The sequence below is a fragment of the Carcharhinus amblyrhynchos genome, chromosome 34, assembly GCF_965287045.1.
Source record: "Carcharhinus amblyrhynchos chromosome 34, sCarAmb.v2.hapA, whole genome shotgun sequence".
NCBI lineage: Eukaryota > Metazoa > Chordata > Chondrichthyes > Carcharhiniformes > Carcharhinidae > Carcharhinus > Carcharhinus amblyrhynchos.
Window position 1 is genome coordinate 4,546,735 of NC_137357.1, and position 60,948 is coordinate 4,607,682.

General features: G+C 49.7%; 1 protein-coding gene across 2 annotated transcripts; it reads right to left on the bottom strand.

Annotated features, from left to right (window-relative positions):
* Positions 1-18,668: 18,668 nt before the first annotated feature.
* LOC145361412 (rab11 family-interacting protein 1-like) lies at positions 18,669-60,466 on the bottom strand. 2 transcript variants are annotated; one of them, XM_080217143.1, is made up of 7 exons: positions 60,388-60,466; positions 45,386-45,770; positions 28,039-28,487; positions 26,453-27,278; positions 22,443-24,275; positions 19,623-19,782; positions 18,669-18,887 (listed from the first exon to the last, which is right to left on the bottom strand). In XM_080217143.1, exons 2-7 carry the CDS (start codon positions 45,733-45,735, stop codon positions 18,669-18,671), a joined length of 3,837 nt encoding a protein of 1,278 aa, XP_080073269.1. In that variant the 5' UTR covers positions 45,736-45,770; positions 60,388-60,466. The 2 variants fall into 2 exon arrangements, with proteins under 2 accessions (XP_080073269.1, XP_080073268.1); XM_080217142.1 differs by lacking the exon at positions 60,388-60,466 and adding an exon at positions 49,149-49,228.
* Between the last annotated feature and the right edge of the window lie 482 nt (positions 60,467-60,948).

Here is a 60,948-nt window from a genome sequence, read left to right on the forward strand (position 1 = left end):
TTATTATTGTCACATGTATTGGGATACAGTGAAAAGTATTGTTTGATTTATTATTGTCACGTGTACTGGGATACAGTGAAAAGTATTGTTTGATTTATTATTGTCACATGTATTGGGATACAGTGAAAAGTATTGTTTGATTTCTTATTGTCACATGTATTGGGATACAGTGAAAAGTATTGTTTGATTTATTATTGTCACGTGTACTGGGATACAGTGAAAAGTATTGTTTGATTTATTATTGTCACGTGTACTGGGATACAGTGAAAAGTATTGTTTGATTTATTATTGTCACGTGTACTGGGATACAGTGAAAAGTATTGTTTGATTTATTATTGTCACATGTATTGGGATACAGTGAAAAGTATTGTTTGATTTATTATTGTCACGTGTATTGGGATACAGTGAAAAGTATTGTTTGATTTATTATTGTCACATGGATTGGGATACAGTGAAAAGTATTGTTTGATTTATTATTGTCACGTGTATTGGGATACAGTGAAAAGTATTGTTTGATTTATTATTGTCACTTGTATTGGGATACAGTGAAAAGTATTGTTTGATTTATTATTGTCACGTGTACTGGGATACAGTGAAAAGTATTGTTTGATTTATTATTGTCACGTGTACTGGGATACAGTGAAAAGTATTGTTTGATTTATTATTGTCACATGTATTGGGATACAGTGAAAAGTATTGTTTGATTTATTATTGTCACGTGTACTGGGATACAGTGAAAATGATTGTTTGATTTATTATTGTCACGTTTATTGGGATACAGTGAAAAGTATTGTTTGATTTATTATTGTCACGTTTATTGGGATACAGTGAAAAGTTTTGTATATTGTGCACTAGACTGACAAAGCATACCATTCATAGAGTACATTGTGGAGAAGGAAAGGAGAGGGTGAAAAATGTAGTCTTACAATAATAGGGTGTAGAGAAAGTAAGCTAAATATTTGATTTATTGTTCTCTCATATATTGGTCTACAGTGAAAAGTATTGTTTCTTGCGCACTATGCAGACAAAGCATACTGTTCATAGAGAAGAAAAGGAGACATGCAAAATATAACATTACAGTCATAGCTCGGGTGAAGTGAAAGATCAATGTAATGCGAGGTAGGTCCATTCAAAAGTCTGACAGCAGCGGGGAAGAAGCTGTTCTTGAGTCGATCGGGACATGACCTGAGTCTTTTGTATCTTTTTCCTGATGGAAGAAGGTGGAAGAGAGAATGTCTGGGGTGTGTGGGATCCTTGATTATGCCGGCTGTTTTTCCTGAGGCAGCGGGAAGTGTAGACGGGGTCAGTGGATGGGAGGTTGGTTTGCGTGATGGACTGGGCTACATTGGCGACCCTTTGTAGTTTCTTGCGGTCTTGGCACAAGTGATGGGCTGAATGGTCTCCTTTTTTTGAAGACTGATACAAGGCGGGGTGGTGGACTATGATAAATCAGAGAGCATGGCGGATGTGTCCCAATCAGAATCCATTTTGCTTGAAGGCTTCCTGGAGGCATAGCAACACAAGTAGCCCATTCGGCCCATCGGGTCTGTCCCACTCTTCAATGAGATCGGAACTGAGCTGATGTGATAACCCTCAACTCCAATTTCCTGCCTTAAATGTAAAGTTTGTTTATTAGTGTCACAAGTAGGCTTACATTAACACTGCAATGAAGTTACTGTGAAAATCCCCTAGTCACCACACTCCGGTACCTGTTCGGGTTACACTGAGGGAGAATTTAGCGTCCAACCAACACGTCTTTCAGACTGTGGGAGGAAACCGTAGCACCCGGAGGAAACCCACACAGACACAGGGAGAATGTGCAGATTCCACACAGACGGTGACCCAAACCGGGAATCGAGCTCAGGTCCCTGGCGCTGTGAGGTGGTACTGCACCAATTCATCCTTACACAGCTCCTTCCAAACCCACGACCTCTATCATCTGGAAGGACAAGGGCAGCAGATACATGGGGAACACCACCACCTGCAAGTTCCCCTCCGCGCCACTCACTGTCCTGACTTGGAAATATATCGGCCGTTCCTTCACTGTCGCTGGGTCAAAATCCTGGAACTCCCTCCCTAACAGCACTGTGGATGTACCTACACCACACGGACTGACTGATGTCCAATTACAATCCTGGAACTCCCTCCCTAACAGCACTGTGGGTGTACCTACACCACACGGACTGACTGATGTCCAATTACAATCCTGGAACTCCCTCCCTAACAGCACTGTGGGTGTACCTACACCACACGGACTGACTGATGTCCAATAACAATCCTGGAACTCCCTCCCTAACAGCAGTGTGGGTGTACCTACACCACACGGACTGACTGATGTCCAATAACAATCCTGGAACTCCCTCCCTAACAGCACTGTGGGTGTACCTACACCACAGGAACTGCAGCGGCTTCAAGATGGCAGCTCACCCACCACCTTCTCAAGGGGCAGTCAGGGATGGGCAGTCAATGTTGGCCCAGCCAATGGTGCCCACATCCCGAGAATTAATGTAAGATCCTTGATGACTAATTCACGGTTTTGCCAATCGAGTTGGTTCACTCAGTGTGTGGCTGAGATAACATCAGCAGTGCGGGTTCGATTCCTGCTTCAGCTGAGGTCAATGGGGGAACCTTCATCGCTGCCCTACCTTGTGAAGGGAAGTGTGCTCCCTGTGACGGAGAAGGTTCAGGTCCAGAACTCCTCACCCACACCCCTGTCCCGAAGGTGGACTTCGAATATTTCAAAACAAGAGCAGGAGATCTTTCCCGGGGTGTCCTTGGACATTGTTCACCTCTCAATCACAAAAAAACGGATCAACTGGGTCATTGGAACACTGCTGCTTGTGGGATCTTGCTGTGCACCCATTGGCTGCTCTCTCATTACAACCATACCGTCACTCTTCGAAAAGGACCTCATGTGTCTCCAGACAGTTTGGGGGTGGCCAGTGGTTCTGAAGTTATACGAATATGTACATATATCCCTCCGGCTTCACAGAACCGGTCCTTGAATGTGCAGTGAGGGTGGCACGGGGGCACAGTGGTTGGCACTGCTGCCTCTCAACGCCAGGGACCCAGCTTTGGATTCCGGCCTCGGGTCACCGTCTGTTGTCCCAGTGACTGCGTGGGTTTCCTCCGGGTGCTCCAGTTTCCTCCCACACACCACAGATGTGCAGGCTCATAAGAACATAAGAACATAAGAAATAGGAGCAGGAGTAGGCCATCTGGCCCTTCGAGCCTGCCCCGCCATTCAATAAGATCATGGCTGATCTGTCGTGGCTCAGTTCCACTTTCCCGCCCTCTCCCCATAACCCTTAATCCCCTCTCTTATCAAAAACCCATCAACCCGCTTCTTAAAAATATTTAGCGAGGCAGCCTCCACCACTTCAACGGGCAGAGAATTCCAGAGATTCACCACCCTTTGAGTGAAGAAGTTCCTCCTCAACTCCGTTCTGAACTGCCCCCCCTTTATCTTGAGGCTGTGCCCCCTAGTCCTACTGTCTTTTTTGAGCGGGAAGAGTCTTTCCACCTCTATCCTATCCATCCCATTCATCATCTTATACGTCTCAATGAGATCTCCCCTCATTCTTCTAAACTCTAACGAGTACAAGCCTAGTTTATTCAGCCTCTCCTCATAGCTCAACCCCCTCAACTCCGGTATCAGCCTAGTAAACCTCCTCTGCACTCCCTCCAAGGCCAAAATATCCTTGCGCAGGTGCGGCGCCCAAAACTGCACACAGTACTCCAGCTGCGGCCTCACCAATGCCCTATACAGCTGCAGCAAGACCTCCCTACTTTTATATTCAATCCCCCTCGCTATGAAGGCCAGCATCCCATTCGCCTTCCTGACCACCTGCTGCACCTGCAGGCTGGGTTTTTGCGACTCATGCACAAGGACCCCGAGGTCCCTCTGCACCGTCGCCTGCTGCAGTTTTTCGCCACGTAAGTAATAGTCCTTCCTACCATTCTTCCTACCAAAGTGGACCACCTCACACTTGCCAACATTAAATTCCATTTGCCATTTCCTGGCCCATTCGCCCAGCCTATCTAGATCCTTCTGCAGACTCTCCACACCCTCCGCACAATTTGCCTTTCCCCCAATCTTGGCTCGGTGGATTGGTCATGCTAAATTGCTCCTTAATGGCCAAAGTTTAAAGTTTATTTATTTATTATCACAAGTAGGCTTAGATTAGAACTGCAATGAAGATACTGTGAAAATTCCTTAGTGTCCAAAGGTGTACAGGTTAGGTGGATTGGCCATGCTAAATGGCCTTTTCGTGTCCAAAGATGTGTAGGTTCGATGGATTGGCCATTCTAAATGTGTGGAGAATCAGGGCCCTCAGAGTGTGAGGCTGTCTCGGAGTTAGGGTTCTCTTCGTCCTGGATCTGAATACAGAGCACTGAGAACAAAGGTACTTTCTGTTCCCCGATTACAGCCTCTCCTGTTTTCACTACTCTTCTCCATGACATCACGGTGGCCCAGCCTTCTCCGTCACAGAGCAGTAATTGAGGAATGGCATCAGGGTTAAAGGTCGAAGAGTGGGCTGACAACCAGCTGGACCCAGGTCCACATCTCTATCAGGGCCACGCCCCACGGCAGATTCCCCAATCCAACTCCTTCCCAATCCACCTCCTCTCTCTCTCCAGGGATTGACACCCCCCTGCAGGAATACTGGGGTAACAACAGGCTTCGACTTGTTGTGGGGGGATGTGGGGGAGGTGGGTGGAGGGGATCACACAGAGAGAGAGAGAGAGATCTAGAGATGGTCACCAACAGAGAACTCAGGAGAAGCAGAGTCTGGTGAGAATCTGTCACCTTCACCCAAACAGAGGGGGTTCAGAAAACTGACATCATGCTCCAGAGACCATTCGGCCCATGGAGTGTGTACTGGCTCACTGACAGAGTATCTTACCCAGGTCATATCCCTATTACCCCATGCATTTAACCCCGCTAATCCACCTAACCTGCACATCTTTGCGAGTGTGGGAGGAAACTGGAGCACCCGGAGGAAACCCACGCAGACATGGGGAGGATGTGCAGACTGCAAGCTGGGAATCGAATCCGGGTCCCTGGCGCTGTGAGGCTGCAGTACTAACCACTGTGCCGGTACATTTCAGGTTACAAGTGTGGTGGCACAGTGGATAGCACTGCTGCTTCACAGGTTCGATTCCCAGCTTGGGTCACTGTCTGTGTGGAGTCTGCACATTCTCCCTGTGTCTGGGTGCTCTGATTTCCTCCCACAGTCAAAAGATGTGCGGGTTAGGCGGATTGGCCATTCTAAATTACCCCCTACTGTCCAAAGACGTGCAGGTTAGGTGCAGTGGCCATGCTAAATTGCTATTTGGAGTCCAAAGTTTAAATTTTATTTATTTATTATCACAAGAAGGCGTTGATTAGCATTGCAATGAAGTTACTGTGAAAATTCCTCAGAGTCCAAAGATGTGCAGGTTAGGGGGATTGGCCGTGCTAAATTGTCCCTTAGTGTCCAAAGATGTGCAGGTTAGATGGATTGGCCATGCTAAATTGCCCCTTAGTGTCCAAAGATGTGCAGGTTAGGTGGACTGGCCATGCTAAATTGTCCCTTAGTGTCCAAAGATGTGTAGGTTCGATGGATTGGCCATTCTAAATGTGTGGAGAATCAGGGCCCTCAGAGTGTGAGGCTGTCTCGGAGTTAGGGTTCTCTTCACCCTGGATCTGAATACAGAGCACTGAGAACAAAGGTACTTTCTGTTCCCCGATTACAGCCTCTCCTGTTTTCACTACTCTTCTCCATGACATCACGGTGGCCCAGCCTTCTCCGCCACAGAGCAGTAATTGAGGAATGGCATCAGGGTTAAAGGTCGAAGAGTGGGCTGACAACCAGCTGGACCCAGCTCCACATCTCTATCAGGGCCACGCCCCACGGCAGATTCCCCAATCCAACTCCTTCCCAATCCACCTCCTCTCTCTCTCCAGGGATTGACACCCCCCTGCAGGAATACTGGGGTAACAACAGGCTTCGGCTTGTTGGGGTGGGGGTGGGGGGCAGCGGCAGGGAGGCAGGTGGTCATGCAGAGAGAGAGAGATCACTGATCTAGAGATGGTTACCAACAGACTATCTTACCCCATAACACCGCACATTTAACCCAGCTAATCCACCTAATCTGCACATCATTGGACATTAAGGAGCAATTTAGCATGGTCAATCCCCCTCACCCGCACTTCTTTGGGAGTGTGGGAGGAAACTGGAGCACCCAGACGAAACCCACGCAGTCACAGGGAGAATGTGCAACGCCAAGCCGGGAATCGAACCCAGGTCCCTGGTGCTATGAGGCAGCAGTACTAACCACTGTGCCAATACATTTTAGGTTACAAACGTGGTGGCACAGTGGATAGCACCGCTGCCTCACAGCTCCAGGGACCCAGGTTCGATTCCCAGCATGCGTCACTGTGCAGACTCCACACAGACGTTCTCCCCATGTATGCGTGGGTTTCCTCCGGGTGCTCCAATTTCCTCCCACAGCCCAACAATGTGCAGGTTAGGTGCATTCGCTATGCTAAATTGCCCCTTAGTATCCCAGTATATAAATCAACCAATACTTTCCACTGTATCCCAGTACGTGTGACAATAATAAATCAAACAATACTTTTCACTGTATCCCAGTACACGTGACAATAATAAATCAAACAATACTTTTCACTGTATCCCAATACACGTGACAATAAGAAATCAAACAATACTTTTCACTGTATCCCAATATACGTGACAATAATAAATCAAACAATACTTTTCACTGTATCCCAGTACACGTGACAATAATAAATCAAACAATACTTTTCACTGTATCCCAGTACACGTGACAATAATAAATCAAACAATACTTTTCACTGTATCCCAGTACATGTGACAATAATAAATCAAACAATACTTTTCACTGTATCCCAGTACACATGACAATAATAAATCAAACAATACTTTTCACTGTATCCCAGTACACGTGACAATAATAAATCAAACAATACTTTTCACTGTCTCCCAGTACATGTGACAATAATAAATCAAACAATACTTTTCACTGTATCCCAGTACACATGACAATAATAAATCAAACAATACTTTTCACTGTATCCCAGTACACGTGACAATAATAAATCAAACAATACTTTTCACTGTATCCCAGTACATGTGACAATAATAAATCAAACAATACTTTTCACTGTATCCCAGTACACGTGACAATAATAAATCAAACAATACTTTTCACTGTATCCCAATACATGTGACAATAATAAATCAAACAATACTTTTCACTGTATCCCAGTACACGTGACAATAATAAATCAAACAATACTTTTCACTGTATCCCAATACACGTGACAATAATAAATCAAACAATACTTTTCACTGTATCCCAATACACGTGACAATAATAAATCAAACAATACTTTTCACTGTATCCCAGTACGTGTGACAATAATAAATCAAATTTGATTCTTGAAGGGTAAAGCCACGATATTGCAAGTTCCCCTCCGAGCCACTCACCATCCTGACTTGGAAATATATCGGCCGTTCCTTCACTGTCACTGGGTCAAAATCCTGGAACTCCCTCCCTAACAGCACTGTGGGTGTACCTGCACCACGCGGACTGACTGTCTGTCCAATAACAATCCTGGAACTCCCTCCCTAACAGCACTGTGGGTGTACCTACATCACACGGACTGACTGATGTCCAATAACAATCCTGGAACTCCCTCCCTAACAGCACTCTGGGTGTACTTACACCACAGGGACTGCAGCGAGTTCAAGATGGCGGCTCACCCACCACCTTCTCAACGGGCAGTTAGGGATGGGCAATAAATGCTGGTCCTTCCAGCAATACCCACGTCCCACAAGCGAATATTATGGTGGAATGGACAGAAGCCTCAGTGTAAATAACTGATTTTTAGTGTCTTGTTTTACACATTTGTCACAGTTGTTTGTGGGTGTTCTGAGAATGAAACAGCAACATCTGAAATACCCTCTGTCCTCACAAGGGGGAGACAAACACCATTGTGCCAAGCTGAGCTTGGCCAGACAGGAACTGTGGGCAAGAAGAGGCAGAGAGCACTCACACAGCAGGCATGGGAGAACAGATAAGTGGGGATAGAGCGGGAGAGATTTCACTACCTCCACAAGGCTTGGAGGAAAGAAGCTCTGAACACTAATTTTAAGGTTATTCTCCCTTGTTTTTGGGTCACTTGCTGTGCAGAGTCTGCACGTTCTCCCTGTGTCTGCGTGGGTTTTCTCCAGGTGCTCTGGTTTCCTCCCATGCTCCAAAGATGTGTAGGTTAGGTGGATTGGCCATGCTAAATTGACCCTTAGTGTCCAAAGATGTGTAGGTTAGGGGGATTGGCCATGCTAAATTGCCCCTTAGTGTCCAAAGATGTGTAGGTTAGGGGGATTGGCCATGCTAAATTGCCCCTTAGTGTCCAAAGATGTGTAGGTTAGGTGGATTGGCCATGCTAAATTGTCCCTTAGTGTCCAAAGATGTGCAGGTTAGGTGGATCGGCCATGCTAAATTGCCCCTTAGTGTCCAAAGATGTGTAGGTTAGGTGGATTGGCCATGCTAAATTGTCCCTTAGTGTCCAAAGATGTGCAGGTTAGGTGGATCGGCCATGCTAAATTGTCCCTTAGTGTCCAAAGATGTGTAGGTTAGGTGGATTGGCCATGCTAAGTTGTCCCTTAGTGTCTAAAGATGTTGGGTTAGGTGGATTGGCCATGCTAAATTGCCCCTTAGTGTCCAAAGATGTGCAGGTTAGGTGGATCGGCCATGCTAAATTGTCCCTTAGTGTCCAAAGATGTGTAGGTTAGGTGGATTGGCCATGCTAAATTGCCCCTTAGTGTCCAAAGATGTGTAGGTTAGGTGGATTGGCCATGCTAAATTGCCCCTTAGTGTCCAAAGATGTGTAGGTTAGGTGGATTGGCCATGCTAAATTGTCCCTTAGTGTCCAAAGATGTGCAGGTTAGGTGGATCGGCCATGCTAAATTGTCCCTTAGTGTCCAAAGATGTGTAGGTTAGGTGGATTGGCCATGCTAAGTTGTCCCTTAGTGTCTAAAGATGTTGGGTTAGGTGGATTGGCTATGCTAAATTGCCCCTTAGTGTCCAAAGATGTGTCGGTTAGGTGGATTGGCTATGCTAAATCGTCCCTTAGTGTCCAAAGACGTGCAGGTTAGGTGGATTGGCCATGCTAAATTGCCCCTTAGTGTCCAAAGATGTGCGGGTTAGGTGGATTGGCCATGCTAAATTGACCCTTAGTGTCCAAAGATGTCATCAGTGTACCCTAAGAGGCGCCAGAGTGTGGCGACTTGGGGATTTTCACAGTAACTTCATTGCAGTGTTACTGTAAGCCTACCTGTGACACTAATAAATACCCTGACCTAAACAAGCAGCATTGGGGAATGACTTTCACATTGGGATGCCAGTTTGGTTGGAACACTGTGTCCTCAGCTACTGGCAAAACTTGGTACATTTGTCTTAAGTTTTATTATTTATCAAGTTTCCGTTCTTGCTGCCAGGTTAGATTCCTGGGATTGTTGGCAAACTGGAGGCAAGCTTTCTGCACACTTATTTACTTTTTACACATTATCACAGTTGCAGGTTAACAGCAGTACCTCACAACCTCAAGTTGATATGGGCAAACTGAGAGAATCATAGAATCCCTGCAGTGCAGAAAGAGGCCATTCAGCCCATCGAGCCTGCACCGACCACAATCCCACCCAGATCCCGTCCTCATAACCCCATGCATTTACCCTGACACTGAGGGACAATTTAACATGGCCAATCCAACTAAACAGCACGTCTTTCAGATTGTGGGGGGAAACCCACGCAGACACAGGGAGAATGTGCAGACTCCACACAGGCAGTGACCCGAGCCAGGAATCGAACCCGCCTCCCTGGTGCTGTGAGGCAGCAGTGCTAACCACTGTGTCACTCGCTCTCTGCTCAGAGTGAGCAAACACTCTTACACACACACCCACACACACCCCACCAACATCTGCCCCTCTTTAGGTAGATGTGTCAGTTTCTGGGTATCCCTGGAAAGGGAGAACGATGTATTGTCAAGGCTGTGGGTACTGAGCCTTTAATCACATCTGATCCAGAAGTTTCCTTTGACACTTTTAGGATCCACACTTTTTAAATTTATCCCAGTTTGCTGGTTTGGACAGCGAGAGAGAGGGAGAGGGACAGCGAGAGAGAGGGAGAGGGACAGCGAGAGAGAGAGAGACAGAGAGACAGTCAGACAGAAAGAGAAACAGACAGAAAGAAAAAGAAAGAGAAAGAAAAAGTAAGAGAGAGAGAGACAGAGAGAGCAAGAGACAGAGACAGACACAGAGGGACAGAGGGCCTGATTTTATCAAGTAGCATCTGTAAACTTGGTAAAGTCAGACATGAGGTGAGTAGCGCCATCCATGCCGCCCTCTGCGCCGGTTCCTCCTTTATCAAGGCCCAAAAATGGCCACCATCGGGACCGCGCCCAAAACGGGCACGACAGCCATTTAAATGAACCTCATGGGCCGCACGTCCAACCTTACTGGCACTTCCCCCCCCCTTCACCACCACGTCCACCCATCCAGAACCAGTGCAAAACAGAATCGGTGTTCATCAAAACACCGGCGCTCCAATTAGTGAGGTGCTGAGCATTTGACGGCTCTCTGCTCGAGATCGGCGGGACAGGGAGTTGGGGGGGGGGGGGGGGGGGGTCTGCTGGTACTCTGCCCAGTGTGGGTCGTGGGGTGGGGGGGCAGGTGAGGGGTCCGTGATCGGTTTGGGTGGATTGGGGGAGGGAAAACAAGGGGGTCAGTAATGTTATGGGGTATGGGGCAATGTCTGTGGGAGCCGGGAGAGGCATTATCCGGCCTGGGAGGAATGTGGCAGGGCCGCAGTATCCTATCATCATTTTCTCTGCGTGTGTGCAGTTGGAGGCTCCGATCGGAGCTGCTGGATTTCGGGCACGTTAAGCCCCACCCACAGGACTCATGCAGCACGATTCGGAGTCGCTGATGTATCTGTGGGCAGGGTGAGTATGGGGACACCCCAAGAATGGGTCTAAAAGTCACATCTGAAACACTCCCTGTTTGAAGTCCGCCCAGCACTGAGAATCAAAGTGGACCCACAGAGAGGAGGGGTGGGGGGGGGGACACCACAGAAAATTACTGCTCAGAAACAGGCCTTTTGGCCCTTCTTGTCTGTGCCAAACCATTTTTCTGCCTCGTCCCACTGACCTGCAGTTGGACCATATCCCTCCACACCCCTCTCATCCACGTACCTGTCCAAGTTTTTCTTAAAGTGTTAAAAGTGACCCCGCATTTACCACTTTATCCGGCAGCTCATTCCACACTCCCACCACTCTCTGTGTGAAGAAGCACCCCCCCCCCCCAACTAATATTCCCTTTCAGCTTTTCACCTTTCATCCATGCCCTCTGTTTTTTTCTCCCCTAGCCTCAGAGTGAATGAAAGCAGGCTTTTTCCACTATCTATACCCATCAAAATCTTATACACCTCAATCAAATCTCCCCTCATTCTTCTACGCTCCAGGGAATAAAGTCCTAACCTATTCAATCTCTCTCTGAAACTCAGCGTCTCAAGTCCCGGAACCATCCTTGTGAACCTTCTCTGCGCTCTTTCTTATTTACATCCTTCCTGTAACTCGGTGACCAAAACTGTACACAATACTCTAAATTCAGCCTCACCAATGCCTTATATAACCTTACCATAACACTCCAACCTTTATACTCGATACTCCGATTTATGAAGGCCAAGAGGAAGAGAGAGACACAGAAAATAAGACAAGGATAGATCTGGGTAAGAGGGAGGATAGGGATGTGAAAAATAACCGCGGATAAAAACACCATCAGCATCTCGAGAAGAAGAAATTCTCCAGCCTTTAACGGAAATATAGTTTATTTCAGGATTTAAATTATTACATCTTTCCAAGCAGCAGAAAATTACCTGTTTTTTTTACAATCATTGCATAGGTCATTGAGGAAGAGAGAGATTACAGGAATATAAACCTTAAATAAAGGATGTGTCACATCTGTGCAGTTCTATGTACAGGGTACCTGCTTAACTCAAACAGGCCACACACACCGAATCTCCCAAAAATTACAAAAGGTGCCCATTCCGTCCAAGTTTCACAAGTGAAAACTAATGGAGAATCTCTCCGGCAGGTTCCTTTCCAATCGCTACCCATCTCCCGTTCAACAGGTGCCGATTGGAGCCCTCTCTATCCCGGGGGGGTCCCTGCCGCAGCAGTCAGGTCAAACCGTCACAGCTTACTCAGCAACGAAGGTCCAAGGTGGAAGAGAGCTGATGTGGTTTGAAGGGTCTTGGCTGCACCCACCACGTAAAGGGGATGTACCAAACTCAGGCCTGACCCCTCTCTGCTGCCCCCCCCACAATGTAGACTCAATGTATCCAACTTACTGGGTCAACCGTGTTCGGTGAGGTACCGTAGTGTTCTTTCACTCAAGTCACACAAAAGATTTCAGTCACGCCTAGTTCCCCAGCGACAGAAGACTTCTAGACTCTCCCACCCACCCTCCCAAGAAACAATGAGCAAGAGATAGAGATATAAAAGATCCTCGTGTGCAGTCTGGAAGGCCAGGGTGCCTCGCTGAAGCAACATTCATTGGTGGGATACGGGCATTGCTGGCTGGGCCAGCATTTATTGCCCATCCCTAGCTGCCCCTTGAAGGGCAGTTGAGAGTCAACCACATTGCTGTGGCTTAATTCCAGATTTTTTAATTATTGAATTCAAATTCTATCATCTGCCGTGGCACGATTTGAACCCGGGTCCCCCAGGACATTATCCTGGACCACTCACCCAGTGATAATACCACTGCCCCTCCCTGGAATAAGAGGTGATGTTATCTAAAGACCTTCAGGGAGGAAGCTTGCCCCTAACCCCCTGCCAATCAATCTCGTCACCATACTGCGTGCAACACCAACTGGACATGAGTTCATTGTGCATTTAAGATGTTCCCCGGTGAGTTAATAACGAAAAAACCCGTCAGTCTGCACTGTGGGAGAAGGACCTCGGAACTGGCCTGACTTGGTACTCTGCCCCTTTAGACTCGCTGAGGGATGATTGTCAGACCCACCCACAGCCTGGAGTCGAGGGATCTCTGGCAAACGCCAAGTGACCTCCAAACCCACTCCAATCTTCCCAGAATGCACACGTGGCCAGATCCCACAATGCTTTGCCCTGTGAATGAGTCACCAATTTTCAAATTAAAATCCCATCATGGGACACTTCACACGACATTCTGCACTCTCTCCTTTTCTTTTCCCCTCTGTACTCTATGAATGGTGTGCTTTGTCTGTACAGCACGCAAGGAACAATATCTTGCACTTTATCCCAATACATGTGACAATAATAAATCAAATAAAAACTTAAGGGGCAATTTAGCATGGCCAATCCATATACTGTCTAAAAATGTGTAGGCTAAGGGGCAATTTAGCACAGCCAATCCACCTAACCTGTACATCTTTCAACTGAGTGAGGAAACCAGAGCACCCGTAGGAAGCCCATGCAGACTTGAAGAAGAAGTTGTTAAAGGTCGTTGGTGAGGTGAGGTACGCCCCAGTGAGCGAGTTACTGAATAGGCAACAACTTCCCAAATTGCAAATACTTGGTTTTCTTGATCCGAGCAAAGGGTTTTCTTGTATTTGGGCCCCAACAACTTAACCCTCAGATCACTGGGAAGGATGAAATTAAACAGATGTTGAAAAAGTGATGGAGAGAAGTCAGGAGCAAGTGGAAGTCCAACAGTTAACCATTCCAAACCGGATCTCTGATCTGAGTCAGAGAACGGAACAGATACTGATCAGTCTCCAATTGCAAGGACAAACGGGACATGGCATGGTGGCACAGTGGTTAGCACTGCTGCCTCATAGTGCCAGGGACCCGGGTTCAATTCCCAGCTCAGGTCACTGTCTGTGTGGAGTTTGCACATTCTCCCTGTGTCTGCATGGGTTTCCTCCCACAGTCTGAAAGATGTGCAGGTCGGGTGGATTGACCGTGCTAAATTGCCCCTTAGTGTCAGGAGAACTAGCTGGGGTAAATGCATGGGGTTATGGGGACAGGGCCTGGGTGGGATTGTTGTCGGTGCAGACATGATGGGCCGAATGGCCTCCTTCTGCACTGTAGGGATTCTCTGATGACTTGTAAAGTTCACACACTTTCTGCCCCCCACAGGTTCTGGACCAACTCTTGTCCATTTTGAAAGAACTGGACCCAGTTACGGCCCAAGATACAGTGAACAAGCACAAAGATGCATCCATCCAGAGTGAAGTAGATACAAGTAATCCAGAGAGGCATAACGATTAGCACTACTGCTTCACAGCACCAGGGACCTGGGTTCGATTCCCAGCTTGGCTCACTGTCTGTGTGGAGGCTGCACATTCTCACTGTGTCTGCGTGGGTTTCCTCCGGTTGCTCCAGTTTCCTCCCACCGTCCGAAAGACATGCTGGTTAGGTGCTAAATTCTCCCTCAGTGTAACCCCGAACAGGAGTGCGACGGCTGGGGGATTTTCACAGTAACTTCATTGCACTGTTAATGCAAGCTTTACTTCTGACTAACAAATGAAGTGTAGGGTAATGCTGTGGGGGAGCCAGGTTCGAATCCCGCCATGGCAGATGGTGAAATTTGAATTCCAGTAGAAAAAAAAAAGTTTCAGCCATGTCCCTGAGGGAAGGAAATCTGTCGTCCTTACCCAAGATTCTGTGAAAACAAGTCACAGCGCACCAGCTTCCTCTCTTTAGGAAAAGAATAAAACGAAAGATAAAATCATTTAACAAGCTCCCAACCCACACTTGCACAGGGCCTGTGCATACATTTCAGTCTCAATATATTAAATTACATTAAATAATCTATGTCCATATTAATATACAACACCACCCTACATGCAAACCGATAACTGATCTGTTATTGACAGGAAGAGTAACAGACAGAAGGGGGTTAGAAAGATCAGGCACTTAGTTAAAGGTCACACCTTGGCTTTTGCGTTGAAGCTATTTTTACTCTTTCTGAATAAAACCCAACACATTTCACAGCACCACACTCCCCTCACCCCCCAATGGGGATCCCAAATGCAACCGAGCACCATGCCCCAAAGTGGTACCTGGATTTCGTTCAAAGCACAGAGTGCTTGAACATCACCCCAGTTGAACTTGTTCTGAAGTTATCACTATTTATCGAATCATAGGATCCCCACAGTGCAGAAGGAGGCCATTTGGCCCATCGAGCGTGCACTGACAACAACCCCACCCAGGTCCTATCGCCATAACCCGTTGGTTCCCCCTGACACTAAAGGGCAATTTAGCGTGGCCAATCCACCTAACCCACACATTCTTTGGACTGTGGGAGGAGACCGGAGCACTCGGAGGAAACCCGTGCAGACACAGGGACAACGTGCAGACTGCATACAGACAGTGACCCAAGCCGGGAATCGAACCCAAGCCCCTGACACTGTGAGACAGCAGTGCTAACCACTGTGCCACCCGAAGTTTGAAACTTGCTTCGGGGAAGCTGTCCATCCCAAGATCATTTTTGGCTTGCGGATTGGAGAACTCGATAAAGGGACGAGCAAGACTTAAATCAGGCAACCCAATGCAGCAACAGAAAATGCTGGAAAATCTCAGCAGGTCTGACAGCATCTGCAGGGGAAGAGAGAAGGGAGCCAACGTTTCGAGTCTGGGTAACCCTTCGTCAGAGTACCTGACGCAGAGGTGTGTGAAATATCTGCTTCGATCTGCAGTCTCCTCATTGGGAAGGAAAGGGTAGGATGGAATTAAACAGACATTCACAAAATTACAGGGAGAAATCAGGAGCAAGTAGAAGCCCAAAATTAACCGTTCCAAACCAGATCCCTGATCAAATCACTTTTTCTTTAAAAAACTGTATGATGTAAAAGCCCGATACGGTGGCACAGTGGGTTAGCACTCCTGCCTCACAGTATCAGGAACCCGGGTTCGATTCCCGGCTTGGCTCACCGTCTGTGCGGAGTTTGAATGTTCTCTCCTCCGTGTCTGCATGGGTTTCCTCTGGATGCTCCAGTTTCCTCCCACAGTCTGAAGACGTGTGGGTTAGGTGGGTTGGCCATGCTAAATTGCCCCTTAGTGTGAGGGGGAATTAGCAGGGTAAATGCATGGGGGTTATGGGGATACGTCTGGGTGGGACCGTGGTTGGTACAGAGTCAATGGGCCGAAAGGCCTCCTTTCTGTACTGTAGGGATTCTAGAACAGGGCAGATATTCCCTGTCAGGTAGGAAGGGGTGGGATGGGGACTGGTCTGGGGGAGGAGAGAGGAAGGAGGCAGAAAAAGTACAAGCAATTTATATTAAAAAAGAGTTCAGAACTAACAAGCATTCACCCATTTAGGAAATTAGATTCGTTCTAGGTACAAGTGTCCAAAAATATATACATAAAATCATTCTCTTTTTGTTTTTACAAATTGTAACCTGCGCCCCCATCATTTATAAAACCAGAAAGTTACAGGAGTCCAATGGTTCCACAAGGAAATCGTGACGCTCTGTTAAGCTTAGGTGAGTTACCTGTCAAATGTCAAAAATCTCAATCCAAGAACTGGAGATGGAGCTGTGTTGAGCCAGGAGTGCTTGGCGGACACTGGGTGGTGGAAGAGTGGAGAACCCCCCCCGCCCACCCTCCAAATTCTGACCAGAGCTAAACTCTCTTCAACCGATTGCAGAGTTAGACGTGGACGACAATAGATGCACACTGGTCCCACAGCCAGTTCCGAAGGTGGAGGAGCTATCTCTCTCTCTCTTTCTCTCTGCCCACCCACCACACTTCAGTCTACGGGGCCGGACAAGATTTGGGAATGTCAGTTCCAGAGCTTGTTCATCCCAAGCAGAGCAGACTGGGGTGGGGGGGTTTGGTTTATTTCTTCTGTGGCCACTTGTGACAACTCGAGATTTAAACGGGGTAGGGTTAGTGAGTTTGCTGATAACACAAAGATTGGTCGGATGGTTAACAGTGAGGTTGAGTGTCTTGGGTTACAGGAAGATATAGACGAGATGGTCAAACGGGCAGATAAGTGGCAGATGGAATTTAATCCTGAAGAATGTGAGGCGATGCACTTTGGAAGGAGTAATTTGATAAGGAAGTAGAATGTGAAAGGTCTGACACTGGGAAGTTCCAAAGAATAAAGAGATCTTGGTGTCTTTGTTCACAGATCTCTGAAGGCCGAAAGGCAGGTCAATATGATGGTTAAAAAGGCATATTTCACACTCACCTTTATCAATTGGGGTATAGATTACAAAAACAGAGAGGGCATATTGGAGTTGTATAGAACTGTAGTGAAGCCATAGCTGGAGTACTGTGCGCAGTTCGGGTCACCACATTATAGGATGTGATTGCACTGGAGGGGGTGCAGAGGAGATTCACCAGGATGCTGTCTGGGATGGAACATTTCAGTTAAGAGAGGTTGGATAGGCTTGGGTTGTTTTCTCTGGAGCAGAGAAGACTGAGGGGTGACCTGATCGAGGTGTACAAGATTATGAAGGACACGAAGAGAGGGCAGGGAGCAGCTGTTACCCTTAGTTGAAGGGTCAGTTACGAGGGATACAAGTTAAAAGTGAGGGATGGGAGGTTTGGGGGGGGGGGGGGATTTGAGGAAAAACCTTTTTAGTCAGAGGGTGGTGAGGGTCTGGAATGCACTGCCTGGGAGGATGGTGGAGGTGGGATGCCTCACATTCTTTAAAAAAGTACCTGGATGAGTATGTGGCACACCATAACATTCAGGGCTACTGGCCAAGTGCTGGTAGGTGGGATTCGGTGGGCAGGTCAGGGCCTCTCATGCGTCAGTGCAGACTCGATGGGCCGAAGGGCCTCTTCTGCGTTGTAGTATTCTGTGAAAATTGTCAGTTAAAGAATAGGTGATCGGGGGGGGGGGGGGGGGGGGGGGTGCGGGATTGGTGGGTGGGGATCACTAACATGGCAAAACTCAGCTGGCCAAACCCCCACCCCAAGTGGTCCCATCACACAAACGTTCAGAGTGTTAACCACAAAATGGTGGAGGATGGAGCCTCAAACACACACCAGCGTCTGGTTAAGTGTACCCAATCTGCACACACCGTGAACCACACTGACTTTCCTCCCTCTCTATTGGTTAAAGATTGGCCACATATCGGAATTATTGATGCAAAAAAAAAACACAAACCCAACTTTTGAGGCTAAATTTCTTCCTGATGCATCGAGCAGGAGGGGGCTGAAAGACTGGGTACGCAGTGGGATTAGGGTCACTCGTTGAAACAACCCACCCCAAACCCAGAGTGTGGAAAGCAGAATTGGGGAAACATCTGCGATAAATGGGACAACCAATTGCCCGGCAAGGATTTCAGAATGGATTAATCAAAAAAGTTCACAGCACCCCCGCTCCAAGGTTCGGGTGCAGACTCTAGATCAGAAATCTGGTCCCCCCGCCATGTCCCCACCCACCCTCTTCCTCCTGCAAAACGCAATAAGCAACACTCTCCAATCCTTGGGCCAGTTACAAAGCTCGGTCTGTTCATATTCCAATAGCAGCATTGGTCAGTGTCAGCTTGTGCGCAGCCTCGAACCCCATCCCCACCCCCCCCCGCCACCGGCCTCCCTCTCCACCCCCACCCCGCTGGACCCCACCTCCCCCCCGTCACACTCGCTCAGCCTGCCGGTTGGACTGGTACGAGATCCGCAGGATCCCGGGGGTCTCCTCCATCACCCGGACCAGCAGGTTGTCGATGTAGCTCTCCAGCTCGCGGACGTGGCTGTCCTTCTTGGAAATGACCTCCTTCTGCTTGAGGACCAGCTGGATCAGCTCGTCGTGGGTCAGCTGGGAGTAGGCGGCGGCAGGGTCCGACGGGTCATAGTCCTTGGAAGGATGGGGTGGGAAGGAATAAAGAGACAGGAAGGGAGAGGAATGTTAAAATGATCGGAGAGGAAAAAGAGCTTCCAATTGTAACAGATTACAATGTCAGACCGAAATCTGCTGAGCCATCTCAGAATAGAATTACAGTTCTGAAAGAGACCATTTGACCTATCGAATCTGTATCGACTCTCCAACAGAGCCTCGGTGAGATGCTCTATCTCCCTAACCCCAAGTATTTACCCAGCTAATTCCCCCTAAATGACTCCTCTTTGGACACTAAGGGGCAATTTAGCATGGCCAATCCCCCAACCCGCACATCTTTGGACTGTGGGAGGAAACCGGAGCACCCAGAGGATACCCACGCAGACACGGGGAGAGCATGCAGAGTCCACGCAGACAGTGACCCGAGCCAGGAATCGAACCCGGGTCTCTGACGCTGTGAGGCAGCAGTGCTAACCCACAGTGCCACCGTGCCCATCTTTGATGGGAGATGGCTTAGTCTGGAACTGTGTCCCTCCTCATTCGAGATTCCCTCATGAGGGGAACATTCTCTCAACCTCCACCCTGCCACATCACCCTCTCCAGCCCAACCCCCAACTCCACCCTGATTCTCACCCCACCTCCATCCAAAGTTTCACTAAGTTAAAGCAGCAGCCTCGAGGCTTCACAAGCTGTGGGTTTTCTGGATCTCGTGCCGAGGTCACACGTGAACCGTCTCCACAACACCGTCAGACTCACCTTGAGGATGGTCTGGCTCTCACTGAGGGCCAGCACGCGCCCGGTTAGGGATTTGGTCACGATGCTATCCACGGCCTTGTACCTGGGCTTCAGGGGTTCCTCTGAGGTTACCTCAGGAGCCTTGGTCTCGACAGCACTCATGGGCTTCACTGGGTGAGGCCTGCGAGAAACAATCAGAAACACTGGTCACTTACCCACATTACTAAGAAATAAAGACACCTCCGTGCACCAGGGCACAGACTGCACTCCACTCACTCAACTCACACCCAGCCCCAAACTTCTGGACACATGATAGGAGCGGCCAGAGACAGACAGAGAGAGAGCCACAGACACAGAGAGAGAGAGAGCCACAGACACAGAGAGAGAGAGAGAGCCACAGACACAGAGAGAGAGAGAGAGAGACAGAGAGAGAGAGAGAGCCACAGACACAGAGAGAGAGAGAGAGAGACACACACAGACACAGAGAGAGAGAGCCACAGACACAGAGAGAGAGAGTGACACAGAGAGAGAGAGAGAGCCACAGACACAGAGAGAGAGAGAGAGTGACACAGACACAGAGAGAGACACACACACACACACACACACACACAGAGAGTAGCTAACACATTTGCTCAAATTCATGCTCCACCTTGCAGAGGAGGCAGCTCAGCTCATTGTCAGCCGTGACCCGGGGGGTAGCACACTCGCCCCCGAGGCAGGGTGGGACGGGCGTGCTGCCATCCCACAGGGGAAATGAGGGTCTGCAGCACCACCCTCGAAGGGGGAAAGGGGAACAGCACTGCCCCTGTCTGCCTGCCCTTTCCATCTTAGTCCAAACATTGCACTCAACAAGTTAGACCCTATAGAATTCCGTCTGTTCAGGGGCTTGTAATCCCAGTACAGCAGTGTGGGAGATCCTGGAAAACTGCACTCGGGTTGAGTTTGGGTGCTGGGGAGGGGGGGGGGGGGTGGTGATGGAGGAGATTCACACTTCCTCTCCATCGCTCTCTAACGAGCAACAACGTGGCAACACCCTCCGAGATTGCATTGGTATATTTATTATGCGTCAGTCCTGAACTCGATGTGGCCCAGATCAGTCTGTGTAGGTGCACATCTCGACACGTTAACCACAGACAGAAGATTCCCAAGTTACAATTAACTTACCTTTTAAGGATCAAGCTTAAACACTGTTTTGGTGTAGAGAAATAGAAGCAGATTCCATCATAACATTCATTCATAGGACATGGAATCACGGGCTGAACCCAGCATTTATCCCCCACCCCTAACTGCCCCATGAGAAGGTGGTGGGTGAGCCGCTTTCTTGAACCCGCTGCTGTCCCTGAGGTGTAGGTACAACCACAGTGCTGTTAGGGAGGGAGTTACCATAGAATAGAATCCCTACAGCGCAGAAAGAGGCCATTCGGCCCTGTTGAGTCTGCACCGACCACAATCCCACCCTATCTGCCCATCCTTCAGATTGTGGGAGGAAACCAGAGCCCCCCGCCCCCCCACCCCCGAGGAAACCCACGCAGGACACTTGAAAACGCAACACAGACAGTGACCCGAGCCGGGAATCAAACCCGGGTCCCTGGCACCGTGAGGCAGCAGTGCTAACCCACTGTGCCGCCCGTAGGTTAGGTGGATTGGGTATGGTAAAATCGCCCCTTACTAGGGTGAACATGTGGGGTTATGGGGATAGGGCCTGGGTGGGATTGTCGATGAAGGCTCGATGGGCCAAATGGCCTGTGTCTGCACTGTATGGGTTGTATTCTATTCCCTGTTTTTTTTAATTGTCCACCACTGCTCATGGACTGGATGTGGCAGGAATGCAGAACTTAGAGAGATGTGATTGCACCACCAGTGGGATCGGGTTCATAACTTGCTGCTTATGTTGTTTGGCAGACAAGTAGCATCACCTACTTTGTCAACATTGTGGATTCACATTATAATAACAGGGGGGAAAAATAACACCAAATTAAGTCTGGAAATAAGACCAAGATTTTTTTTTGAAGTAAACACACAAAATTATTAACTGAATTGCTGCAAGGTGATTCGCTATGAGATGATAGAACCCTAACCTGTTACCAGACTAGGTCCTTCCAAAAAAAAACCCCCCACAAACTAACTGCCATCCCCAGTGGAGACAATAGGACAGAATAGCCCTCTCATCCTGTGCTCCGCCTAGATGGGATTCTTGCGGATTCACCTTCCCACTCGGAATATACAAAGAATGGGTCCAAAGCCAGCTGAAAGTTGCTCGGATTACGTGTGTCTGAGAGAGAATAAGTGCAAAAGCCATCAAGCACGCTCGCAGCACCCCCGCACATAGCCACAGGTTTCAAATGCTCTCTCTCTCTCTCTGACTGTGGAAGCCAGCAAGGTGGTTAGGAAGGCAAATGCAATGTTAGCTTTCATTTCGCGAGGACGAGAATATAAGAGCGGGGATGTACTGCCGAGGCTTTATACGGGTCCGGTCAGACCCCATTTGGAATACTGGGAGCAGTTTTGGTGTGTATGAAGAACTTGCCAGCTGTGGAGAGGGTCTCGGGGTGCTGGATGGTGACAAATTGAGGGGTTTCACCCAGATCAACGACGATGGGAGGGGTGGGGAGGGTTTAAGAGTCTCAGAGCAGAAACTCACCCTTAACCTCTTCTCAAGCCCCAACTAACTCTCAAACTGGTCAAGCATGAAAAAGGAACAGCCAACTTGATTGGCTCAGAGCCAACTGCCAAAATGGAGGTGGCGATTTGAGGAGACCCAGTGCTAACAGAGGGGCCTTTCAAAGCCCCCACTCCCCCCGCCTCGCCCTCCACCCCATCCTCGAGCTAACTCGACCTCACCTGCGTCTGGAAGACATTGCTGACCCTCCGCCCTGTGACTGGATTGGCTGTGTCTCCGTGGGTGAAACTCGAGCCTGTGCCGGCCTCCTCGTGCCCGAGGTCTCTGCTCTGGGGGAACTCCCGGCCGATGGCTGCACCGAGCAAGGGGCGTCGGTCACGGGTGGCGGCCTGGGCTGGAGGAGAGGGGGCTGGGGAGGCAAGGGCTGAGGCGGGGGAGGAAGGCTGGGCCCGGCGGCGGGGTCTGGATCCGGAGGAGGAGGAGCCTGGGCGGGAGCGGGGGGAGGCGTGACCCGACTTTGGGTAGGTTCTCCGCTCGGACTGGGAGCGGAGGGGGACGCTCGGCAGCTGGGATCGGAGGAATCCGGTCTGGTCGTTGGTTGTCCATCCTCTGGAGCTACCGTATTTTCACTTTGACCACCGAGTGTTGGGGTCCCGTCAGAAGCTTCACTCCTCTCCCCAGCGACAATCTTGTCTTCTGTCTCCCACAACCCGTGGCCGTTACCTGCACTTTCCTCCGTGGCCTCCAAGTGCTCCAGGTCCGTGCCACGGTTAGTGGTTGGTTCGGGCTCTGGGTCAGGAGGAGGAGGAGGAGAAATATGGCCTTGCGTTTCCCCTGCCTGCTCACCGCTGACAGCTCCGACCAAAGGCAGCGGAGATCCCGGCCCCCGTGTATTCCCGACAGCCATGGAATCTTCCACCTTTTCCGGGATACCGGGACGCGCGGTTTCCCCTTCCGGTCCCACAACGGGATAACGGGCTTCATCGTCACCCCGGTACCTTCCGGGCGGAGAAACTCCGTCCGCCGATCCAGCTGAGGGGTCGCTCCGGTCATTGTCCCCCCGGCTGCCGCCCAGGTCGGGGGAATTCCTCGCCACGCTGGGAGTCAAGTCGGCACCTCCAGTTCCGGTGGGCTCCGCTGTCGGTTCCACCGCGCCACTGGCGGCCCTAACGCCATTGGCCAGATCCTGACCGGGTATTTCCTCGGGGGGACACAGCGGTTCGTTATTCATGGTGACCGTGGCAAAACTCCTCGGCGCTGGGATAGGCGGAACCCGGCGTACCTCAGCGGCCAAGGGTTCCGGATTCCGCACGCCCCTCCCCGAATCAGGCGGGCAACTCCTGGGTGGCACCCGGGGTGGACTGGCGGAGACGCGAGTCTCCAACAGAGGGGAAGAGGAGGGGAGGTGGAGTGAAGACTTTGGCTCAAGACACACCTCGGCTCGGGAATCCGCTGGCTCACCGGTCACGTTTTTGGCCTCGTCGCCACCGTTCGACTGACATTCCAGGCTGGATCTCGGGTCCCAATCTCTGGGTGAACCACCACGTTCCTCGACCTCCGCGGCGGAGGCCCCCTCCCCGTGAGGTGGCTGCTGTGGACTGCCGTCGCTGGAGGAGGAGTTCTTTCCGGTCAGTTCCCGAAGCAGATCCCGGGTGGACGTCCTGCCGCTCCCCCGTGGCGGGGCCGGACTCTCCAGCCCCGCTCGTCCCCCGGCTGGATCCGCCGTGCAGGAGTCGCCCCCGCTGGTGTCCGAAGACGAGGAGGAGAACGAGGAGGAGCTGGAGCTCGGGAGAGGGGGCAGACGGGCCGCGACAGACTCTCCCACGGAAGGCGAGGGCGAGGCCGGGATCAGCGCAGGGAATGCAGCCACGGCAGGTGGGCTATAGGCTACATGCAAGCTGGCAAAGTTAGAGTTCGTCGCCCCTTCAGATCCCACCACCACCGCAGGAGCAGGGCCGGAGGGCTGGGTTAGAGCAGACAGGAGGGGAGGAGAGGGAGGAACTAAAGGCGAGAGGGTTTCAGCTTTAGTTTCAGCCTTCGGAGACACCTCCAATCTGTAAAAAGGACAGAAAAACAGTGAGTGGCCCCCGCTGCTGCAGAAAATCGCCTGGAGGGGCTCTACAGACAGGATTAGAACTCAACCACTCAGCAAAAATACATCCCTATTCCACTATCACCGCTCCGTGGCCCCGTCAGTGACACAATAGTAAACAGAAAGGACCTTCGAATTGCAACGCAGGGAGATTACTCCACGGTAGAGAGGGACCCTTGTATATGCGTCAAAGGTTAGCACGCCGATACAGCAAGGAAGTCGGAATATTGCCAGGGGATTGGGGAAACAAAAGGCGGGAAGTGGGCAGCACAGTGGTGCACTGGTTAGCACTGCTGCCTCAGGGACCCGCGTTCGATTCCCGGCTTGGGTCACTGTTTGTGTGAAATCTGCGCATTCTCCCCGTGTCTGCGTGGGTTTCCTCCAATGCACCGGTTTCCTCTCAGTCTGAAAGGCATGCGGGTTAGGTGCTAAATTCTCCCTCAGTGTACCCGAACAGGCGCCGGAGTGTGGCGACTCGGGGATTTTTGCAATAACTTCATTGCAGTGTTAATGTAAGCCGACTTGTGACACTAACATATAAACTTCAATAGCAACAGAAAGCGGTGGTTCCAGATCTGCAACTAGCTGGGCTTGTGACCTGTAACTTTCGTCATTCGGAGCGCGTGACTGCCCACCGCCCCTCCGCCTCCCCCCCACTGGCTGCAGAGACGGACAGAGCCCACCCGGTGAGAGCGAGATCGCACAGCAACATGTGGGAAAGCTAGCAGAGTATTTACAGACAACACGCAGAGCGGAAGGAGGAGGACAGGTGGAGCAGTGAATCACCCCACCCATAACCAACTTCCCCACTGGGCAGACATGGCACTCAGGACCATCTGAACGGGGGTGAAGACTTGACGATACGACCCCTCCAATCTGCTCTGCCATTCAATCGTATCCGCCCCACATCCCACAATCCCCCCCCCCCGCCCCGGTTCCCTCCCGTGCTCCCCCACATCCCACAATCCCCCCCCCCCGCCCCGGTTCCCTCCCGTGCTCCCCCACATCCCACAATTCTCCCTGTGCCTTAAATCTTCTCAATGATGGTACACCCACAACCCTCTGGATGGTTGAGAATGCCAAAGACCATTAGGTATCGGAGCAGGATTAGGCCATTTGGCCCATTGAGTCCGCTCCACCATTCCATCATGGCTGATATTTTTCTCATCCCCATTCTCCTGCCTTCTCTCTGTAATCCCTGATCCCCTTATTGATCAAGGATTCACAACCTTGGTTAGGTTGATTGGCCATGCTAAGAAATTGCCTCTTAGTGTCCAGGGATGTGTAGGTTTGAGGGAATGCGGGGGGGACAGGGGGGGGGCCCAGTCATTTTGGACTGAGACTGAGGAGCAGTCTCCTCACTCAGAGGGTTCATAGATCATAGAACCCTACAGTGCAGGAAGAGGCCCTTCGGCCCATCGAGTCTGCACCAAACACAATCCCACCCAGGCCCTAACCCCATATCCCTACATATTAGACCCATGGTGCAGTGGAAGCTCTCTGGATTGGTGCTCAGGGTGAGGGGGTGTCCCACGATCAAAGCCGAGTGAATTGGGTCAATATTCTGAGTTTTAGAAGAAATCTCATGCAACAGACACGATCCTGAAGGGGTAGAGTGGCTGTGGAAAATTTACCCCGAGTGTCGGGGGGACTAGCTAGAGTAAATGCATGGATTTATGTGGATAGGGCCTGGGTGGTCGGTGCAGACCCGATGGGCCGAATGGCCTCCTTCTGCACTGTAGATGCTAACCAGTCAGTGACGTCCACGATTAATAGAAAAGCTCTCGCACGTTTCCTGGAATATATTCTGCAGTTCTGTTAGCCCCACCAGGGTGAATAAACCTCACAGCCGCTGCCATTGTAGCCCATCTGCCATCTTGTTACCCACAATGCAATGCAAATGGGAGGCTTGCGTGCACCATTTTGTTCTATGACAGGCCAGTGCAGCGTCCCAGTCACAGGGTCACAATTCACCCCCCGCCGCCCCCACCCCCCTGCACACCTCCCACCCCCTCCTGCTCGATCAATCCCTCACAGAAGGGGAGACAGACAATGGGCGGTTCAGGAAGACAGGACACTGGCCATGACATGGCCGCCACATTCAACATGGCTACCCCGCCGAAACGAGACGAGGCTTACTTGGGCTTGACCGCTGCCGTCCGGTTAGACCATACCGAATTACTCGGTGGCCTCCTCGCCTCCTCCGTCCTCTCTTCAAAGGGGCTGCGGGCTTCCTTCGCCTCGGGAGCTTTGGCTGCCTCCGTCTTCCGGGGGAAAAAGGACATCAGGCCGACTTTCCTGCTCTCCTCCTTTTTGGTCACCTGCTCCGTCTTAGTAGGTGCCTCGGGCTTTGACACAGGGGGAGCCGTTTTCTTCTCCTCCTCTGTTGCCTCATCGTTGAAGGGATTGAGAGACCTGCCGCCCGTTCCAGAAGCTTCCGTCTTTTGCTCCATCCCCTTCTCCCCAGTGCTGGCGGCCGACGGTTGGCTCTCCTTCTCCTCCTGGACTCTGTCCAGGCGCTGGGGATCAGACGGGTCGCCTGCGCTCCCCTCTGCCCGGGTGTCTGGCGGAGAGGCTGAGGCGGGGGGCTGGTCGCCGGGACTGGAGCCCCGCGAAGGCCGGGAAGGGGAGAGCGGGCTGGGGGCCTCGGGCGGGTCGGCCGAGGATCTGCCCGTCAGGTCTTCGGCAGAGGTGTAGAACTGGCTGCTGTACAGGGGCTTGGGGTCAGTCCGGGGCCTCGCCGGCGTGGGGGGACCTGGCTCCTCGGTGTACACGTGGCTGCCGTTAATACACAGGTTGGACTGGGACATCGGGTCACTCTTGGGCTTCAGGCCGCCAAATAGGAACAGGGGGTCCTTCCTCGCGTTGCCAGGCGTTGCAAAACTCAACTGCTTGGTGTCAGCGCTGGCTGCCCTCTTGTGGCTCTTGATCTTTGGGACAAATAGGGTCTTGCTGGAACGCTCCTCTACAAAATTAGACAAGAGAAAACAAATAAGGTCAGAGTTAATCTCCCATCATTTACAACATTCCCTACAGTGCAGAAGGAGCCCATTCCACCTATCAGTTCTGCACTGATCACAATCCCACCCAGGCTCTATCCCCATAACTACATGCATTTACCCTGCTAATCCTCCTGACACTAAGGGGCAATTTAGCAAGGCCAGTCCCCCTATCTTACACATCTTTGGAGTGCGGGAGGAAACTGGAGCACCCGGAGGAAACACATGCAGACACGGGGAGAACGGGAAGAACATGCAAACTCCGCAGAGTCACCCAAGGGCGGAATGGAACCTGGGCCACTGGTGCTGTGATGCAGTAGTGATTAGAATCATAGAACCCTACATGTGCAGGAGGCCATTCTGCCCATCGAGGCTGCACCGACCACAATCCAACGTAGGCCCCATTCCCATAACCCCATGCATTTATCCTGCTAATCCCCCTGACACTAAGGGGCAATTTAGCATGGCCAATCAACCTAACCTACACAACTTTAGATGTGATTTATGACTGTCACGTGTATTAGTATACAGTGAAAAGTATTGTTTGATTTGCAGTGCTAACTGCTGTGCCACCCACTCCCCACCCTCTTTCTAAAGGTGCTCTATGGTAAATACCAAGACTTAGCATTGAAGTTTCTGACCACGGTCCCATCAAGAGCTCTGCGGTACCTCACTTGGCGAAAAGACACCTCACAAACACAACCGGGTCATTGGAAAACTAAGTACCTTCAGCAGAGTCGTGCAGCTGTATCTCAGTGAAGTCTTCCTTCTCAAAGTTCTTCGCTTTCTTCAAGTTTCCAGGGGACAAGGGGGGATCGGTGGGGATCACGGACATGGACTGGGAGAGGGACGTGCGCTGTAGGTTGGATTTCGGGAACAACTTCTTCAGTTTGGACTTCTTCTTCTTGTCCGCCGTCTCGGCGACTGCTGTGTCATCGTCGCTGTCCCCCGGGACGTTGAGGCTGGGGACGATGGCTGACGCTGAGTCAGAGAAGCCATCTTTCTTCTTCCCCTTGAATTTGTCCTTCAGCCGCCCCAGAGTCGAGCGGGATTTGTCCTTCATCGACAGGTCAAACATGCTGGCTGTCATGTTGTTCCGCACAAACTGGATGTCTGCCTCAATTTCCCCTCTTTCCTTCTCCTTCTTCCCATTCTTGGACTGTAGCTTGTACCACCTTAAAAGGGGGGGGGAGGGCAGAATCCCATTAGCATCAACTTGCCCTAGCAAATGCAAAACTCATATACCACATTAAAAACATGAAATAAAAAGGTGCAAATGAATTTTTTTTTTATTCAGGGGATGTGGCCATCACCAGGACTTATTGCCCATCCCTAATTGCCATTGAACTGAGTAGCTTATTCAGCCCTTTCATTCATAAGTCAACCACATTGGGGGTGATACAGTATTTAGCACTGCTGCCTCACAGCTCCAGGGACCCAGGTTTGATTCCCGATTTGGGTCACTGTCTGTGTGGAGCACGCACGTTCTCCCCATGCCTGCATGGGTTTCCTCCAATATTCCAAAGGTTAGGTGGATTAGTCATGCTAAATTGTCCTTTAGTGTCCCAAGATGTGTAGGTTAGGTGAATTGGCCATGCTAAATTGCCCTTTGGTGTCCTCCGAGCGCTCCAGTTCCTCCCCCACCCCGCCACCCTCAAGTCCGAAAGACATGTTGGTTAGGTGCTAAATTCTCCCTCAGTGTACTTGAACGGGTGCCAGAGTGTGGCGACTGGGGGATGTTCACAGTGACTTCATTGCAGAGTGTTAATGCAAGCCAACTTATGACACTCCTCCAGTCTAAAAACAGACATCAGCATGGAACCTGTACCAAGCAAAGGCCATTCTTAGCAGAGGAAGAGAGTCTATCAGCTCAGACAGCTTACCATGCAATGCAACTCTGCAAGAAAAGTGGGAGCTCATTCAGTCACCTGGCCAACATTACTTGCACCGTGGTCCCTTCAAGGAGTGGCCCTTTGTGGACCACATGAACAGAGTGGAACCAATGGAGCGCGAGCGCTTAAACCTTGTGAGACTAATAAAAACAGGTATTGGAATCACGTGTAGGCCAGACCAGCTAAGGACAGCAGGTTTCTTTTCCTTAAAAAAAGGACATCAGTGAACCAGATGGGATTTTCCAAGTGGTCATCAGCAGATTCTTAATTCCAGATTTTTATTGAATTCAAATTCCACCGTCTGCAGTGGTGGGATTTGAACCAGGGATGCCCGGGACATGACACTGGGTCGCTGGATTACAAGCCCAGTGATAATATCACTTGGCCACCAAATGGATGAGCTGGTAGATGTGGATTCGGTGTGACTGATGAGCAATGTCAGTCAGGCCACCAGGAATAAATTCCAAATTCTTTCGTCGAGGACAATGATTCTCTTTAATATCCAGCCCAAAGCCATGGGGCTACGCACACTGAGGTCTCAGGTTTTTTTTCATGGGTCACGGGAACATGGTCGACATTAGTTGAGTTCCTGGATTAACTGTCTAGCAATAATATGACGGTGGTATTATCGCTAGACAATTAATCCAGGAACTCAGCTAATGTTCTGGGAACCCGGGTTCGAATCCCACCACGGCAGATGATGGAATTTGAATTCAATAAAAAATAGCTGGAATTAAGAATCTACTGATGACCATGAAATTATTGTTGATTGTTGGAAAAACCCATCTGGTTCACTGATGTTCTTTTTTTAGGGAAGGAAATTTTTTATTCATTTGTGGGACGTGTGTCGCTGGCTGGCCAGCATTTATTGCCCATCCCTAGTTGTCCGAGGGCAGTTGAGAGTCATTGCTGTGGCTCTGGGGTCACATGTAGGCCAGACCGGATAAGGACAGCAGATTTCCTTCCCTAAAGAGAACCAGATGGGTTCTTCCGACAATGACAATGGTTTCACGGTCATCAGTAGATTCTTAATTCCAAATTTTTTTTTATTGAATTCAAATTCCACCAGCTGCTGTGGCAGGATTCGAACCCGGGTCCCCAGAACATTTGCTGAGTTTCTTGATCAGTAGTCTCACGGTGATACCACGAGGCCATCAACTCCCCCGAAATCTGCTGTCCTTACCCGGACTGGCCTACATGCGACCCAAGAGCCACAGCAATGTGGTTGACTCTCAAGTGACCCTCTAAGGGGAACTAGGGATGGGCAATAAATACTGACCCAGCCAGTGTCACCCATGTCCCACCAATGAACTTCTTAAAAATTCAGACGAGTGTTTGCGAGGGAGAGAAAATATGTGGAACTTAAATAAAGGGTCAAAGAGTCAGCAAGATAACATCACTCCAGCTATCAATGGTGACCAGAGATAACAAAAGCTCCTTTCATTAGAACAATATAATAAAGAGAAAAAGATAATCTCTCAGGGTTTGAGAAAGATAAACGGAGTAAATTATTTACACTGGATTAATGGGTCAGTGTCCCAGGATGACCACAGTAGTAGACACAGAAACTCTTCTGTGGGATCTGCTGCCCCTTCCTCGAACCAACCAGAGGAGACCTGAGCATTGGGAAAAGAATTAAATGGGAGGTTTGTGTGTGTGTGTTTTGGAATGTCAACAGAGGTGCAGTGGGGGCCTCCTCCTGTTTCTCATTGTACCATCTATTAACCAGACTTTTACCAGGACCAAGGAACAAGCAAGGCTGGCCAAGGTGGCTGCACTTTGTAAAAAAGGAGGGAGGCCTGGTCTCAGTGATAGGATTTTCCAACCTTTACATCTCTCGTCTGCGAGGCTCAGTTTCCATGTTTTTCTGAATAAAAAAGTGTGTTTGGGGGAGGTGGGGGTGAAGCAGAAAGGCGAGCAGATTAACCGTACTGACCACACCCTCCTCTGGAATCCAGCCTGGCTTGCTGCAGAGAGGAACATTCCGGAGATGTTTTCACGGGAATGTGGGCGCTACCTGTCATTAAAATATCTCTTGTCTTGACAGGGCCCAGGCTCCAGCTGAGGGGTTACTTGGATGACAATCTAACCCATACTCCACCCCCTTCACACTTTGAATTTATGGTCTAGGCCATCTCTACCCCCAACCCCTATCCCTCCCCGCCCCTCACAGGTGACACTCAAACATGGAATCCCTACAGTGAAGGGGGAGACCATTCGGCCCATCGAGCCTGCAGTGACAGCAATCCCAGCCAGGCCCCAACCCTGTTACCCCACATTTAGTCTACCTAGTCCCCCTGAAATTAAGGGGCAATTTAGCATGGCCAATCCCCCTAACCCGCACATCTTTGGATACTAAGGGGCAATTTAGCATGGCCAATCCACCTAACCTACACATCTTTGGACACTAAGGGACAATTTAGCATGGCCAATCCACCTAACCTACACATCTTTGGTCACTAAGGGACAACTTAGCATGGCCAATCCCCCTAACCCGCACATCTTTTGACACTAAGGGACAATTTAGCATGGCCAATCACGATAATCTATACATCTTTTGGACTGTGGGAGGAAACCCACACAGACACGGGGATAATGTGCAAACTCCGTACAGACAGTGACCCAAGCTGGGAATCGAACCCAGGTCCCTGGTGCTGTGAGGCAGCATCGCGAACCACTGTGCCACTGTGAATGGTGACTGGCACTACCCACAATACACACCGGCAGCAATTTTTCACGATGCTATGTTCGAGCAGTTTTAAGAGGAAGTGTGCCAATAATCCAATAACCTGAAAGACAAGTTAAACTATTGCAGATCCTGCTCAGTGTTTTTAAAGTTTATTTATTCCTGTCACAAGTAGGATTACATAAAATCACATGGGGAACACCATCACCTGCAAATTTCCACTCCGAGCCACTCACCATGCTGACTTGGAAATATATCCTTCACTGTCACTGGGTCAAAATCCTGGACCTCCCTCCCTATCAGCACTGTGGGTGTACCCACACCACACGGACTGACTGATGTCCAATAACAATCCTGGAACTCCCTCCCTAACAGCACTGTGGGTGTACCTACACCACACGGACTGACTGATGTCCAATAAAAATCCTGGAACTCCCTCCCTAACAGCACTCTGGGTGTACCTGCACCACACAGACTGACTGATGTCCAATAACAATCCTGGAACTCCCTCCCTAACAGCACTCTGGGTGTACCTACACCACACGGACTGACTGATGTCCAGTAACAATCCTGGTCTGCCTCCCTAACAGCACTGTGGGTGTACCTGCACCACACAGACTGCAGCAGGTTCAAGATGGCAGCTCACCCACCACCTTCAAGGGGCAATTAGAGATGGGCAATAAATGCTGACACTGCCAGCAACGCCCACATCCTGTGAAAGTTTTTTAAAATCAGGATATGTAGGTGCAATTCAGAAAGCATACCATCGTAGAAAGTGATGGATCTGCATGTATCTCTTCCCAGCAAGGTGGCAGTGGTTAGCACTGCTGCCTCACAGCGCCAGAGACCTGGGTTCGATTCCTAGTTTGGGTGACCGTCTGTGCAGAGTCTGCACATTCTCCCTGTGTCTGCGTGGGTTTCCTCCGGGTGCTCCAGTTTCCTCCCACATGCCAAAGATGTGCAGATTAGTTAGATTGGCCATGCTAAATTGACCCTTTGTGTCAGGGGGATCAACAGAGCAAATGTGTGGGGTTATGGGTATAGGGCTTGGATGGGATTGTGGTCAGTGCAGACTCGATGAGCCGAATGGCCTCTTTCCGTGCTGTACAGATGTTAAAAAAAATCAGTGTTACATAGAGAGATCATCTCTGGTCACGATGACATCGCTGTTTCTGGGGATTTCCTGCTCACTGTCACACCGCCCACATGGGCAGCACGGTAGCACAGTGGTTAGCACTGCTGCTTCACAGCTCTAGGGTCCTGGGTTCAGTTCCCAGCTCGGGTCACTGTCTGTATGGAGTTTGCACATTCTCCTTGTGTCTGCGTGGGTTTCCTCCGGGTGCTCCGGTTTCCTCCCACAGTCCAAAGATGTGTGGGTTCGGTTGATTGGCTGTGCTAAGAAATTGCCCCTTAGTGTCCAGGTTTGCGTCGGTTAGAGGGATTAGTGGGTATAATATGGGGGTAGGGCCTGGGTGGGATCGTGTTCGGTGCCAACTTGATGGGCTGAAGGGCCTCTTTCTGCACTGCCATTGTGCTTTGCAACGTCTGTGGTCATGAAAGGCAGGGCACAAACTTACTTTGTGGAGTTGAGTTAGACCTCTTCTGTATTGGGTACCATGTTGGTCTGCTAAGTGCCACAAAGAGGGAGGGAGCGAGAGGGAGCAGTGCTAAGGGATTGCCTCAGCGCCCCTACCCGACTGGCCATATGCAAAGTCTTTCTCGGGAGGAAGTTGTGTTTATTTTGGGGCCAGCTGCTATTGGTGTGTACTGTAAGCACTGCACACTCAGCAAAAGATTGTTTGCTGATAAACATGTGCAGCCTTGCAGGCAGAAGGAGGAGGGTGCGGGCACATGACTCACATCTCGAGTCCAACTCTTTGCTTCTGATACCCCAGGCATGGCAACTCCTCGACCTCCACTGCCCAATGCATCTCGGCTGCCTCTCCAGAACGGGGCCAGTGCTTCCCTTCCCACACCCGCTTACTCTCCAGCTGTGTTGCGGACTCATCTGGGAGTCGGAGAATCTCTATAGTGCAGAGGGAGGCCATTCGGCCCATCGAACCTGCACTCTCAACAATCCCACCCAGGCCCTATCTCCATAAACCCCACGTATTTACCCTGCTACCCACTAAGGGGCAATCTAGCATGGCCGATCCACCTAACCTACACATCTTGGACAGTAAGGGGCAATCTAGCATGGCCAATCCACCTAATCCCCACTCTTAGTGTCCAAAGATTCCAAGGGAATTAGCAAGTTAAATATATAGGGTTATGGGGATAGGGTGGGATTGTGATCGGTGCAGTCTTGATGGGCTGAATAGCCTCCTACAGTGCAGGGATTCTGGAAATGACATGGGTTCAATTCCGCACAGGGCTTCCACTCATACCGAGAGCAGGATGTGGTTTAAAGCCAGCTGACAGCGGAAACGGGCTGTGGCCACATCTACAGTACTGGCCTCAGAACTTCCTACTTTTCCCGGAATTTACCAGGCGTGGGAGTGGGCCATCGCCAAGGCTATGTGATCCCATGTCAAGATCCCAAACTGAGCCACACGAGGAGTACAAACAAACAGTCACCTGTGTCTTCAGCATCAGGACTTGCACTGGGATAGCGCCTAGCCCCAGCTCAAAACACTTCGCAGCCAATGAAGGCCAGACATCGAGACCCAACCCCGTCTGATCTGAGCACAGCAAGATCCCCCAGGTGCGAGGTGACCGGATGATCCGCTGGCAGGTTTGAGAGATAAGTGTGGAACCGGGACACGGAGAGGTGGGAGAACTCCCCCTGGCTCTTCCTTGCCCGGGGGAAATCTCTCTAATTCCATCTAAGATGGGGCCTTCCACTAAATACCTCAGCTGAACGAGGGGGCATCTGACAGTACAGTCCCAACCACTGCCCCCCTTCGCCACCCCCAGGCGACAGCACACGTCACCCCACCCACCCCGATATCACCACCACCGTTCCCTCCCCACCAGTAGAAAAAGAAAGCAAAAACCTCAAGTGGTACCTCCCCCTCCCTCTCAGTTTGACAGCAAGGCAGAGGTAAAGTACCGAGGAATCCACAGAATTTGCAGCACAGGCCATTCAGTCCCTCTAATTCCCGCAGCTGTTTGTGCCTCTCACTGGTCCCCTCCCACCCCCAGGCATCGCCCACGCACGTGCCCTCGATGCCACCCTCCTCCACAACAGCAGGCTTGCCCTCGACGCAATTCCTTCGCACGCTAGGCTGGCGGTGTGCCAAAGACTCTGATCTTTGTGACATGACGGGTAGCGAGAACAGCTTCACGGGTGAGGTGGGCAAATCTCTCTCCCCTTAACTATAGGCAGCACAGTGGTTAGCACTGATGCCTCCCAGCATCAGGGAACTGAGTTCAATTCCCAGCTTGGGTCACTGTCTGTGTGGAGTCTGCACATTCTCCCCATGTCTGCATGGGTTTCCTCAGGGTGCTCCAGTTTCCTCCCACAGTCTGAAAGGCGTTCTGGTTGAGTGTACCCGAACAGGTGCCGGAGTGTGGTGACTCGAGAATTTTCACAGTAACTTGATTGCAGTGTTAATGTAAGCCTACTTGTGACACTAGTTATGGGGAGGCGATGGCTTAGGTGGGTATTATTGCTGGACTATTAACCCAGAAACTCAGCTAATGTTCTGGGGACCCGGGTTCAAATCCCATCACAGCAGATGGTGGAATTTGAATTCAATAAAAAGAAATCTGGAATTAAGAATCTCCTGATGAAACCATTGTTGGAAAAACCCATCTGGTTCCCTTTAGGGGAGGAAATCTGCCGTCCTTCCCCCGGTCTGGCCTACATGTGACTCCAGAGCCACAGCAATGTGGTTGACTCTCAACTGCCCTCCAAAGGGCAACGAGGGATGGGCAATAAATGCTGACCCAGTCAGCGATGCCCTAGTTAATAAACGAGTAAACAAGCTTGGGGATTCGAGTCCCAGAATTGGAATGCATCAGCAGTTTAGTAGTGTTTGCTCAAAAGGTGAATATCATCTCTGGACAAGCTCAGCTATTTTCTCTGCATTCCCCCAACATGCTTTCTGTTTAAAAAAAAACGAAAGCTCCTTGACATTTTGTACAGGGCAGGTTTTGTTTTCCCCTCCCCACCCCAGTAACTGATCTGATGATAACCAGGCCGTTTTTAATTACGTCTGCCGTTTGGTATGCCAGCCTCCTGTTCACCAGTCCCCTGAATCTTGCCTTTTGTTTACACAGTCCTCGCACTGTTTTCCACTGCACTAAAAAGCTGCAGGGAGCGGGCAGCACAGAGTGGGAACGCTGCCAACAAAAACACAAACACGGTCCATTGGGGCTTCCAACAATCAGGGAAGGGGAACACCTTGTCAAAACGGACCCTGTAGCTGGTGGGCCTTGCTGCCCACACTACCACCACCCCAACCCCCACACCACCCTTCCTCACCCTCTGCCTCCCCCACCCACTTCCAGCACAACACACAAATCATTTGACAACACCCTCGGGTACAATGTCCACTCAGCCGGAACGTTATACATACTTATACATATCTATATATCTATATCTATATAGGCACACACTATATAAAAATATATATACATAAAAATCCAGCTCACAAAAACCTTTGAAACCAAATTACTCATTACCTGACTGATGACCTTTCACATTAAATTTGAAACAAAAAACCCCAGGAGTACGCCCCCGCCCTCTCACTATGAGGACAAAAGTTCTGGGGAATCCACAGAATTGACAGCACAGGCCATTCAGCCCATCTAATCCCTGCATCTGTTGAGGCTTCACACGGATCTCCTCCCTCCCAGCCTATCCCTCTCTTCCTTTCTCCCCAGTTCCATTCATGGCAGGATGTTGGTTGGTTGGTTTAGCTCAGCTGGCTACACAACTGCTTTGTGACGCCAACAACATGGGTTGGTATTCCCGTACCGGCTGAGGTTATTCACAAAGGCCCTGCCTTGAAGGCATTGGAAAGGGTGCAGAGGAGGTTTACCAGGATGTTGCCTGGTATGGTGGGAAGGTCTTATGAGGAAAGACTGAGGGACTTGAGGTTACTTTCGTTAGAGAGAAGAAGGTTAAGAGGTTACCTAATTGAGGCATATAAGATGATCAGAGGGTTAGATAGGGTAGATAGTGAGAGCTTTTTGCCTTGGATGGTGATGGCTAACACAAGGGGACATAGCTTAAGGGGTGGTAATTATAGGACGGATGTCAGAGGTTGGTTCTTTACTCAGAGGGTAGTAAGGGCATGGAATGCCCTGCCTGCAGCAGTTGTGGACTCGCCAACTTTAAGGACGTTCAAACGGTCAGTGGATAGGCATATGGATAACATTGGAATAGTTTAGGTTAGAGGGTCATTAGATTCATTCCACTGGTCGGCGCAACATCGAGGGCCGAAGGGCCTGTACTGCACTGTAATGTTCTATGTTTCGAACTTGGGTTCGGCACGGTGGCGCGGTGGTTAGCACTGCTGCCTCGTGGCGCCAGGGACCCAGGTTCGATTCCCAGCCTCGGGTCACTGTCTGTGTGGACTTTGCATGTCCTCCTTGTGTCTGCGTGGGTTTCCTCCGGGTGCTCCAGTTTCCTCCCACATTCCAAAGATGTGCGGGTTGAGTGGGTTGGTCATTATTAAATTGCTGCTTAGAGTCAGGGGGATTAGCTAGGATAAATACATGGGGTTATGGGGATAGGGCCTGGGTGGTTGATACAAGTTTGATGGGCTGAATGGCCTCTTTCTGCACTGTTGGGATTCTATTTGCCCCGTTTTCTTTGAACTGGATCCGTACAATTTGTCTCAACTATTCCCCATGGTATTGAGTTTCATCTTGTCAACACACACTAGGTTTCTCCCAAATCCCTTGTTAGATTTGATCATGAATATTTTATACTTCCGGGCCTCAACAAATGGTCTCTCGACAACTTTGCCCTTGGGTCAGGGGCTGATCAAAAATACTTTCTTTATTCATTCGTGGGACATGGGCGTTGCTGGCTGGCCACCATTTATTGCCCATCTGTATTTGTCCTTGTTCAGAAGGCAGTCAACCACAATTGTGGGGGCAGCCCAGTGGCACAGCGGTTAGCACTGCTGCCTCACAGCGCCAAAGGCCCCGGTTCGATTCCTGGCTTGGGTCACTGCGGAATCTGCACATTCTCCCCATGTCTGTGTGGGTTTACTCCAGGTGCTCCTGTTTCCTCCCACAGTCTGAAAAATGTGCTGGTTAGGTGCCCATTGACCTGAACAGACGCCGGAGTGTGGCAACTAGGGGATTTTCACAGCAACTTCATTGCAGTGTTAATGTAAGCCTACTTGTGACTAATAAACAAACTATTTTTTTTTACATTGTTGTGGCTCTGGAGTCACATGTAGGCCAGACCAGGTAAGGACAGCAGATTTTTATTTCAGCTACGACTCACCAACTTTTACAGATGCACCATAGAAAGCATTCTTCCTGGTTGTATCACAGCTTGGTATGGGCTCCTGCTCTGCCCAAGAGCGCAAGGAACTACAAAGGGTTGTGAACAAAGCCCAGTCCATCACACAAACCAGCCTCCCATCCATTGACTCTGTCTACACTTCCTGCTGCCTCAGGAAAGCAGCCAGCGTAATCAAGGACCCCACATATTCTCTCTTCGGGCCTATTTCTGCACTGTAGGGTTCGATGTTCTAAAAGTCTGAAGTCACGTACCAACCGACTCAAGAGCAACTTCTTCCCTGCTGCCAGACTTTTGATTGGACCTACCTTGCATTAAGTTGATCTTTCTCATCACCCTAGCTATAACCGTAACACTACGTTCTGCACCCTCTCCCTTCCTTCTCTATGAACGGTATGCTTTGTCTGTAAAGCACACAATATTCATTGGATACTAATACACGTGACAATAACACGTGACAATAACAAATCAAATAAAATGCATCAGTGATCCAGATGGGTTTTTCCAACAATGGTTTCACGGTCATCAGTACATTCTTAATCCCAGATTTTGTTTATTGAATTCAAATTCCACCATCTGCCGTGGTGGGATTCGAACCCGGGGTCCCCCAGAACATTAGCTGAGTTTCTGGATTAATAGTCTAGTGATGACACCACGAGGCCATTGTTTTTGCATCAGCCTGAGAAACAAGTTATTGCCCTCAAAACGGTCGAGACTCCTCATGATAGCAGAGCATGTGTGGCATTTGGATCCAGATCATAAACAGCCTCACAAAGACAGGTTTCATCTCTCTTGCTGGAAAACCAAACATGGGTGTTGCTGGCTGGCTAGCATTTATTGCCTGTCCCCAGTTTATTGCTGTGGCTCTGGAGTCACACGTAGCCATGATGTGGAGATGCCAGCGTTGGACTGGGGTAAACACAGTAATAAGTCTCACAACACCAGGTTAAAGTCCAACCAGTTTATTTGGCAGCACAAGCCACTAGCTTTTGGAGCGCTGCCCCTTCGTCAGGTGAGTGGGAGTTCTGTTCACAGTTTAAGACCTGTTTATCAAGTGAAAGACTTCATTACCTGTAAAGACTCGCATTCCAACCATTACTTTGTAAATTGAGTTTGTGTCTTTATATGCCCTGTTTGTGAACAGAACTCCCACTCACCTGATGAAGGAGCAGCGCTCCGAAAGCTACTGGCTCGTGCTACCAAATAAACCTGTTGGATTTTAAGCTGGTGTGTGAGACTTCTTACTGCATCACATGTGGGCCAGACCACGTAAGGACGACAGATTTCCTTCCCTACAGGGCATTACTGAACCAGATGGGTTTTTCCAACAATGGTTTCATCAATAGATTCTTAATCCCAGATTTTGTCTGTCTATTGAATTCAAATCCACCATCTGCCGTGGCAGGATTCGAACCCGGGTCCCCCAGAACATTAGCTGAGTTTGTGGATTAATAGTCTAGCGATAATACCACTCCGCCATCGCCTCCCCTGCTGTTTGAGCACAATAAAGGCACCACAGAGGTACAAGCTGTTTCTGTCACCCCGTACTTTGCTAGGCTTTGTTGGGTGCCATGTCAAAGACTCCTTCGAAAGGAAAGCAATTGTCTCAGAGTATTTTGAACTCTCTCTCTCTCGAGACACAGTGGGAAAGGCACAATACAAGTACACTACTTTTCAAGCCACGGTGAAACTTGGCAAAGGCTCACATAGCGCTGCACATAGTGCGTGCTGGTGTCGATTACTAATTCCAGCTTGTGTGTGTGTGTGTGTGTGTGTGTCTTTCGGGGAGGTTCCTATTTGCAGCTTTCCAGCAAGCACACAATTAAAGCACGGCACAGAAACTCAAACACAACAAAAGCAGGCCGCCCACACCAATCCCCTTTCACAGGGAGCACAACCAGGCCACGTGAATCGCGTTGCAAAACACCCACAGTTCAGCTCTGCAGAGCTGACCGACCCGCACCAAAGGGACTCCCCTCCTTCTTGCTGACTGGCTCCCGGTCTAGTGACACTGGATCGTAAAAATTCTCATCCTTGCTCTCGAGTCCCTCCCTGGTCTCAGCTCTGCGCATCTCCTCCAACCCTCCAATTCCTAGCTCCTGGTCAAGCAGCACCGCGGCACACACTGATTAGCACCGCTGCCTCACAACTCCAGCAACCCGGCTTGGGTCACTATCTGTCTGCGCATTCTCCCCATCCTCCGGGTGCTCCGCTTCCTCCCACAGTCCAAAGATGTGTAGGTTGCGTGGATTGGCCATGCTAAAATTGCTCCTTAGTGTCCAAAGATGTGTGGGTTAGGAATTGGCCACGCTAAATGTCCCTTAATGTCCTGGGATGTCTGTGTTGGAGGGATTATTAGCAGGGGAAAGATATGGAGTTTTGGGGATAGCACCTGGGTGAGATGGCTGGCGGTGTGGTCTCGATGGGCTGAATGGCCTCCTTCTGCACTGTAGGGTTCCTACAGACACTGGATTTTATAATTCTCATTCTTCTTTCGAGTCCCTGCATGGTCCCATCTCTTCGTATGTCTTCCAACCTTCCAAGATCCCTGTGCTCCTCCTATTCCTCACTCCCAATCAAGCGACATTAGATTTTTAAATTCTCATCCTTGTTTGAGTCCCCTCCGTGGTCCCGTCTCTCAGTATCTCTTCCAACCTCCCACCCACAACCCTCCGAGATCTCTGTGCTCCCCCAGTTCCGGCTTCTTGAACCAACCCTACCCCTTCCCCCAATTTTAAATCGCTCCACCTTTGGCATGGCCACCAATCTTGTTGGCTAATCAAATAAACTGAGGCACAAAGGGGGCAGCCCCTTAAAAAAGGAGTGGGGGGATCTCCCAAAACAAAAAACAAAAAGGAAAGGAAACATAAAATATCAAACCAAAACCGGGATTAAAGATGGTCAATAATGCACCCCAGTCCCTGTGGTGCCCAACGAGCATGGAAGGCATCAACAGCACCAATGGACACCGACTCCTCCCTCTCCAGAGATATCCTGCCATGCACGTAGCGTGCTAGAGAGGTGGACAGTCAGGTCAGACTGGCCCCCTCAGTCGCCTGCAACCTGGGCTTGTTTATTGGCTGCCTTGACCCTCAGGCTGTGGAATTCTCTCCCTCTATCCATAACTCTTAAAACCCTTTGACCAAGCTTTGGGTCGTCTGTTTACGAGGCTCCTTATGCAGCGTTGGGTAATTGTGGGTTTTATAATGCTCCCACAGACCACACTGCACCACGTATTTCTTTTATTCATTTGTGGGACATGGGCGTCGCTGGCTGGACCAGCATTTATTACCCATCCCTAGATGCCCTTGGAGGGCAGTTGAGAGTCAACTACATTGCTGTGGCTCTGGAGTCACATGTAGACCAGACCGGGTAAGGACGGCAGATTTCCTTCCCTAAGGGAACCAGATGGGTTTATCCGACAATCAAAGTACAAAGAAAATTACAGCACGGGAACAGGTCCTTTGACCCTCCAAGCCCATGCCTGCCTAAACTAAAACCATATGCACTTCAGAGTTCGTATCCTTCTATTCCCATCCTATTCATGTATTTGTCTAGATGCCCCTTAATTGCCACTATTGTACCTGCTCCCACCACTTCCCCGGGCAGCAAGTTCAAGACATTCACCACCCTCTATGGAAAAAAAAACTTGCCTTGTACATCTCCTCTAAACTTTTCTCCGCGCATCTTAAACCCATGTCCCCTGCATCGACAATGGTTTCGTCAGTAGATCCTTAATTCCAGATTTATTTTTGAATTATTGAATTTAAATTCCACCAGCTGCCATGGCAGGATTCGAACCTGGGTCCCCTGAACATTAGCCAATTACTAGAATCACAGAAACCCTACAGTGCAGAAAGAGGCCATTTGGCCCATCGAATCTGCACCGACTCCAATCCCACCCAGGCCCTACCCCCATATCCCTACATATTTTACCCACGAATCCCCTCTAACCTACACATCTCAGGACACGTAGGGGCAATCTTAGCATGGCCAATCAACCTAACCCGCACATCTTTGGAGTGTGGGAGGAAACCGGAGCACCCGGAGGAAACCCACGCAGACACAGGAAGAATGTGCAGACTCCACACAGACAGTGACCCCAGCCGGGAATCGAACCCAGGTCCCTGGAGCTGTGAAACAGCAGTACTAACCCACTGTGCTACCCATTACCTGGATTGATAGTCTGTCGATGAGGTGCTGTGTAAATGGAAGATGTGGCTCTATTAAATTTATTTCTGACAGTGCGTTGAGAATGAGGACTCATTAAAAGACTACCCCCCCATGTCCCCTCTAAGAAGACCTTTAATTAGGTCAATCCTGTTCTTAAGTCTCGCAATGTGTAAGAAAAGCCCTCATTTACATAAAATCACACAGAGAACACAGTGCACGCTCGCCCCTTGCAGCAAGCTCCCCCAGTCAGTGCAAACTGTTTCCTTTGACTGCTTGGAGGCTTCTGGTGAGCGTCTCAAACCACAAGATCTTGCGCATAAAAGTTCTCCATTTGTTAAAAATAAAGACCAATAAATAAATAAATCAGGTCAAGCAACACCATTTCACAGCCTCTCCGGCCTGTCTTTCAAGAGAGGCAGCGGAGAACCAGCCCAGCGTATTCCTAAAGGTTACCTCAAGTTAGCGAGTGCAGTTCACAACTTCCTGAGTTTAGCGCCCATTCACTTCCTTTCAGACGGTGGGTCACTGCGTTTTTGGAGACCCAATGGACAGATATGTGTTTTTGCCTTGCCCCCCCACCCCCGACCTTGGGATTCAACTTTCATCTCAAGTCAGGATTTCTTCCAACCTACAACCTTCAAACTATACTGAAATAGTCCTCCACGCGCTCGGAAAGTTCTTGCTATCTGAGTAATAAAGCTTCCAAACCCAAAAGACAAAGGGAACTCTGTCTTAGAATCCCTAAAGTGCAGAAGGAGGCCATTCGGCCCATGAAATGTCTTAGAATCATTGAATCCCTACAGTGCAGAAGGAGGCCATTCAGCCCACCACGTCTGCACTGACCACAATCCAACCCAGGCCCCATTCCTGCAACACCATATATTTACCGTACTAATCCCTGACACATTCAATTTATCATGGCAAATCCCCCAACCCGCACATCTTTGGACTGCGGAAGGAAACTGGAGCACTCAGAGGAAACCCACGCAGACACAGGGAGAATGTGCAGACTCCACACAGACAGTGACCCGAGGCCGGAATTGAACCCAGGACCCTGGTGCTGTGAGGCAGCAGTGCTCACCACAGTGCTGCCGGGTCTTGGAAAATGATAACTCCGTTTCAGTTATACAGGGGCAGCACAGTGTTTAGCACTGCTGCCAGGGACCCGGGTTCCCCGTCACTGTAAGTGTGGAGACTGCGCATCCTCCCCAATACTGCGTGGGTTTCCTCCGGGTGCTGTGGTTTCCTCCCACACTCCAAAGACGTGCAGGTTAGGTAAATTGGCCGTCAGTGTCCAAAGATGTGTAGGTTAGGTGGATTGGCCATGCTAAACGTATGGGGTCACAGGGATAAGGCGGAGAGAGTGCCTGGGTAAGATACTGTGTCAGAGAGTCAGTGCAGATTCGATGGGCCGAATGGCATTCTTCTGCACTGTATTGATTTTATATTCTCCCCACCCCCAACACCACTCAGCAACATACAACAAAAAAAAAATCAGATTGCACAGCATAGCTGGGATTATTGAACTCTTGTCTGTACAAGGTCGACATTGGCCTCCCATGTCGAAACAAGAAACTAGTGCTGGCCAATTGAAAAACCTTTGACTTAACTTGGATCAGGACGGCACAGCGTGCACATCCTCCCCAGTTCTGCATGGGTTTCCTCTGCGTCTATCCTACAACTCAGGACAGCAGGGCACTCCCCAACATCAGACCACCTCGCCGAGAGATCAGTGCACAGAACTCACACAGTCCAACCTTCATTTCTTCTCGCCTGGCCCTGAGGGGCGTGGACTAATTTATGTTTTGGGATCTCTCATGCCCAGCAAGAACCCACAAGCAAATTCAAATGCCCACACGAGTCGGCAGCCATTTAAATGCAGGAACGAAGCTTCATGGGCACTCTCTCTGAATTGGGCCTCCACCTTCTCCCCCAGGCATTACTGAACCTTTCCCAAGGTTTGAAACATCCTCCTCCCCTCGCTGGATGAATCGCCCTCAGCAAGTAAGTAGGCCAGACTGAAAACAATGGTCGGGCAACTTAAAGCTTAATGCTTTCTTGTTTTGAAAAAAAGTTTTGTTTGTGTCACACGTAGGCTTACACAACACTGCAATGAAGCTACTGTGAAAATCCCCTCGTCGCCACACAGCAACACCTCAGTGTTCGGGTACACTGAGGAAGAATTTAGCATCTCACCAGCACGTCTGTGGAAGGAAACCAGAGCACCCGGAGGAAACCCACGCAGACACAGGGAGAATGTGCAGACTCCACACAGACAGTGACCCATCCCTCACGCTGTGAGGCAGCAGTGCTAACTATTGTGATGCTACCACATCTGGCCTGAATCGCTTGTGGGACAGGTCAGAGGAGTACGTCATATCCTCTCCCCTGACCCGAACCACTTGTGGGACAGATCAGAGGAGCACAACACCTCACTGGCACAGCTACCTCGCTAAATATATTTAAGACACGGGTAGATAGGTTTTTGACAGACAAGGGAATTAAGGGTGATGGGGAGAAAGCAGCAAAGTGGAACTGAGCCACTTCAGATCAGCCATGATCTTATTGAATGGCGGGGCAGGCTCGAATGGCTGGATGGCCTACTCCTGCTCCAACTTCTTATGTTCCTGCCCTCCTTGGGCACAGAAAAGCCTCAAAGAAATCCCACTCTCAAACTAGGCCCTCGGTTGGCACGGGACACATGCTTTACTTCCTGCTGGCTCCAAGGCCATTCGCTTCAGGGATAGTATCAATCCAGCAAGACATACGGAAAAGTATCTTTTTCCTCTTTGCGAAACAATGAAAATTACAGCAGGGACGGGGGAATTAAAACAAAGGCAGTTGGATGTACGTCTTTTGCCACGTAGGAGGTAGCGGAGGAATTAAGTGACTTACCCCACCTTGTTCCTGGTCTTACTCTCGTACAGCTCATTCAAGTTGACTGCCACCTGCCCCAGGAACTTGTCCAGCCCCACCAGGGCACGGTGCATGACCATGAGGTAGAGGGTGCACTTCTCCTGATTGGCCGACTGCAGCGCTGGTAACTCGAACTCGGCCTCCTCCCGCCACAGCGGCGTGACGCTCTTCTCCGCCACCGAGCTCGAGAACTTCTCCTTGCCCAGCTGCATGATGGCGTAGGCATCGTTGGTGCCATCCTTGCCCTTGCTTCGCAGGCCCCTGGCTCGGATCACCACCACTTTGACGTGGGTCGGGTACCACTTCTGGCTCTGTGCCAACAAGGACATGTTGGCTCCCTCAGAGCTAAAAAATAAATAAATCGCTGAAAGGCAACAAATAAAAAATTCAGAATCACGCGAAGGTCCAAAGGAAGGTTCTTTTTCAGCTCCCCAAGAAGCCATTTTAAAATTGCGAGCTACGAAACAAAATTATTCCCAAAAGAGTCACATTTTAGAACCACATTGGACCCAAAAACATTCAGAATTTTATTTAAGGCAAACAATGGGTGGCAGTGCAGCCCCACAGTGCCAGGGACCCAGGTTCAATCCCCGGCTTGGGTCACTGTCTGTGTGGAGTTTGCACATTCTCCCCGTGTCTGCGTGGGGTTCCTCCGGGTGCTCCGGTTTCCTCCCACAGTCCGAAAGACGTGCTGGTTAGGTGCTAAATTCTCCCTCAGTGTAACCCGAACAGGCGCCAGAGTGTGGCGACTAGGGGATTTTCACAGTAACGTCATTGCAGTGTTAATGTAAGCTGACTTGGGACACTAATAAATAAACTTTAGAAAAAAGTTTCAGAATTATTTGAGACAAAGGAAATTTAGAATTGAATCACAATAAAGAAAATTAGAATTAAAATGTTCAAAATTGAATTGAGACGCAAGACATTTAGAACAAAGAGAATTATAGCACCAAATAGGCCCTTCGGCCCTCCAAGCCTGCACCAACCATGCTGCCCAACTTGGAATATAGTGTTCAATTCTGGTCGCCACACTACCAGGAGAATTTGAAGGCTTTGGAGAGGGTACAGAAAAGATTTACCAGGATGCTGCCTGGTTTGGAGGGCAGTAGCTATGAGAGATTGGAGAAACTTGGTTTGTTCTCACTGGAGTGACACAGGTTGAGGGGCGACCTGATAGAAGTTTACAAGATTATGAGGAGCATGGACAGGGTGGATAATCAGAAGCTTTTTCCCCAGAGTGGAAGAGTCATTTACTAGGGGGCACAGGTTTACGGTGCGTGGGCCAAGATTTAAAGAGACGTACGAGGCAAGTTTTGTTTACGTTTTTAGAATTAGAAATTTTAAAATCACACAATTAAAAAGACTGACCAAAGGAATTAGGATTAAGGTTGAAGACAAGAAATATTTTTGAAATTAAGATTTAAAAAAAAATAAAAAGGCCAAAGAAATCAGAACTAAAGCTCGAGACGAGATATGTCTTTACAATCTAAGGTTTTAAAAATTACAATAAAAATTAGAAGATTTGAGACAAGAAGTTCTTTTGGAATTAAGATTTTTTTTAAAAATTAAAATTTAAAAATTAGAATCAAGTTTGAATTAAGGTTTTTAAAAACTCCAATTGAAAGACTGAAGAAACCAGAATGAGTTTGAGACCAAAAAAATTTAGAATCCAAATTAACAGTCATCGAGCCAAAAAAAGCATTTAAAGAGTTAAACAGAAAAGAGATTACGAATTGAGAAGTAACAACCAAAGAGAGAAAAATTAGCTGGGACACCTTTCGGATGAGTTGGGGGGGGGGGGGTGCGGTGGCAAGGCAAACAGGCACCATTCGGATGAGTTGGCAGGGGGCAAACACACACCTTTCGGATGAGTCGGGGGACAAATACACACCTTTCGCATCAGCTGGGGGAAGGGTAAACAGACACCTTTCAGAACAGTTGGGGGGTAAACAGACACCTTTCAGAACAGTTGGGGGGTAAACAGGCACCTTTCAGATCAGTTGGGGGGGGCAAACAGGCACCTTTCAGATCAGTTGGGGGGGGCAAACAGACACCTTTCAGATCAGTTGGGGGGTAAACAGACACCTTTCAGAACAGTTGGGGGGTAAACAGACACCTTTCAGAACAGTTGGGGGGTAAACAGACACCTTTCGGATCAGTTGGGGGGGGCAAACAGGCACCTTTCAGATCAGTTGGGGGGGGGCAAACAGACACCTTTCAGATCAGTTGGGGGGGGGCAAACAGACACCTTTAAGATCAGTTGGGGGGGGCAAACAGACACCTTTCAGATCAGTTGGGGGGGGGCAAACAGACACCTTTCAGATCAGTTGGGGGGGGGCAAACAGACACCTTTCAGATCAGTTGGGGGGGGGGCAAACAGACACCTTTCAGATCAGTTGGGGGGGGCAAACAGACACCTTTCAGATCAGTTGGGGGGGGGGCAAACAGACACCTTTCAGATCAGTTGGGGGGGGGCAAACAGACACCTTTCAGATCAGTTGGGGGGGGGCAAACAGACACCTTTCAGATCAGTTGGGGGGGGGCAAACAGACACCTTTCAGATCAGTTGGGGGGGGGGCAAACAGACACCTTTCAGATCAGTTGGGGGGGCAAACAGACACCTTTCAGATCAGTTGGGGGGGGGCAAACAGACACCTTTCAGATCAGTTGGGGGGGGGCAAACAGACACCTTTCAGATCAGTTGGGGGGGGGCAAACAGACACCTTTCAGATCAGTTGGGGGGGGGCAAACAGACACCTTTCAGATCAGTTGGGGGGGGGCAAACAGACACCTTTCAGATCAGTTGGGGGGGGGCAAACAGACACCTTTCAGATCAGTTGGGGGGGGGGCAAACAGACACCTTTCAGATCAGTTGGGGGGGGGCAAACAGACACCTTTCAGATCAGTTGGGGGGGGGCAAACAGACACCTTTCAGATCAGTTGGGGGGGGGGCAAACAGACACCTTTCAGATCAGTTGGGGGGGGGGCAAACAGACACCTTTCAGATCAGTTGGGGGGGGCAAACAGACACCTTTCAGATCAGTTGGGGGGGGCAAACAGACACCTTTCAGATCAGTTGGGGGGGGGCAAACAGACACCTTTCAGATCAGTTGGGGGGGGGCAAACAGACACCTTTCAGATCAGTTGGGGGAGGCAAACAGACACCTTTCAGATCAGTTGGGGGGGGCAAACAGACACCTTTCAGATCAGTTGGGGGGGGGCAAACAGACACCTTTCAGATCAGTTGGGGGGGGGCAAACAGACACCTTTCAGATCAGTTGGGGGGGGGGCAAACAGACACCTTTCAGATCAGTTGGGGGAGGCAAACAGACACCTTTCAGATCAGTTGGGGGGGGGCAAACAGACACCTTTCAGATCAGTTGGGGGGGGGCAAACAGACACCTTTCAGATCAGTTGGGGGGGGGCAAACAGTCACTTTTCGGATGAGTTGGAAGTCAAAAAGACAAGTTTAGAATGAGGATAACAGAAGAAAGACCCCCCCAACTTCTCCCTACCCAGAAATGTGGAATTATTTGAGAGGAGCAGAGAAAAAGGCACATTTGAAGAAGCTTGCGCAAGCAAGGTGCGATTTGTTTTCAGGGAAGAGCAGAGCCCAGAATGAGAAGTCAAAGTCAGCGCAGTCGGAGCCCAGTTTTAAGTTGGGAGGTGGTGGGTCTCGAACCTCCCTCTCCCGCTAGTGCCTGAGAGCGGGGCGCCCACACCTCACCTGTGCTGCGCTTACCTGGCCGGCCGGAGCCGCTGCTCTGTCGCTGCTGCTCCCGTACTCGCTCCTTCCCTTTGGCTGCATTGACTCAACAGAGCCCGACGGCCCCTCCTCCCCTCCAACCCTACTGGCCCTCCCGCCTGCCCATCAAACCCTCCTCTGCCCTCCCATTGGCCTTCCGTGCCCGCCCGCCCCCCCCACCACGCCAATCAAGGCTAACCCCGCCCCCTAACCCCCACAACTCAGCTGGCCCCGCCCCCTAGCAACAAGGATGATGTCATGGGACAATGATCCCATTTTGGGGGGGGGGGAGGCGGGGCCCTCCAACAGCTGGGAGTCAAGTGACCTTATTTCTCTTTTATTTCTCTTTTAGTTCAACCCACCCCATTCACACAACTTAAAGTTGGTGTTTGGTGTCATTTATTAGCCCGTCAGACATAACTCCATCAACGGTGTGTAGGTTAGGTGGATTGGCTGCACTAAGTTGTCCCTTAGTGTCCAAAGATGTGTAGGTTAGGTGGATTGGCCATGCTAAATTGTCCCTTAGTGTCCAAAGATGTGTAGTTTAGGTGGATTGGCCATGCTAAATTGTCCCTTAGTGTACAAAGATGTGCGGGTTAGGTGGATTGGCCATGCTAAATTGTCCCTTAGTGTCCAAAGATGTGCAGGTTAGGTGGATTGGCCATGCTAAATTGTCCCTTAGTGTCCAAAGATGTGCAGGTTAGGTGGATTGGCCATGCTAAATTGTCCCTTAGTGTCCAAAGATATGTGGATTAGGTGGATTGGCCATGCTAAATTGTCCCTGAGTGTCACAAGATGCATAGGTTAGTGGGATTGGCTATGCCAAATTACCCTTAAGTGTCCCAATTTGTGTACATTAGGTGGATTGGCCATGCTAAATTGCCCCTTCGTGTCCAAAGGTGTGTGGGTCAGGTAGATTGGCCATATTAAATTGCCCCTTAGTGTCCAAAGATGTGTTGGTTAGATGGATTGGCCATGCTAAATTGTCGTTTAATGTTACAAGATGCATAGATTAGTGGGATCAGCGATGCTACATTATCCTTTAGTATCCCAATATGTGTACATGAGGTGAATTGGCCATGCTAAATTGCCTTTTCATGTCCAGAGGTGTGTAGATTCGGTCAATTGGCCATGCTAAATTGCCCCTCAGTGTCCAAACCCTCTTAGTGTCACAGGGACTAGCAGGGTAAATATGTGGCATTATCAGGAGAGGGTCCTGTGGGATTGTTTTCCTTGCCAACTTGATGGGCCGAATGGCCTCTTCTGCACTGCAGGGATTCTATGACCACCTCCGTAGACCCCATCGAGGACAGGTGCTCTCCCCTGAGCCGCCTCCGAATGTCCAACAACCCGCTGACATGTTCCGTCACCTTTCCCCGAGGCTTCGCTTCCCTGCACGCAACGGAAGGCGCCTTCAGCCACACCTGAGCCCTGCGCGCCACCCCCCCACCCCTGTCCCGCTTCACGTGCAAGAGTCACAGGCTGGTGGCACAGAGGGGCTCACCTAGCTCTGCCATTCCCCATCGCTCGCATGGAAACAAATGCAAGGAAGGCTCACCGCGCGAAAGAAGCTGGCATTGGCCTCCTCATGGAAGGAAGGGTGGACTTGCGTTGAAAGCAGTGGCCAATTGCTTGCGTGCCAGGATTACTTGATGAGGAGAGGTCGAGCAGGTAAGATCCACACCCCTCAGGAGTTTAGAAGGATGAGAAGTGATCTTACTGTGACGTATAATACCACAGGTAGTGGGGGGGGTGGTGCTGTTTGACAGGATGGATGTTAAGAGGGTGTTTACCCCTCGTGATCGAGGGGGGTGTTTTGGTTTCAGAATAAAAAGAGTCTCCCATCAAAGACAGAGTTGGGAGGGCTTTCTTCTCTCAGAAGGTAGTGAGGCTGGGAAATTCTCTCCCCAGAAAGCAGAGGGGGTTGTGTGGATTATTGAATATATTCGAGCACAAGTTAGACTGATTTTCCATCGACCAAGGTTTAAAGTTTTATTTATTAGTGTCACAAGTCGGCTTACATTAACACTGCGAAGAAGTTACTGTGAAAATCCCCCAATCGCCACACTCCAGAGAGAGAATTTAGCACCAACCAGCACGTCTTTCTCACTGTGGGAGGAAACTCGAGCACCCAGAGGAAACCCACGCAGACACGGGGAGAACGTGCAGACTCCACACGGACAGTGACCCGAGCCAGGAATCGAACCTGGGTCCCTGGTGCTGTGAAGCAGCCGTGCTAACCCACTGTGCTGCCAAGTCAACTCGTGTGATTGTCCCTTTAAGAGCAAAAACAGGTCACGTGACCCTTACTCTGCCTCGTTTCCCTTAAAGGGACAATCACTACCACATCGATGTGATGATGGTATGCTTGAAGGACAACACAGAATGGTCCACGTCCTTCTGACAGCGTGGTGACCAGAACTGCACGCAATACTCCAAATGCGGCCTAACCAAGGTATTAAATCTAGGGCTGATCTGGCCTCTCTGGCGAAGGTGAAATCTTCATGCAATAATTTGAGAAAGAAGGAAGGGAGTTAACTCCAAGCTGATGTTCATCACTCGATCAGAATCACAAAACAAAACCAAAGATTGTCTCAGCTTGCTATGCTCAAAATGGCTGCCGCAGTCACGACTTTGCAATGGTGACCGCATTTGTAAAGCTCCTTCACCGGCTGGAAGGCACCTTGAGATGCCTGGCAGGTCGTGAAAAGTGCTACGCAGATGCCAGGCTCCCTTCCTTCCCTTTCCGTTTAACCCCACCACAACACAGAGCCCTGTATCACCACTGAACTTCCGACGGCGTGGTCACGCTCCAGCCAAAGGAATCCCGTTGGCAGTGCGACAGTTTGTTTGATGACGTACCGAGGATAAATGTTAATATGTTGTTAGACTTCCAAGCAATACCAACTAAAGCAGGATGGTTTACAATCAAAATTCGGCATGTCCGCTAAGAGTCTCACCAACTTTTACAGATGCAACACAGAAAGCATCCTTTCCAAATCATAGAAACCCTACAGTGCAGAAAGAGGCCATTTGGCCCATCGAGTCTGCACCGACCACAATCCCACCCAGGCCGTACTCTAACATCCCTACATATTTTACCCACTAATCCCTCTAACCTACGCATCTCAGGACACTAAGGGGCAATTTTACCATGGTCAAGCAACCTAACGCTCACATCTTTGGACTGTGGGAGGAAACCGGAGCACCCAGAGGAAACCCATGTAGACACGAGGAGAATGTGCAAACTCCACGCAGACAGTGACCCAAGCCAGGAATCGAACCCAGGTCCCTGGAGCTGTGAAGCAGCAGTGCTAACCACTGTGCTGCTGTGCCACCCATGATGTATCACTGCTTGGTATGGCTCCTGCTCTGAACAAGACTGCAGTTAACTACAAAGAGGTGTGAATGTAGCCCAGTCCCATCATGCAAACCAGGCTCCCATCCATTGACTCTGTCTGCACTTCTCGCTACCTCGGGAAAAGCAGCCAGCACAATCAGGGACCCCATACACACCCTGAACATTCCCTCTTCCACCTTCCTCCATGGAAAAAGAGATACAAAATTCTGAGGACACGTACCAACTGAGTCAAGAATAGCTTCTTCCATGCTGCCATCAGACTTTTGAATGGACTCACCACATATTAAATTGATCTTTCTCTACACCCATAACACTTTTTTCTTCACCCTCTCCTTTTCTTCTCCTTTATGCACTCTATGAATGGTATGTTTTGTCTGTACAGCATGCAGGGATCTGTGCTAAGACCCGAACTGTTCACATTATATATGAATGATTTGGAAGGGGGAACTGAATGTATTATCTCCAGATTTGCAGATGATAGAAAGTTGGGTGGGAGGGTGAGCTGTGAGGAGGATGCAGAGATGTTTCAGCGTGATTTGGATAAGCTGTGTGTGTGGACATCTGCATGGCAGATGCAATGTAGTGTGGATAAATGTGAGGTGATCCACTTTGGTAGCAATAACAGGAAGGCAGATTATTACTTGAATGGGTGTAAGTTGAGAGAGGCGGATACTCAACGAGACCTTGATGTCCTCGTGCATCAGTTGCTGAAAGTAAGCGCGCAGGTACAGCAGGCAGTAAAGAAGGCAAATGGTATGTTGGCCTTCATAGCGAGAGGATTTGAGTATAGGGATAAGGATGTTTTACTGCAATTGTACAGGGCGTTGGTGAGGCCACACCTGGAGTGTTGTGTGCAGTTTTGGTCTCCTTATCTGAGGAAGGATGTCCTTGCTATAGAGGGAGTACAGCGAAGGTTTACCAGGCTGATTCCTGGGATGGCAGGTCTGTCATATGAGGAGAGACTAAGTCGGCTAGGATTATATTCACTGGAGTTTAGAAGAGTGAGAGGGGATCTCATAGAAACTTATAAAATTCTAACAGGGTTAGACAGGGTAGATTCAGAAAGAATGTTCCCAATGGTGGGGGGAGTCCAGAACTAGGGGGTCATAGTTTGAGGATAAGGGGTAAATCTTTTAGGACTGAGGTGAGGGGAAATTTCTTCACCCAGAGGGTGGTGAATGTGTGGAATTCACTCCCACAGAAAGTAGTTGAGGCCAAAACATTGTGTGATTTCAAGAAGAAATTAGATTTCGTTCTTGGGGTTGAAGGGATCAGGGGATGTGGAGGGAAGGCAGGGGGTGGGGGGATCAGGATATTGAATTTGATGATCAGCCATGATCGGAATGAACAGCGGGATCGGGCTGGAAGGGCCGAATGGCCTCCTCCTGCTTCTGGTTTCTATGTAAAGGCTGCCTGAGGCCCGCGCTCAGAGAATGTCTGATTCTAATTAATCAGTTTGCCTGTGACTTTAGAAAGAAGGAAACTATTTTATTGTTGAGAGAGGTTCTGAGTGAGCTGGGGGTGGAAAGGAGAGGGGGCGGGGGGAGGGGAGTGGCGGGGGGGGAGGTGCTGACAAAGTGGAACCGTGCAGTGAGCGAGCTTGTCTCTGTGCTCAGTTATCCACACTTGCCCTGGAAACGGGTCACGTTGGCCAGTGGTGACTCGGTGAACATTCCTTGTAGACTTGGAGAACGACCGCAACAAGTTTAAAACCCTCCCCGACGATTCAGACAGCAGAGAGCCCAGACTGCAAGCATTTTTCTCCAACCCGTCAACTTAATCCCTCTCGGTACCCTGCAGGAATGCAGGAACGAACCCCCCCCCTCCCACCCCGACCTCCCCCGGTGTTGGAATGATAACAAACTGCCTCCCGCGGCCTGGAATCTAAATCCCTGGCATGCCTGCGGGAGACAGGACAATGGGTTGGCTTTGTGCACTGACACTCTCAATTACGTCTTGCTGACTCACTCGGCCCCCTGTTTATCAAGAGTGGCTAAGCTCTGGCGAGCCTCACGGGTTATGTTTGAAGTTGAGTGCGTTAGCTGTTCCAGAGCAGGACAGCCACTTAACCTGGCCCCGTGTATAAGCCAGCTTCATACAATCCTCACAGCGCAGAAAGAGGCCATCGAGTCTGCACCGACCCCAGTCCCACCCAGAACCTATCCCCCGCAATCCCACGTATTTTCCCTGCTCATACCCCTGACACTAAGGGGCAACTTAGCAGAGTCAATCCACCAAACCTACACATCTTTGGACACTAAGGGGCAATTTAGCATGGCCAATCGACCTAACCTGCACATCTTTGGACACTAAGGGACAATTTAGCATGGCCAATCCACCAAACCTACACATCTTTGGACACTAAGGGACAATTTAGCCTGGCCAATCCACCTAACCTGCACATCGTTGGACACTAAGGGGCAACTTAGCATGGCCAATCCACCAAACCTACACATCTTTGGACACTAAGGGACAATTTAGCCTGGCCAATCCACCTAACCTACACATCTTTGAACACTAAGGGGCAATTTTGCATGGCCAATCCATCTAACCTGAACATTTTTGGACACTACTGGACAGTTTAGTCACAAGGGTGCAATGTACTGAACAGGCCCCATTCACATTGAATCCGTTGAAAAGAGACCTCCATTTTTTTTTCCAAAGTATACTTCATTCATCAATTTTATCAAAGTACATGGGACAACAGTTCAAATTGAATACTACGGGAAGTTTACTTTCCTCAGCACATCATTTCCAATTCTGAGATACCTCAACACTCTTGTGATGTACACAGACTCTGGCATACAGTCAACAGGGATTCTCTTTATTCTTTTCTTGAATCCATTCGTGGGACGTGGGTATTGCTGGCTGGGCCCAGCATTTATTGCCCATCCCTAGTTGCCCTTGGAGGGCGGTTGAGAGTCAACCACATTGCTGGGGCTCTGAAGTCACACAGAGTCATAGAGGTTTACAGCACGGAAACAGGCCCTTTGGCCCAACTTGTCCATGCTGCCCTTTTTTTTAAAACCCCTAAGCTAATCCCAATTGCCCGCTTTTGGCCCATATCCCTCCATACCCATCCTACCCATGTAACTGCCTAAATGCTTCTTAAAAGACAAAATTGTACCCACCTCTACTACTATCTCTGGCAGCTTGTTCCAGACACTCACCACCCTCTGTGTGAAAAAATTGCCCCTCTGGACACTCTTGTATCTCCCTTCTCAACTTAAACTCATGCCCTCTAGTTTTAGACTCCCCTACCTTTGGGAAAAATTGTGGGCCAGACCAGCTAAGGACAGCAGATGTCATTCCCTAAAGGAACCAGATGGATTTTTCCATCAACAATGGTTTCACAGTCATCAGTGGATTCTTAATTCCAGATATTTTTTATTGAATTCAAATTCCACCATCAGCCATGTCGGGATTTGAACCCAAGTCCCCAGAACATTAGCTGAGTTTGTGGATTAATAGTCTTACAATAATACCACTAGGCCATCACTTTCCCTACACATACCCTCCTGCACACAGTTACCATCCCCTCCAAGCACTGAAAGGCCTTGGACACAAACCTTTCACCATTAAGCCTTTGCAGCAGCTGGCCCAAGATTTAACGCAAGGTGGCACACTGGTTAGCACTGCTGCCTCGCAGCATCACAAACCCAGGTTCAATTCCAGCCAAGGGTCACTGTCTGTGAGGCGTTTGCATGTCTGCATGGGTTTCCTCCCACACTCCAAAGATGAGTAGGTTTGTTGGATTGGCCATGCTAAATTGCTCCTTAGTGTCCAAATGTGTGTAGGTTAGGTGGATTGGCCATGCTAAATTGCTCCTTAGTGTCCAAAGATGTGCAGGTTAGGTGGATTGGCCATGCTAAATTGCTCCTTAGTGTCCAAATGTGTGTAGGTTAGGTGGATTGGCCATGCTAAATTGCCCCTTAGCATCCAAAGATTTGCTGGTAAGATGGATGGCATTTAGAAGGATTGGGGGGGAGATCTTATTGAAATTTACAGAACACTGAAAGGCCTGGATAGAGTTCAGATGCTCCTTAGCATCCCAAGATGTGCAGATTTACCACGGCCAATCCACTTAAGCTACACATCATTGTACACCTGGAGGAAACCCACGCAGACACGGGGAGAACGTGTAAACTCCATACAGACTGCGACCCAAGGCTGGGATCGAGCCCAGGTCCCTGGCGCTATAAGGCAGCTGTGCTGACCACTGTGCCACTGTGCCGTCCTAGGTCAAGACATTTCTCCCCCTCTCTACCTCAAGCGGACTGGAAACATTAACTCTGTGTTTCTCCCTCCACAGACGCTGCCAGTCCAGCCGGGATTTGTTGTTCCAGCATTGTCTGTTTATTTACGTGAAGATACTCGAGCCTTTGCTGACTTATTGCTTGGTTTCGACTGTGATTTACAGACGGGAACTTCCTCACGTCTGATGTTACTGGAACTACTTGCTGTAAGTAGATCCCACTATGAATAATTGTGACAATATAGGCAATGGAAACGATAGTATTCATGACCCAGCCCAGATCATTATCACTTCCTCCTTCTCAACAGTGGCTGAGTCACCCTGGGAGGCTTCAAACCTGTTTCAGCTTGAAACCCGAGCACAGATAGAAATGTGCAGTCGGAGATCACACCCTTTGAGTGCCAGACTGCAAGTCAAAGAATCCCTGTGGTGTAGAAGGAGGCCATTCAGCCCATTGAGCCTGCACCGGCCACAATCCCACCCAGGCCCTATGTATTTACTCGAGCTAATCCCCCTGACACTAAGGGGCAATTTAGCATGGCCAATCCACCTAACCAGCACATCTTTGGACACTAAATGGCAATTTACTACGGCCAATCCACCTAACCAGCACATCTTTGGGCAATTTAGCATGGCCAATCCACCCTAACCTACAATTTTTGGACACTAAGGGGCAATTTAGCATGGCCAATCCACCCTAACCTACAATTTTTGGACACTAAGGGGCAATTTAGCATGGCCAATCAACCTGCTCAACCTCTCATTCTTCTAAACGCCAATGAATATAATCCTAACCGACTTACTCTCTCCTCATATGATAGACCTGCCATCCCAGGAATCAGCCTGGTAAACCTTCGCTGTACTCCCTCTATAGCAAGGACATCCTTCCTCAGATAAATTCAATTTCCATGAAAAAATTTTTAATTGTGGGCCATCCTGTTTGACTCCCAGTGGATGGAACTGTTAACTTGGTGACTATAGAGGAACACCCCCATAATTCTTTCAAGGGTTCATGTGATGGTTGCATTCAGAGGTGAGACGGTGGAGTAGTGGTCACGTTGCTGGATTAGTAATCCAGAGGCCCAGCCTAATGCTCTGTGGGACACGGGTTCAAATCTCACCATGGCAGATGGTGGAATTCAAATTCAATTCATAAAATCTGGAGGATAAACCTCTTAGAAGTGAGGTGAGGAGAAATGTCTTCACCCAGAGGATGGTGAATGTGTGGAATTCACTCCCATTGGAAACGTTGTGTGAGTTTAAGAAGTAAAATTAGATGTAGCTCTTGGGGCTAAAGGGATCAAAGGTTACTGAGTTGGACAATCAGCCATGGTCATAATGGATGGTGGAGCAGGCTCGAGGGGCCGAATGGCCTTCTCCTGCTCCGAGTGTCTATGTAAAAACCCATTCGACCAATTCAGAATATTGGGAGTAATTTTGGGCCCTGTGTCTAAGGAAGGATGTGCTGGCCTTGGAGAGGGTCCAGAGGATGGTCACAAGAATGACCCCGGGAATGAAAGGCTTGATGTGTGCAGAGCATTTGAAGACTTTGGGACTGTACTCGATGGCATTTAGAAGGATTGGGGGGGAGATCTCATTGAAATTTACAGAACACTGAAAGGCCTGGATAGAGTGGACGTGGGGAAGATGTTTCCAGTCGTGGGGGAGACTCAGATCCGAGGGGCGCAGAGTAAAGAACCGAGATTAGGAGGAATTTCTTTAGCCAGAGGGTTTGGTGAATCTGTGGAACTCGTTGCCACAGAAGGCTGTGGGGGCTGGGTCACTGAGTGTCTTTAAGACAGAGATAGATTCCCCTCCAGTTCGATTTTCAAGTTTGCTGATGACACCACCATCGTGGGTCAGATCTCAAACAACAATGACACAGAGCATAGGAATCTGGTGAACTGGTGCAGCAACAATAATCTCTCCCTCAACGTCAACAAATCAAAGGAGATTGTCATCGACTTCAGGAAGCGTAGTGCAGAACATGCCCCTGTCTACATCAATGGGAACAAAGTAGAAAGGGTCGAGAGCTTCAAGTTTTCGGTGTCCAGATCACCAACAACCTGTCCTGCTTCCCCCCATGCCGACACTATAGTTAAGAAAGCCCACCAATGCCTCTACTTTCTCAGAAGACTAAGGAAATTTGGCATGTCAGCTATGACTCTCAACAATTTTTACAGATGCACCATAGAAAGCATCTTTTCTGGTTGTATCACAGCTTGGTATGGGCTCCTGCTCTGCCCAAGACCACAAGAAATGACAAAAGGTTGTGAGTGTAGCCCAATCCATCATACAAACCAGCCTCCCATCCACTGACTCTGCCTACACTTCCTGCTGCTTTGGAAAAGCAGCCAGCAGAATCAAGGACCCCACACACCCCGGACATTCTCTCTTCCACCTTCTTCTGTTGGGAAAATGATACAGAAGTCTGAGGTCAGATACCAACCAGCTCGAGAACAGCTTCTTCCCTGCTGCTGTCAGACTTTTGAATGGACTTTCCTCGCATTAAGTTGATCTTTCTCTACGCCCTAGCTATGACTGTAACACTACATTCTGCCCTCACTCCTTTCCTTCTCTATAAACAGTATGCTTTGTCTGTGTAGTATGCAAGAATACTTTTCACTGTATACACTAGTACATGTGAGAATCATAAATGAAATCAAATTAAATCAGAGGAAAGGTTCTTGATTGGTAAGGAGAGAATTGGGTTGAGAAGCTTATCTGCCATAGACGAATTGTGGACCAGATTGGAGGCACGATCGGAGGTATCATCTTCTGAAACAAACGAGAAAGCAGACCTCCTCTGTCCCACCAGGGAAATGGGAGAGACCCCTTGACTCCCTTCCCAAGGAGAGCAGGGGAATGGGCCCCACTGCCCTGGCTAATATTTATCACTCGACTATCGTCATGGCAACCTCCAGCCATTGGCACGTTGCGCTAATGTGGGAGATGATTGGCTGCGGCCAGTGACATGACACATTGAAAATGATAGGTTTGTGATCGGGAGATCCAGCGCAGGAGTAGGCCCTTCGGCCCATCTCGTCCATGCCAACCGGGCTTCCTGAACTGAACTAGTCCCATTTGCCTGCATTTGGCCCCTATCCCTCTAAACCTTTCCCATCCGTGTACCCGTCCGAATACCTTTTAAATGTTGTCATTTAAATGGTGTTAACCATTTACCTCTTGGGGCTCGAGGCACAATTGGGGGGTGGGGGGGGGGAAGGATATTGAATTTGATGATCAGCCGTGATCAAAATGAATGGCGGAGCGGGCGTGAAGGGCCGAATGGCCTCCTCCTGCTTCTAGTTTCTATGTTAAAACACCCATGGGTGTCAGTGAGTCTGGGAGTGGCGCTGAGGACAGGTCAGGTCAGGGATGAATAGGGCTTTGACGGGGGTGCGGTGGGGTGGGGACGGGGAGGCTTCACAAACCTTTGCTTCCAACATGCCACTCTCCGGGGTAAGGTTCTGAAGCAACCCATGCTCGCAATCCCCTTCGTCCCAATCCCCCCCTCCCCCGCAATTTCCTACCCTTCAAACCCTTTGAACTTCTCAAGGCTGCTCTGAAATTCGGAGCCCTCCGCAAATCCCACGTTAACGGAAAAGGGATTTCCTCACCTTGCCTCTGGTGCTTCAGACCCTCCTGGTTCTCGAGCTCTCTGCCCACTGGAAGACGCTCCCGTCTTTTTGCTCTAACTCTGCGGGTCGCTCACAGTCTCCAACGCCTCCAGCAAATCTCTTCTTAGCCTTCTCTGCTCTGAATCACGCTGGGTGTTCTAATCCCTCTCGCATGACCTCAAATCCAGCGACAGTATTAAATTGGCTGGCTTGCCCTGACACCTCGCTATGCATGCAAGGAGCGAAAACCTGGCAAAGGTTTTCCTTAATACAGTGGCATCTGCCAATACGATTATCGGGATAAAGCTCCTGGGCCTAAAGGGGTGGCAGAGGGGTTAGCACTGGTGCCTCACAGTGCCAGGAACTTGGGTTCAATTCTGGCCTTGGGTCACTGCCTGTGCGGAGTTTGCGCATTCTCCCTGTGTCTGCGTGGGCTTCCTCCGGGGGCTCCGGTTTCCTCCCACAGTCCAAAGATGTGCGGGATAGGTGCACTGGCCATGCTACATTGCCCCTTCAGTATCATGGGGCGCGTAGCTTAGAGGGATTAGCAGGGCAAATGCA

Bases quoted from the DNA above. Each gene is read 5' to 3' on its own strand.
- LOC145361412 (XM_080217143.1), bottom strand. From the start codon at position 45,735: ATGTCCTTGTTGGCACAGAGCCAGAAGTGGTACCCGACCCACGTCAAA. The intron at 24,276-26,452 runs GTAAGCCTCGTC...TCCTTTTTACAG, and splicing joins ACGGCAGCGGTCAAGCCCAA to ATTGGAGGTGTCTCCGAAGG. The intron at 18,888-19,622 runs GTGAGTCTGACG...CATCCTTCCAAG, and splicing joins AGAGCCAGACCATCCTCAAG to GACTATGACCCGTCGGACCC.